The 60,948-nt window shown below is 38.4% G+C and overlaps 2 protein-coding genes across 2 annotated transcripts; both read left to right on the top strand.

Moving 5' to 3' along the window:
• Window positions 1-7,089: 7,089 nt before the first annotated feature.
• On the top strand, window positions 7,090-37,925 carry NLRP14 (NLR family pyrin domain containing 14). The gene is made up of 11 exons (XM_076001283.1): window positions 7,090-7,478; window positions 8,308-8,379; window positions 10,629-12,219; window positions 14,911-15,075; window positions 16,241-16,411; window positions 25,262-25,432; window positions 26,136-26,306; window positions 27,731-27,901; window positions 29,746-29,916; window positions 36,428-36,598; window positions 37,307-37,925. Exons 1-11 carry the CDS (start codon window positions 7,121-7,123, stop codon window positions 37,440-37,442), a joined length of 3,348 nt encoding a protein of 1,115 aa, XP_075857398.1. The 5' UTR covers window positions 7,090-7,120; the 3' UTR covers window positions 37,443-37,925.
• A 12,049-nt stretch (window positions 37,926-49,974) lies between these two features.
• RBMXL2 (RBMX like 2) lies at window positions 49,975-51,991 on the top strand. The gene has a single exon (XM_012744225.3). The coding sequence runs from the start codon at window positions 50,067-50,069 to the stop codon at window positions 51,237-51,239; it is 1,173 nt and encodes a 390-aa protein (XP_012599679.3). The 5' UTR covers window positions 49,975-50,066; the 3' UTR covers window positions 51,240-51,991.
• Window positions 51,992-60,948: the final 8,957 nt, after the last annotated feature.

Below are 60,948 nucleotides of genomic sequence, written 5' to 3'. Positions count from 1 at the left end.
AATGAATTAAATAAATAAGAATTTTTATCTACTATGGAGCCATTATCTTGATGGGATTATGGAGGAGGGTATGGAGAGAACATCAATAGTCAATAAACAAGTAAGTAAAATTATTTATTGGATGAGAAAGTAAAGATGCAAAAAATGGAATAATATAATTCAAATTTTGTAACTCAGTGTGTGTATTTGTATATGTGATTGTGAGTTTATACAGAATGGAGGGAAAAACATGAAAGGATCCATATCAGAAGTTGATGTGTTGGATGTGAATTTTTTTTTTATTGGGAAGGACTGATGTGAGTACAGATAGGAAGAAATTGGAGGTCTATAAGACAGTCTCTCAAACTCTTGGCAAAAAAGGAATTCTACCACTTTTATTTTACTTCTATGCTTGTGGGAGATGAGGAAAGCATTAAGTTCTTTCAATTTGACAAAGAAATACTCCAAGCATTTTTACCTTTTACTAACACAGATGTCATTTAAAATATTATTATCAGGGCCACAAATGAACAAGTAGTACAGTCACTCAGAATTGTAGACATTTTAGATGTTAAAGATCACTTTCACAAGGCATTGCTATAATTTCAACAGTCCAGGTATCTTCTAAGAGCCCTCTGAACAAACAACACTTCCAAGTATAAATTTATATAAACAGAAAATAGAAAAAGATAATAGCAGTATGAATATTTATACAGATATCCTTTATGGGACAACAAAGCAAGAGGAGATTTTGTTACAGTTTTTAACTTGCACCTTATATTAGTTTTATGAAGAAGAATAATGTTTCTCCTTCAAGCATGAGGAGATATCTTCAAAATGATTCTTATATGCCTTTTTGCTAGTAGTTATCCATTAACAAGATTACATTTTCATTTATATTATTTAGAATTTTATTAAATAATAAAAAGAAGGCCTAAAAAGTTATATTTTACCACAAGTAATAGAGAAGAGGCTAAAGAGAATTTTCTATAATAATAAAGTAATAAGGGTCAAATAATGTCATTTCTTACAGAATTTGCTTTCAGTGGAAAAGCTAAAATAAAAGAAAAAAGATTGCATTAAAATTTATGATATAATACTTAAACATTTATGTAAAATTAAATATGGTCAAGTATATGGAAATTAAATAAAAAATTTTAAATGTATAATTTATTTCCATTAAGGTATAGTTTCAGGATCCTCAAGCTTCTAAAACTTGATTTATTTATCCCCTGAGTTTTTTATTTTTCTTGGAATAATTATGTTTTATTTCATGGTTTTATGGATATGTTAGAAATGATTCCAGATCCAAAACTTTTAACATTCATAACTTCTCTTAAGATGTATGTACTTGTGAACATAATATTCAACACATTACTTGAAGGCTATTATAAAACCAATTAATATAGTAGGTTGGAACAAAAGCAAAGACAGCATTTTACCTTTTCCCTTACTCCACACTCTTGGTTATTCTTTTGAGTTAGTTTTTATTATATATAAATCTTTATAATTTAGGCCTCTGATTTCTGACTGATTGAAGTCATTGGATCCATCTTGCTTACTAACATGCCTGAGCCCTTAGTATCAGCTGCCTAGAGTGTAGATTTGCTTAATGCCAATGAATACTTGTTCCTAATTTGCCAATAAAGTTTAAAGCTCTCCCTGAAGATTCCAGCTTGAGAAATGGTACCTTCAATGAGGTGATGGTCAACTCTAGAATCTCCCAAATCTTGTTGCTATGTGAATAAGAAAAGGGTTTTCAAATGGATTATCCTTGAAAACAGGAAGCCATTGTAACAGAATACCTATTTATCCATTTGATCCAGAGATCTCTCATCTGAGAATTAGATAATTCTAATCCCTAAAGCTGCTGGATCTATTAAATTCTAAGTCTGTCTTTAGGGGCTAAGGCCATGAATGTGAACCTAAGAGCAATGCTAGTCATATGGGATTTGGATGAAATTGCACTGCCCATAAATCATCAAAGTGACCATAATGGTTGATTTGACTCAAATGTTCCTCAAATATGTCAAGCAGGCTCTTGCCTGAGGGCTTCTGTGCTTGTATTTCTTCCTCTTGGAATGTTCCATCTTCCAGATGCCTGCATGGCTCATATGCTCACTTTCTGCAAATGTTACCTTAGCAGTGTCTTCCTTTTCCACTCACAGAGAAATAGGACCCTTCCCCTAATTCCCACACCCCAGCACTATGTCCCTTACCACACTGTTTTTCTCCACAGCAATGATCAACACCTGATATACTACAATTCATTATCTGTGCTCCTTCAATAGAATCTAAGCTTCATGGGGTGGGGGTGCTGGAGCACAACTAGATATTTTTACTCTAGAGAGGGTCCAGAAAACTGCCAGGCATCAAGCAGGTGCTCAATAATTGTATTGATTATTGCATGGATGAATATAGGGACACTGCTTATGGGAGCCACACAGTCTGGGAAAGGTCATCTGAAGCTAGAGTCCAATTCCCTGATCCTGTCTTCCCCCCACGTTATTGTTCAACAGGAAAGGAAGGAGGAAGACTGTGTACCAGCAAGTGTGCTGATCCTTTATTGAACAATGTATCTTCTCCCGGAGGAAATGCATGGTAGACGGGGTCTGAGAAGTAGGGGGAAGGAAAGTGGGAGCAGCACCCTCGTGCCCCGCCAGCCAATGAGAAGACACAGTCGCTGGCCCAGCCCGTGGATTCGCTCTGCCAGCAGGGGAGGAGGGAGACAATGAGTTAAAGGCCAAAGCCCAGTCCCGTTTCTCATCAAACAGCAAGTGCTTGTTATTCTTTTCGTTTCACATTTCCCTTTCCCTCTTTGACTCCTGCCTTTCAGCGCTGGGACTACCCACGCTCACTGAGACCCAAGGTATGGTATGACCCTCCACTTCTCTAGATATGTTTTGCCCGCTCCAAAATAGGGAGCTGGATTCTGTGCGAGCCCTTCCAGTGCCCACGATCTGTGTGGAAGCCGAGGAAAGGGACGCGGGCCTGTTCAAGAGCAGAAGCTGCCACCCCGCACGGTGGGGAATGCCGCTGGCTTTCGGGCGTGGCACGGGAGAGGCGACTTTCCAAGCGTGAATCTGTGGCCACTTGGGGGTGTGGGGGCGGGGGTCAGAGGCCAGAACCAGAGTTCAAGTGTGTAAAGAGTAGCCTGCGGGTGGAGACCTAGTGTGGCTTCTAACTCCCGTGCAGTGCTCGCTGCTTAACTCTCGTCAGTTAAGGTGGTAGGAATAGCCTCACTGTGACCGGTTCTGATACATTCAGGCACGCCCCTATCATCTCTGCCAAGGAGCAGGTGTTCGTGGTTCCATCAAAAGTCTTTTCCCGCCACCTGGGCTCTGCGGCTTTTCCTCCACCCTGGGCCTCCTCCAAGGCCCTTTCGCGGTTGAAAACAAACCGCCTAAAACTTTACAGTTCCTGTGCTCCACGCTACCGGTGTATGTTTCTCCTCCTCTTCCTAGCAAAGTTCCAAAAATAATAGCATATGCTTGCTCCCTGCGTCGGACATCCTCTGCCTGTGGTAGGTAATGTGGCTTTATCACTCCTGCTGCCTCTATTCCAGCAAAATTGCTGCTAAAATTGCGCTCTCTGTATGGAGGATTGTGTTTGATTAAGCTTGAGCCCATCCTCCGAAGTGAGGTATCACAAGAATGGAAGAGTAGGCACCACTTGTACTCGCCGTCAAATTGGCGCTGATTGATCAACACTAAGGTGCTCACACAGTAGTAATATTCTTTGAGGGTTGGGGATGGGTAAACTCACAACTAATGGACATGGTGAGTGTTGTAGCGGGGGAAGGGCAGGCTTCACAAATCATGGTTTTGGTGTGGCAAAATCATAACATGTAACCAAAATGTTTGTACCCCCATAATATCCTGAAAAAAAAAGTCACAAACTGCCCTAAACTCAAAACAGAACCATGGTTAACATATAGGTATATTTATTTTTTTTATGTGGAGGTTTTAATTTCTTAGTTGTAATCCTCATACTATTGCTATCTGTTTGCAATCCTGCACATATTGCATATTGCTGTATGATGAGGTCATTTTTATGACTGAAAAATCAAACGTTCTATATTTTGATGTATTTATTTTAATCACAATTGGATTCTTAATTTGTTGGCAATTACTTACTATTCTAAATAAACATCCTATGCACAAAGCTTTGTGTATTGGGGATTCTTTTCATTGAAAAATTTCCCAGAGAAGAAGGTACTGCTTGAGAAGTCATGCATGTTATTACAGGTCTAGGTAGTTGTGGACATGTAGCTTTTCAATTTTGGAGCAATTAACATTTACACTAACAATATCTGCTTCACTCCATTCTTATGGTATTGTTTTTTAAAACTTATTTTTTCCATTTTGATATTTGAGAAAGAGTATCTTCTGATTTGTATTAGTTTTGGTATCTGTTTAAGTTGGAACATTTTCTGAAATACTTGTTAGCCATTTACTTTTATTTTTCCTCTATGAATAGATTACTCACAATAAATTTGCTTTAATGCTATTTTGATCTATTTGGATCATGCCTTTCTGGTGATAAGAACCTTTTTAAAACCATATTTTAGTGTGAACTATAACTCTTATAGAAGAGCACATTAAACATAAATGTGCAGCTTAGTGGATGATTACTAAGTGATCACCCATGTAAATTATTACCAGGTCAAGGAATACAGCATTCATTACCAGCACCTAAGAGACTCGTGGGTAACCCCCCAAAGGTAACACCAAACTGACTTTTATGGTAGTTACTTCCTTACCCATAGTCCATTTGAAAATATACCTGCATCTATAAACAGTATAGTTTAGCTTTCTCTGTTTTGGTCTTTTTAAAATGAAGTCATACAGTACATGATCTTTTATGGGTTTGGCTTCTTTCACTGATTGTGAGATTTATCCTAGTGCCATGTAGCCGCAGATCATATACTTTCATTACTGTATAGGATTTTATTGTGTGAATTTATCACTATTTATTGGTTCTACTACATATAAGGAATTATTTTTACAAACAATGTTGCTGTAATTGTTCTTGCATATCTCCTGGTGTACCTATACACACATTTTTCTAAAGACTATAATTGCTAGGTTATAAGGTATGCGTATCTCCAATTTCGAAAAAATAACCATTTTAGAATAGTTTTTTTTAGAATTACAAAAAGTTGTTATATGCCTTTGGCCTAATTTCTCCTGTTTTTAACATCTTGCATTACTGTCGTATATTTGTCAACTAAGACAATTAACTGAGACAATTAAATTGCACTTAATTTGGATTTCACTAGTTTTTCCTTAGTGTTCTTTTTCTGTTCTTCAGTCCTGTCCAGTATACCATTTTACATTTTGTCTTCCCAGTCTCCTCTGGTCTGCGAAAGTTTCTCAGTGTTTCCTTGTTTTTGATGATAGCACTGGTCAGGTATTTTGCATGTGCCTCAATTTGGGTTTTTTGATGTTTTCCTTATGGTTAGACTAGAATTATGGGTTTGGGGGGCAGAATATCACAGTGATGATATTCCCATCACATCATCTCAATGGTACATACTATCAGCAATGACCTATGACTGATGATATTAACTTTAATTACAGCGCTGAGGCAGTATTTGTCTGGTTTCTCACTCAGAAGTTATTCCACTCCCTCTCTCACCTACCCTCATACTCTTCTCTTTGGAAGCAAATCATTAAGCATAGTCCACACTCGGGCTGGGGTGGGGTTAACAGCTACCACATAAAGTATATGGAATTCTTCTGTGAGGGAGATTTGTTTCTCGTTCCCCATTTATTCAGTTGTTTATCTAATATGGACTTATGGATATTTATTTTATACTTTGGGCTATAATCCAGTGCTACATAATTTTGGCCACTGGGAGCTCTTTCTGGTTGGATCCTGTGTCTTTTTTACATCTCCATCCTCCACTTTTCCTTAATTTCTGGCACTAAAAGATGCTGTAGGCTCACCTTGTATATTCACTGCCCTAGTCCAGAGTTACTATGTAATTTTTGAGATAATTCACCTTCCATTTAAGACGTAAACTTACATTTTTACTTCTCCATCCAGCTTTCTTTTCCAATCTCATTAACAAGAATAGAGGAAGGCATTATCAAAAACTGGAAAGGGCAGGAGGTTCAGAGAAAGATCAAAGTTGAGTTTCAGCTGTACCACTTTATTGGCTGTCTCTTTAGGCAAATCACCAAAGAAGAGATGAGAAACCTGAAGGTGCTGGGGAGAGTGTGGTTTAAGTGATTAACTGGAGTGTCCCTGCTGAATAAGAAATTAAATAAGGTCTTAAGATGCTGATAAACAAGGAGAAAACACAGGACTCATAGGGATTTTGTGGTGTTTGAAGAACTGTCACAATGAGAGTGAGGGCATGAAACTGATCAATTAACTGGATTGTGGGAGTTTGTAATTTAAGACTTTGAATAGTTGCTGATAAAGCCTGGGGTAAGAGCATCAGAGTGAACTGCTGAAGTATAGTAAGGTCATGAGAGTTAATGTCAAGGATGTGAGAGAATGATGTTTTGAATGAGCTTTAACAGTGAACTCACCCAGAATTACCATGGTGTTGGAAAGTAGATACGAAAGGAGCTTGCATTCTAGGAACAGACCCTCAGTGACTTTGTATGCATTTATGACCAGAGAGGACATGACAAGAAGAGGTAGATGGTGGCATATTCCAATTGCATGTGCTTCAAGAGTAAAATAATGTGTTGGTGGGGGTGCAAATGTTTTATAGGCTGAGATGGATATTAAGTGCTGGTTGAGGGGAAGGAGGGGATGAGGAAAGCTACCAATACTTAGTAGGAGCATGTTCTCTGCAAGGTGATATATGAACCCTACTTCATTTGGTCCATACCACGGTCCTCTGAGGTTGGCTCTCATATCCTCATTTTTCAGAAGAGTAAACTGAGGTTCAGAGAAATGAATTGCCTTTCTTTATTTTTTATAGCTCATAAGTGGTGCGACTGGGAATGAATCCTGGGAAGGTGGAAGAAATATACAGTACAGTGGTCTATATTAGAGGGACATTTTATGAAAGAAAATGTGTTACATAGGATATAAGTACTGAGCCTAAGGTAGTGGGCTTCAACAAATATTGGTTGAATTAATCTATTTTATAGGCATTTCATTTTCTAATCTTTTCTATATGTCCCATTTAGTCCATGTGCTTTCTAATTTTTCCCCACTGAGGCGTGAATACCGATCCACGGACATGATGACAGAATCATTGTCGTCTTCCTTCTTTTCTGATTTTGGGCTGCTATTGTATTTGGAGGAGCTAAACAAAGAGGAATTAAATAAATTCAAGTCATTCCTGAAGGAGCCCATGGAACCTGGGCATGGCCTAATACCCTGGACTCAAGTGAAGAAGGCCGGACGGGAGGATCTGGCTAACTTGATGAAGAAATATTATCCAGGAGAGCTGGCCTGGAATGTGACTCTCAAAATCTTTGGCAAGATGAACCTGACAGATCTGTGTAAGAGAGCAAAAGGAGAAATCAACTGTGAGTGATGCTAGGGGAAAATATGCGGGTAGGCAGAAGGAAATGTTTCCTGGACCCCATTGGCATGATTCTATAAGTGGGACTTGGGGATTAAGCCATTCTGTGGGACACAGGCTCCATGGTCATCCTGTGTATGGGGAACTTGTCGGATCATTTGAGGAACACTAAAGAGGCAGGAGGGTTTTGAGTACTGTTACTCAGCCTTGCTCCTTAAGGAGCAGTTAATTGGGGGCAGTTCATCCATCTTGTACCAATCAAAATGATCAAAGAAACTGAATGATAAGAATTGTTCAGTCTAGTACATTTATTTGCCTAACTACAAATAAAGTCATAAGTCAGGTGAAACTTTGACAAATCTCAAATATGACTTGATGTATTTGCCGAAATATGAGGAATGAGCTAAAAATTATTAAAGGACATAAGCCAAGCCAAGTTCTTTAGTCATTCCCAGGTATGAAATATTATAGACACAATTCCTTACTCATTTACAGGCTTTCTAGCTACAAAATACATATTCATTATCTACTTTGAGTCTCATCTATCTTTTTGAGGTCAACAGAAACTGTGGCTTACATTGCACCACTTACCCTAGAGTTATTAGGTGGTGAGAGGGGAAGGCAGGAGGTCTCCTACTTTAGTGTTGTTTGTACTGCACCATTTCTCCCCTCAGTAAAGCTGATAGAATCTGAGGCTCTGTTGGCTCTAGTGTCCTTAAATCCACATGGTTACAGAATTTGATCACTGAGGAGAATGCTGGCCCCTGTTCTGGCCATCACCAAGTTCTCCTGATTTTTAGTAAATCTCATGATCTTGTTGGAACCTGTTGCAGGGAAGGCTCGGAGCAAGGGACCAGAAGATGCCAAGGCCAGAGAGGCACAGGAAGATCAAGAGGCAGTGCTGGGTGAGTAGGTAGGCTTTTCATCAGACTTGGGAGGCATTTTAACTTTTGAAGCAGGATGGCGGGGTGTTTATCTCTTTAACCTTGTTAACTTTTTCTAATACCCCACTTATTCCCTGGATGCTATTCAAAAAGAATCAACAAATTGGCTCTCTGGCCAGAGTCACAATCCTGTTATTTCAGAGCCTCAAGAGAGCAGTATTTGGAAATGCCTGGTCAAAAGTTGACAATCTGATGCACAAAGGTATATTCATGTTTGTGTTTTATGGACTAAACACTCCCTGAGTTGGCAGGGACCTTTAGCTTAACACATTTAGTCCCTTCCTTTAGAGATGATGCTGTAATTAAGTTCCAGGAGTGAAGAACAACTAGTCCATATAAAATCTAGAACCAGGTCTTCTCAGTCTTCATTTCATTTCCCTTTGCCCCCACTTTGTTTTGAATACTAAAAAGTTTAATTTCAGTTTCTATAAATGGGATTACAATAGAAAGAACACTGGACCAAGTGAGAAACCTTTATTAACTCAGTTATATTACTTTCTAACAGGCCATATTATTTCATTCAAAAAAATAATTGAGAACTTGCTTCATTTTAAGCACTAATAAACAAAAGTATTTAAAGACCTGGAATATAACTTCCCACTCTGACCTTAATTCCTGATTCAATAAGGAAGTTTATTTTTGTGGCATGAGGGGAAACTAATGGCTATTAGTTTTCATTTTATTATTACTAAAAACCTAATAGCTATTTTTCTCATATGTGCAAATATTTGTACACAGCTAATTAAATATCTGAAATTTATTCCTTGACAATTTATGATAAAGGTAAACTGTACTTATAGAAACTTTGGAAGCTACAATAAGTACAAAATGGAAAATAAGTACAGCAATTACTGATCCTTCTCTCTCTGTACCAACACCGCTGTTTGAATTATTGTAGTTTCACAATAAGTTTTAGGTTTTGGTAAAGAGTATGCCCCTCCTCCCTGCCTTGCCAATATTAGTTTTTTCCTTCAGAATTTTTTGGCTATCATGTGTTGGTTTATTTATGTTGTGTTTTTTTTAAAACTTCACATAAGCAAAACAAGTTTATTTTTTAAGTATTCAAATATAATAACAGCATATTAAATGAGTTTCTCATTCTCCCCATTCTGCATCCCCAATCTTGCTATTTAGAAACAACCAGCATTAACATTTTGATGCATATCCTATAGATTTTGAGACATGTAAAGTTCATTTTTTTAGGACAGGATTATATTGTACACATTTCCTTGAAACTTGATTTCTTTTTCTGTTATAGACTATTTTTTTGGATATCAGTAAATATAGTGTTACCTTATTATATTCAAAAGTTGCATAGTATTCACTTATATGGTTGTATTCTTTCATTTTTGTTATTCAAATATATTTGTTGGTACTTGTGTGCAAGGAGATGTGTTCAACATTGGGCATGCAGATATAGTCTCTAACCAAGTGCATGATTTCTTTAATAAGTAATAAACTACAGCTTGTGACATGTGCTATGAATGAAACATATACTGTGTTTTAAGAATATATGAAAGGGAGAACTCTTCTAGCCTTGGGGTTCAGAGAAGGCTTCCCTGAGGTGGTTTCATTTAAATGGAGATCTAAAGGAGGAATCAGACTTAACCAGGTAAAGATGAACTATATTTTCTTTCTACTTGGATCCCTAGGATTTTTTTCTTCAAAACATTCTTTAGGCTATACTTCAGTGTTCATTTCCATTAACTTTTTAATTGTATAAGGTAGATTATTTTGAGCTGTAAATTCAGGTCTGTCTCAGGGCCCTCTCTGTTATTGTTAATTGTTGCTTCTGTTCTTTATTATTTTTTTAAATCTGGTTGACAATTCTGTTCATCACATCTGTCAACTTGTTTTTCCTTTGTGGAAGAAAAGTACAAAGAAAATATTTCTAGAGCAAATTTAATTTTCCATCACAAATTTATTTTTCTGAATTGTGAATTCAGGGATTTTTGGGTTTTTTCTTTTTTTTTGTTACAACTTCTAGTACAGGTTTTAAATATACAGCAATAAAAAAAAATATATACAGCAATATTTTTGTTTGATTTACATTTTTAAAAAATCTAAACCAGCTTTTATTTCAGCCTACATTATTTCTTGTTCCTAATTCCACGTTCAATGTTCTTAACATTGCAATTTATAGAATTTGTCTTGATGATGTGTGTCTTTGCTTTTTTTTTCCCCCTCCTGCTCCATTCTTACTGACTTAGATGATAGAACAGAATACAGAATTCAAGTAAAGGAAAAATTTTGCATGCCATGGGATAAGAGTCCTTTGCTTGGAAAACCTGAGCATCAGGAAGTTACTCAGGAAAATCGAATATTTTTAGAACAGTTGTTTGATGTGGATGTCAGAACTGGTGAGCAGCCACAGATGGTGGTGCTTCAGGGAGCTGCTGGAGTTGGGAAAACAACCTTGGTGAGAAAGGCAATGTTGGATTGGGCAGAGGGCAATCTCTACCAGCAGAGGTTTGCCTATGTTTTTTATCTTAATGGGAAAGAAATCAACCAGCTGGAAGAGAAAAGCTTTGCTCAGTTGATAGCAATGGACTGGCCTAGCACAGAAAGCCCCATTGAAAAGATCATGTCCGAGCCAAGTAGCCTCCTCTTTATTATTGATAGTTTTGATGAACTGAACTTTGCTTTTGAGGAACCTGAGTTTGCGCTGTGTGAAGACTGGACCCAGGAACACCCAGTGTCCTTCCTCATGAGTAGTTTGCTGAGGAGAGCGATGCTCCCTGAATCGTCCCTATTGGTGACAATGAGAGTCACAGCCTCTAAGAGACTAAAGCCTTTGTTGAAGAGTCACTACCGTTATGTAGAACTACTAGGAATGTCTGAGGATGCAAGAAAAAAGTATATTTACCAATTTTTTGAAGACGAGAAGTTGGCCATGAAAGCATTCAGTTCATTAAAGAACAATGAGATGCTTTTTGGCATGTGTCAAGTCCCTCTGGTGTGCTGGGTCGTTTGCACTTGTCTGAAGCAGCAAATAGAGAAGGGTGGTGATGTCACATTGACCTGCCAGACGACCACGGCTCTGTTTACCTGCTACATCTCTAGCTTGTTCACCCTGGTAGATGGACACTCTCCTAGCCTGCCCAGCCAAGCCCAACTGAGTAGTCTTTGCTACTTGGCTGCTAAAGGAATATGGACTATGACACATGTGTTTTACACAGACGATCTCAGAAGGCATGGGTTAACTAAATCTGGTGTTTCAGTTTTTATGGATGTGAATATTCTTCAAAAGGACATAGAGAATGAAAACTGCTATCTGTTCGCTCACCTACATGTTCAGGAGTTTTTTGCAGCTATGTTCTATATGTTGGAAGGCAACTGGGTAGCTGGCGGCTATTCCTTCCAGCCTTTTGAAGATATGAAGCTGTTACTTGAAAGCAAAAATTATGAAGACTCCCATTTGACACAGATGAAGTACTTTTTGTTTGGCCTTCTGAATGAAGATCGAGTAAAAGAACTGGAGAAAACTTTAAATTGTAAACTGTCACTGAAGATAAAATTGAAGTTACTTCAGTGTATGGAAGTATTAGGAAACAGGGAATATTCTCAATCACAGCTGGAATTTCTTGAGTTGTTTCACTGTCTGTATGAGACTCAAGAGGAAGCATTTATAAGCCAGGCAATGAGGTATTTCCCAAAGGTTGTCATTAATATTTGTGGAAAAAGCCATTTGTTTGTATCTTCGTTCTGTATTAAGCACTGTCGAGGTTTGCGGAGCGTCAAACTGTCTGTAACTGTGGTATGTGAGAAGATGGTAAACAGAAGCCTCCCAGCTGAAACTTGGTGAGTATGTTAGGTCCGTTTCCTGGAAGTGCCCCGTCGGGAAGTGAAGGAAGTAGATTTGGTCAGAGAAAGGTGGTGTTTAGCTGAGGTCCCAGAGTCGGGATAACCCTTCAGAGTTGTTCCATCTTGAGGCAGGGAGGCGAGGCATTTCAACCCCTTATTGACCAGTAGAGGCTGCTGGTGAAAACTGGACAAAAACTTCCCTGAGGTGGCTTCCTTGGCCTGAAGGCAATTCCAGGCGAGAAACTAGGTTAAGAGCTCTCAGCTGTCAACATTCCCAACAACTTTAACCCTCCCAGCAACTCAGGGGAATGAGTGCTTCAGTTCTTAGAGAAGAAGGTGGTGTAGCACAAACTTGCATCTATTATAGTAAGTATATTTAATTTCTAAAACTAATGTCCTCCGGAATAATAAGGGACTGGAACTGTCTTGCTGAACCTGGGTTACTATCATCTGTCTGTGCTATAATTTCTCTGTACTTTACTGACCTAGCTCACCTTCCCTTTTGCCTAGACATAGGCCAACCTTTGTGTTGTAGTTTATGAAAGGTATCAGCCCTTTAATGCCTAACTGGAGATAGTCAGAGGTTAGTAAGAAATAGGTGCTGAATGGATATTTTTAAAAGAAGAGATGAACCTTCAGCATTTTACGTATATTATTCTGCCCTATCCCCTTTCTCCAGTCGCCTTTTCTGACTCTACTCATCTATTAAAAAATGCAGGGAAAGAAATAAACTATGTAATTCGTTTTAAGATTTAAGTAAAATTTATTGAAGGCTAACTATGTGCTAGCAAACTGAGTATTTAACATATTATCCATTTTATCCCTGGTGGCAAATGTAACTTAGTTTTAAGATTTATGAAACTGAGAGAGAAGTTTACCTAGAAAGTAAGTACACTGTTCTTGATTCAATCACACCTCAAATAATAGCTAACATTTGCTGATTTCTTGCCACATACCTGACAGTCTGAGTCCTTGAAGTCCTTTCATCTTCTAAAGGTCTTAAGTTTAGGTAGATGCTGTCATTTCCAATTTTTCTTATGGAAAAAAAACTGAGATACCAAGAAGGCAAATAACTTGACTAAGGTTGCACATCTGATTTTGTAAGTCCTTGGTTTGCTAGCTTTACCCAGGCTGTCTCATCACCACCACATACAACTGTAGAAGCACCACTCTTATAAGAGCATACATTTTATTTCTCTCTGAACTGTGGGAGTAGACATTATGGGTAGGGATGCTATGACTTTTATCCTCATTGGGAGGTTGTGAGTGATATTTAGTCAGTCTTCTTAATTCTGACTTCAGAGTTATTTTAAAAAGATGTGCTTGAACCCAGGGCATTAGAATGTCTTTCATGCCTATTAATAAAGGTTAGAAAGGTATTCTGGCTAGATTGCCAGTTCTCCTGCTAGCCTCCCTCACCTTTGTTGTAGAGTCAAATAATGGAGTTGGCTTTGCTGCTAAAATTAAAAAGGAGTCTTAGAACCCAGTGTCTTAAAAGAGACAGTGTAGGTGACTTCAGTCTCTTCTATCACATATTATAACTACATTGTAAACTTTACAAGGGCAGGATCTCTGTCTTGTCATTTTATCAATAGTATTTTCACATAAAGCACTTGAATATTTGAGTGAATGATTTATTATCTTGTTTGTACAAATTTAAGACCTCCAATGTTACAGACGACCAATCTTCAGTGTCATTCATTCCAATTTAAGGTGCAGGAACCAGTGTGTATTGGATAGCTATTATGTATAATGCAACACACTAGGCTTTCATATATTTTAATATATAAAATAATGATTGTTAGGAACACTTGCAACATGAGACATTTTCTAAACATTTCCTATAGATTGCTTTACTGAACTTTCACGGTAATTCTGAGGAATAAATACTATTATCTTCATTTTTCAATGATGGTGAAGCTGAGGCTCACATCAGTTAGTAAATTTGCCAGAATCACCTAGTGAGTAATTTTAGTGAGTGGGAGAGCTGAGTTGGGATACGCTTATGTTTCTAACCACTGGGCTGTCCCTTGGTTTTATTCCTTATTACTTTTTTATTAATATTTATAATGAGCGTATTGATGATATACCTAATAATTAAATCATCCAGTATTTTAAAGTTTACAAAGTGCTTTTGTGTCTCCACTAAAATTGACTGTTAAGTCCACAAACCCTATGAAGGGAGATGACATTTCCATTTTATAGATGAAGAAAATTTAGGATATCAAAGAATTAATATGACTTCCTTAAAATAACACAGCTAGTAAGTAGTAGACCTGGGGCTCAAGTCTGTGGTTCTTAATTTATACCATATTATACCTAATGTCTACCTATTAATCTTAAGATTATTTTTTGTGGTCATGTAGTATTTTTCTTCTTGATGCTGGCTCTTCATGTATTTGAAGTCTTCTCTTTTGTCCCTCCTTAATCTCTTCCTCCAAAGTGAAGCCTCTCTGGTTTTTATTTTGTGTGTGTTGAGGGAGTGGATAGGAGGTGAGGGGGCTATCAGGGACATAAAGCTTCTGGTGAGCTCAGAGGAAGACTTCTTGGTAGATTGTGCCATGCTAGGGCTGCAATGGATGTTCTTACAGAGTACACTTACTTTTACCCCATACCATCTTCGTCGGATACCTGCCTACACTGAAATAGATTCACTGGTCTTTTCTTTTTTCAATTATTTAGGCAAAGGGATGGTGATCGAATTACTCATTGCTGGCAAGATCTCTATTCTGTGCTCCATACAAATGAACGCTTGACAGAATTGGACCTGTGTCATAGCAATCTCGATAAATTAGCAATGAAGATCTTTTGTCAAGAACTAAGGCACCCAAAGTGTAAACTGCAAAAACTTCTGTAAGTCTGACATGAAAAAAAATTCAATAGAGTTATTCCAGTTTCTTTCTTTGTCTCACCTACTTGTTAGGAGAAGCCAATAGTAAACAAATACTTAAGATTCATTGTGTAAAATACTCAAAGTGATGGAAACGTCTGGGGACATGGGAGCTTCACTAACTTGTTCTGGAAAAGATTCCACAGAGTGTAGTAGCTGTTGACATGGGTTTTTCAGGCATGACTAGGAATTTTCTAGAGGAACAAGAGCACAGCTAATTTTAGGCAGATCAACAAAGCACATTCAAAGACATGTTCTGGAACAATTCTTTAATTTTTTATATTAAGGAATAATTTACACTTAATAAAATGCACAGATATTAAATGTTCAGTTTGTTGAGTTTTGAAAGGTATAAATATCTATATAACCAACACCCAAAAGAAGATAGAAAATATTTCCATCACCTCACAAAGTTTCCTTGTACCCCTTTGTGTTTAGTACTCTCACCCCATCCAGTCCCAGAGGCAATCATTTTCTAATCTGTCACCATGGGTCAGCTTTCTCTTCTTGGAAATCATTTAGAATGATTCATACAGTATGCATTTTTTTTTGTGTACATCTTCTTTTGCTCATCAAAATGTTTTCTAAAGTTTATGCATGTTGCACATTTCAATAGTTTTTTTATTGCTGATTAGTATTCTGTTGTGTGAATGAATATACTATAATTTGTTCATTTTTTATAATAGATTCCTGATTTAAATAGATTTAGATTTAAATAGAAATAGATTTAAATATTGTGAATTAACGTTGTTATTGTATATGTGGAATAATAGCCCTGGGTAACTTTTGGTAGTTATTTCTGGGATGAAGAGTTAAGAGGCTCCTTTTCTGTATTCCTGATGTTATCACCTTCTTTTCTTTAATCTTAAAAAAAAAAAAGTTTAGAGTGTCAGTTATCAGGATATAAATGGAAATCAAATTTTTAAGCCAATTGTTTTTCTAAGTAATGTCTTGAAACTCAGATTTATGATCTGACCTGGGATATGAGAAACCCAGAGTGGGTTGAAAGATGAGGTAGGATAAAAGAATATTCTTACAATATCCAGAATTAGATTAGAAAAGAATGGGATGTTGTAACCAGGGACAGAGATGATTTTGTAATTCTTCCTGAATATTTTTCTTTCAAAGGTTGAGATCTGTCACTTTCCCTGTAAATGGTTTTCAGGGTATCTCCAGTTCTCTGATTCACAACCAGAATCTGCTGCATCTTGACTTGACAGGGAGTGATGTAGGGGATGATGGAGTCAAATCACTATGTGAAACCTTGAAACACCCAGAGTGTAAACTACAGAAACTGAGGTAAGTCTTGAGGTTTTTTTGATAATTGAGACATTTGTCTATCCAAATAGACTCTTACAGTCTGACCTTGCTGTTCACTTTTGTTATATGGAGTAGCAGGGATCAGTAGAATCAGGCTGATTTCCTCCTGCTAGGACTTCTCACTCCTTCCATGCCTTCACTGAAGAGCTCTCATTGTGTGGTTCTCTGTCTCTGTCTCCTAAATCTGGGGGCAGGGGAATGAGAGAAGAGCCAGAATTTATAAACATTTAACACTTTTCATATTTCAGTGCTGGAATAGATTCATTGTATCTTTGAACTCTCTTAAAAAAGAAGGCACTAATGGTAACCAGGGACAGTGCTGGGGCAGGCTCTGTTTTACTTGATTTTGAGGTCTGAGTTCTCCTCAATTTATAACTGTAGCTCAATGACCAGCCCAGAAAGTTAAGAAAGAACAGTGTGGCAGCTGTCAACTGTCAAGGCACTTGCTCACTATGACACACTATTGATCTTAGTGGTAACTTTTTGGCTGATTTTTCTTTCTCTATGAATGTGAAAAGAGTAGCAATCATATTTGGTCTCCACATAATGTAACAGGTTTTAAGAAAGATCTCATTTTCTAATAAAAGGCAATTAAATCAGTTGTTGACAAAACTAAAACAAAACAAAACCTTACAGTAAGTTTTACCTTGGAAGTTTTTGTAATCCCTGGGCTCAGTTCCTGGGGGAGTGATGCATGAAGGGCCAAGGCAGGTCTGTATTTGTGGGGAGAAAATTATATTCCAGGTATAGGAATAATAAGTGAAATATGAAACAGGACCTTCTTTGAATTTTTAAAAACTCTTACTCGTTTTTATAAGATGGAATTCACTTACAGCATGTCTGGGAAATTGGATAATTCTTGAATGTGGATTGAGTTCAGTTGCCAGTAGGCCATGTCAGAGTGAGAGATTTTACCAGATGGGTAGTAGTTTTAAGACATTATGAGGAGGAATTTTCTGTAACCTGCACCTCTTGTCTGGAACCCAGGTGAGAGGTATGTCACTGGTTCCTAAAAATAATACATATTAGTAGCAAAAAGCTATTAAATGGAGGAAAAGATGTTTTCTTGCAGTGGGAGCTGTGGATCTAAGAAAAAGAAAGCCTTGGAACTTGACAGTTTAGCAGGACTTGGTAAGATCCTTCCTTTTTAGCTGAGGCTTGAATAATGTCTTCCACCAATAAATCTTCATATAGGCTCAGTTACCGGGCTTTCAAGAAGGAAGCTATGTGTATGGGTCGACTCATAGGGATCCTTGCACCAGTGAATAAAATGCTTTGGCAGAAGTCACCAGAGGTTCATAGTAATCTAATGCTGCATTATGTAGGACTGAATGTTCTCCAGTGTGGATGGCCACTGAGGAGTGACTAGTGGTCTGGTAGGCCTCCTATTAACATGTCACATGGGGAAAGTTCCAGCTTTCTATTTGCTTTAGATCTCATGTTTTAAGAGCCATGGACAGTATGGATGTCCTCCTTAGTCTGGTTTGTGCTTAAATCATGCTGAGCTCAACTTTTCAGAATTACATTTTGATGTTTTACTCTTCCTGATTCTAGATAATGTGGGTAGTGAAACGTGGGTAGTTCTATGTTATCAACTAGAGTATATCTTTGCCAGTCTGCCTTGCAAAATATGATCCCAGTTACTGTAAGAACTTAGCAAATTTGGAAATAAAATATCTTTTAAAACTTTAAATTGCCAAGACACTCAATTCATCCCCTGTACATAAGCATACTGAAAAGGTATATACAATCACTAATTTTCAAAGGAATGTTTAACTTAGTATTTACTAAAGGTTCCCCCTCAAGGAGGGGAGAAAGATCTACTCTCCTCATCTTGACAACTTTTTCCATCGTGTGGGCCTGATACTAGCTTAGCTCTTAAAATATTATGAGCAAGTAGGGGGAAAAAACAGAAGACAGATACCTTGGCATATATCAGTAGTTTCTAATTGTGCCCAGAATCTCTTAATTGGCATATGCTCTGTCATTTAGGGTTTACAAACGAGGTGAGGGAGTGGCTGTAGATTCCACCAACAGCCACCTCAAGGGAACCAAAATGGTATAAGTGCAAAACACTCTCTTCATCTTCAAAGATTGTGAATTAGAGAACTAATATTCCAGAAGGGAGAATCTAAAATAGTTGGATAGGAGGAATGTGCCTGAGAATGGCAGATATCCACAGCCTCATCATTCTATGTTATCAACTAGAGTAAAATATTGTATGACAGGTAGATAGCATATGAACTAGTAGAAAGTTTTGCTTCTCTAGGACTAAGGAACTCCCGTGGTTTATTACAGTTATTTACAATCATGAGGTGCATAATGAATCCTCCTACATATGACCAGATTTGGAGAAGTGAGAGTACACACTTCAAAACCAGAAGTTCTGCCACCTGGACAGATTACCCAGCGAACAGAGACTTGAGTTTGAAACTAAATCACCAGTCCTCTCTTCTCCATCACAAAATATTTTTTATTCATTAACTTCAATAAACCTTGATATGCATGCATACATGGCTTCACAGTCACACAAAATAAGACTTAAATCAGTGGTCCCCGACCTTTTTGGCACCACAGACAGGTTTCACAGAAGACGATTTTTCTATGGATGGGAATGGGGATGGTTTCGGGATGATTCAAGTGCATTACATTTATTACAGTCAAATCTCTCTGCTAATGATAGTCTGTATTTGCAGCCACTCCCCAGCACTAGCATCATCAGTTCAGCTCCACCTTAGATTATCAGGCATTAGAGTCTCATAAGGAGCAGGCAGCTTAGATCCATCGCATGCGCAGTTGACATAGGGTTAGCGCTCCTATGAGAATCTAATGCCTCCACTGAACTGACAGGAGGTGGAGCTTCTGTGCTGATGCAAGTGAAGGGGAGCAGCTGTAAATATAGGTGAAGCTTTGCTTGCGGAGGCAGCTCACCCTCTGCCATGCTGCTTGGTCCTTAACAGGCTAGTGACCAGTACCGGTTACTGGCCCAGAGGATGGGGACCATAGGTTTAAATTAAATATAATGAAAAGGTTTAAACTTTAACTTTTTAAGCAGAAAAATAATATGGAATATAAGACAATATTAATTTTGCTTTCTTAATTTGAATACTGTGAAGAAAAAAGTGGGTTAACAAATTGTGTGGTAAGAATATAACTTATTTTCTTTCTTTGAAATTTAACTTCTAGAAATTTTTAGATAAACATAAATTGCTTACTAATTTTTAAAATAGTTCAAGGTTCAAAATCAGATAAGTTTGGAAAACTAAGTTAACATTAAGGATAATATAACCACTGTTGATAACTAGGAATATAGCAAAACAATATGATACTTTAAAACTTGACCCAGACAGTATAAAATATTTACAATATTTGCTGATTCCAAGATATATAAGATTCTAGTTTATAAAGATGCTGGTCATTTATTTAGCTCATTTTAATTATATGCCCATATATTTATGTACTTTTAAATATTAATATAAATAATAATTAGATGCCCAACAAGGGAATTGTAAGAGATATAAGAAATTCTTTAATTTAGATTTCTTGTTAAAGAAATAGAGCCTTAAGTGATCTAAAAAACCATGTTTGCATTTTTATTTCTTACTGTGGTAAAATCAGGGAGGAGGCATGTAGCTATCATTTAAATATCAAATCACAGAACAAATTAATTTATGTAATGATTAACCTTGATTTAGAATAGGCCCATGGAGCCTATCCTATTAACTCAAAGGCTCCTTCTCTTGGAAACACCATTTCTTTGTCACCTGTGGTATATTCATATTGAATCTTAGGCAACAGAGAGCTTCTGCAACCATATTGCTTCAGCAATAACTCTCTCCTTTTGTCTCTCAATTTCTAATTCATGTCAGAAAAATAATTTCACTCAAACAATTATAAAATTCTTTTTTTTGGAAACCTGGAAATTATACATCTGCATAAGAGAAACATGTGTCCACACAGTTGCTAGGAGATCCTGTAGAGTGCTTGTCTCCGGGAACAGTAGTTCCTTCTTCCTGAGGAATGGCCCCTTTCTCAAGTGATGTTGGTGTTCTGATCCTTAGTCTTTTAGCAGCACAGGAGAGCTTACTCCACTAGGGCTCAACTCATAAAAGAAAGCTCCAGCCTCTTGCATCAGATAAAATTCTCCCCTAACTCTCAAACTTGATAGCTTATTCTGGATAGATGGATCATGGATTCCTTCCACTGAATCAACAGCATCTAGGACCACCTTACGGACCTATATCCAATGACAGCTGGTCAGAGCTACAGACAGCAATCAATAAGGACAACAAAAAGGATAAAAATTATAATTTGCTTGCTTTTCAGGGGCTTTGGGAATTTCCAATCAAGGGCCTCGTTTTAGTGGTTCTGTTAAAAGACGGTTGGGCTGATTCCTCAGAAGGACCTAATGTAAGATATAAGCTCATCTCTCTCCTCTGTTTTGGTAGCTCATATTTAGGGGGATCAGTTTGGAGCCACAGTCCTCAGCTTTTAGTTTCCCTTTTGATCGAATCACTGTTGACTGATGTTAGACGTTAACATAAATAAGACCTCCAAACTCCAGAAAAACAGAGTTATATATTTTTTGTTACTTTACGCATGTGAAGGGAGAGTGCCAACGATCTTTTTTCAATATTTGTAAAATTTTGGAATTCAGCAATAGCAATTAGAACATTACAAGAGTGACACATTGTTAAATAAGATAATTGGTATAAATATCTGACTTAGTAGTAAAGGGTTGTTTTCACAAGATATAGCAACAATTTCTAAAGTCTAGCCATAAGATTTCCTTACTATGATAAAACAAATTATTTTTATAAAATATTTTCTGACTATGTAGCTATAAGGGAAAGAGAGGACTTTTTTTTTTTTTTTACACAATTTAGTGTGGCATTTATTACATACACAGTGTTGTACAAGCATCACTCCTATCTTGTTCCAGAACATTTCCATCAACCCAAGAGGAAACCCATGCCCATTAAGCAGCCATGCCTCGCTCTCCTCCATTTCCCAGCCCCTCGCAATCACTAGGCTGCTTGTTGTCTCTATAGATTTGCCTGTTCTGAATATTTTACATTCAGTATGTGACCTTTCGTGACTAACCTCTTTCATTAGATAGGTTCATCTTCTTTGTAGCATGCTATCAGTTCTTCATTCTTTTTATGACTGAATAATATTCCATTATATGGATATAGCACGTTTTATTTATCAGTTAATGGACATTTGGGTTGTTTCCACCATATTTAGGTTATTTTAAGGGTAGCACCTATGCACCCTCTCTGATTCCTCAATCTATTGGGATCTAATTTCTTCCCTAAGAAGAGTAATAACCAGCAAAGATGGTAGCCAACAGTTATAGTGAGCTCGCACTATGCTAGGCATCCTGTAGTGCCCTTTGCAAGCATGGTCCTATTTAATCTGCATAGCGTGGAAGCCTGGGCAGTTTGGTCTTACCGCAGGCGACGCAGGAGAGGGCGCAGGGCCGAACTCCAGCTCAGACATAGTTGGCTCAGGGGAGCCCCTCACTCACGTTGTGTCTGTCCTGAGAGAGGCTCTGGGCATAGTGTGCACAAAAGCGGCTTTGTCAGTAGCCCTTTGAGGTAAATATTATCATCATTCCCGATTCATATTTAAGGGAAGTGACAGTGAGAATTAGAGAGTTTCTGTTTCTGTAACGTATTTAAGATCATACATCTAACAAAGAAGAGGAAGCTGGAGCTTGAAGGCAGTTTTTAAATGAGGCTAAGATTTATCAAGCGTTAAGAGGTCCCATAGCAGAAATTCAGTTAGCACTAAGAAAAAAAGAAGAAATGAAGAAACTCAAACTTGTAATATGGAAAGGATAAGAGCAAAATAGATTATGAACAGATGGACTAATGAGCATTTAATATTTATATCTACAGTTAAAAACATTTTAAAATGTTTTCAGTGCTATTTATATTTTTCCTTTATAAATGAGATATATTTTCTTTCATTTTTGTTTTACATGTGTCCAGATATTTGCAAATAATATTGCCTATTTTTAATTGGTGATTATTTATTACCCTTCAGATTTTCCCCCAAACATATGCTTGAATTATGAAATTAAAAAGGATTTAGACATTTGAAATACCCTTATTTAAGACAATCCATTTGGTATACCTCTATCATATAATTTCCAGTGCGTTAATTTAATCTGGGATTACAGAGAATAGATATTTTTGTACTTTAGACTCTTTCAGAATTTTTGACTTTCTGATCTTGTCAGCATACATGAATATAATGATTATTTAGACTTAATTCTATATACTTAATTTATCAATGTATACTGCCATTTTTCTTCTTAAATTCATCTTCCCCACTGTAAAAAATCTTAATTTTGATTCATTGCATTCTTAGCTGGTATAATTTTAAACTAATGTTTTCATGAAATGTGTATATGGTAGGTATATTTTGTGACCTCCTTTATATCCTTTAATTGCCTTCTTACATGTATGGCAACTTACCTGGGTCTTAGGTCTCCACCTTGTTCTCAGAATTTTGACTTTGCTATATTATTTGCTAGTGTTTAATGTTCTAATGAGAAGTCTAAGGATAACCTGATTCTTCAATATCTTAACTCACTTCCCATCTCCCCAGTTTGTTAGTACTTTTTTTTGTTATTAGTGATGTCAGGATATTTTTCATTTTTGAATGAAAGTACCTTTTCATCTGCTGGCAACCTCACCCCTCCCCTGCCACTTTTCTTCTCAGAGATGGTTTCTTTAAATTTGATTTTTAAAGTGATTTTGGTTATTTTCTTCATCTCTCTGTTTTTCAAAAACATCTAATAGTCATTGGTTGTAGCTCTTTGCCTACTACTTATTTTTTGGCATTTTAATCTTTTATTCCTTCCTTTTTGGAGAGTTTCTCAACTTATTTTCATTGACTTGATTTTGCTCTTTATTAAACTTAAATCCAGTGCAGATTTAAATTTTCCCTGGTTTTTAATTTTATTGCACTCTTTTATCTTAAATCTGTTCTCTTTCTTAGTCTGATCTCTACTTGTGGTATGCTACTCTGGTTTCATAAAGTCTGCATCTTCCTATATACATAAACTATAAAGCAAATTTTTCTAAACATTTTCTTCTATTTCCTAGTTCTCTGTTTTTCATATATGTGTGTATTTTCTGTCCATTAGTGTAATGCTCTTTTTCTATAAAACTTTAACATTTTATCCACAGGTCCCATAATATTGGGGTCTTATTCTGTTTAGAAGATCTCTATTTAAACACAATGACAAGATTTCTCTTCTTTCCCTAACTGCCTGCTTGGTTGCTGATTACAATACCCTTCTGATTTAGTCTGCTCAGGCTGCTAGAACAAAATACCACACTCTAAGTCAGGCGTCCTCAAACTATGTCCTGCAGGCCACATGAGGGTGTTTTTGTCCGTTTGTTTTTTTACTTCAAAATAAGATATGTGCAGTGTGCATAGGAATTTGTTCATAGTTTTTTTAAACTATAGTCCGGCCCTCCAACGGTCTGAGGGACAGTGAACTGGCCCCCTGTTTAAAAAGTTTTAGGACCCCTGCTCTAAGTGGCTTAAACTTATTTCTCACAGTTCTGGAGGCTGGAAGTTCAAGAGCAGGGTGCTAGCAGGGCTGATTTCCTCTTGCCCTCTCTTTGTGTCCTCACATACATGTGCATATTTTGTGCGTGGCCTTTTCTATGTGTATGCCAACTGCTCCAGTCTCTTCCTTTTCTAAGAATACCAGTACTGTTGTATTAGGGCCCCACCCTTATGATTCATTCAACCTTAATTACTTCCTTAAAGGCCATATTTCCAAATACAGTCACATTGGGGATTAGGACTTCAACATAGGAATTTTGGAGTGACACAATTCAGTCCATAACACCTTTTCAGGGAAAATTGAGTTTTTCACCCTTAGGCCATGTTCTAGATATAATTCTGAACTTAGGAGGGAGCTTCTCCTGTTCCTACCTCTATATACCCTGATTTTGATCAAGAGTAACAATTTCTGAGTGATTCACATTGATAAGTCCTTGATTAAAAGGGACATTTGTTCTGTGAAGTTTGGATTCAGTCAAAAGGCTGCACTGAAGGATCTGGAGGGTCACATGTGGCCCTGAGGCCTTAGGTTACTCACCTCCAACCTAGAGCAACTCCAAGTGCCCTGGGTGCTGCTGCTGCTGCTGCTGCCTGACACTTACTTCAAATAGCTGATGTCACTTGCAACCATATATATGCAAGGCACAAGTTGTCACCAAACAGTCTCTCAAAATATTTTGAAGAGCTCTACATGCACTTTTTCTGCTTCCCTTCCTCTTTTACTTTATTTGAGAAACTATTTTATTTATGATTTATTTCTTGTTTTCACTCTTAAGGACTGGGCTCTTCAGAAAACATGATTTGACTCCCATGAATAAATGAGCTCATGGAAGACACAGCTTTTGCTCTTGACTTTCTGCCCATCTCTGTTCTGTTTCAGAAGTTGGAGTGTACAAGGGTACAATCATCCTTCAAGACATCTTTTTCTAACTTGTAGTTAGAGGAAACTGAGATTTAAAAATATTATTATTCAAAGATATTTTTAAATGCTTCTATATGTATTTTCAAAGGGAATTGGAGAGGTGAGGGTGGGAGAAACAAGCTCTCTTCCCTCTCCTCCTTAACTCTCTGGCAGAGCCTCATACTCTAGTTAAATAACTCTTTCTATGTAGAAAAACTGGATTTTTTAGGCAGAGTCCTCCAAAAGACTGGGAACCTCTCACTCTCTGGCTGGAAGAGTGTTGGTTGTAATTCTTCTCCAACTAGTGGTCATTTCTGTTTTTCTGTATTGTTTTCCAGGTTAGAATCCTGCAACCTCACTGTAGTTTGTTGTCTAAATATATCTAAGGCTCTCATCAGAAGCCAGAGCCTGATTTTTCTGAATATGTCAACTAATAATCTACTGGATGATGGAGTGATACTGTTGTGTGAGGCCCTAAGACATCCAAAGTGTTACCTACAGAGACTGTCGTGAGTCTGTTTTGTTTTCTGTAGAGTCATTTTGTTCAGTTCTGTATAGCTTAATTATGATCAGATGGGGAAACTGCTTGGGTCATGATACTGACTCAGTTATCAATCATGCATGTGCTCTACATGCACCCTACTTTTCTTCCTCTTTTTCCCTCCCTTTTTACTTAACTTTTAGACATTTTTGTTGAGACAGAGTCTCCCTCTGTCACTCTGGGTAGCTCACTACAACTTCAAACCCTTGGGCTCCAGTGATTCTGCTGCCTCAGCTTCCCAAGTAGCAGCTGGGACTGCAGGCGTGTGCCACTACACTGGGCTAATTTTTTCTAGCTTTTTTTTTTGTAGAGACGGGGTCTTGCTCAGGCTGGTCTCAAACTCCTGACCTCAAGCCATCTTCCCACTTCTGCCTTCCAGAGTGCTAGGATTACAGATGTGAGCCACTGTACCCAGCCTCCTTTTAGATTGACCTCTTATTTTCATTCTTTGCTAGGCTTCTCTTCTCCCCTCCCCTTCCATTTTGTTTCATCATACCCTGTATACAGCTGCAGTAGAACTCATAATTTAAGTAGGTTTATTGAGATTGATTCTGTAGGTGACCTGTAGGGTCACAGCTAATTTTAGCAACAGCTAATTTACCTGTGAAGGAGAGGAGAAGCATGACCTTTGGAAATTGACAGATCCCTTCCCATCTGTGTTCTTCTTTCAGCTTAGAAAGCTGTGGCCTCACAGCAGCTGGTTGTGAGGATCTTTCTTTGGCTCTCATCAGCAATAAAAGGCTGACACATTTGTGCTTGGCAGACAATGCCTTGGGAGATGGTGGAGTAAAGCTTATGAGTGATGTCTTGCAACATCCAGGGTGTACTCTACGGAGCCTTGTGTAAGTGTCTTCTATTTTCATCCTTCTAATATAATATACATTTTGAAATATAAAATGGGAGAGTATTATGAACATATTCTGTACTTTGCATTTTCCTTACTGATACCCTTAATGACAATGAAGAAGATAATGATAATTGCAGTGATAATTGTTAATAATTGTGTCTTTATTCTGGATCCTGTGCTAAATTTGTTTACTCTGCACAGCAGTACCTGATGGTATCAAATTGCTTACCGATTTCTAGGTGCCTCACTATACAGGTGAGAAATGCGAGGCTTAGAAAGATAATGCAACTTTCTAAGGCAAGCAGATGATGAATTCAGAACTAAAATCTAACAGCTATCCAGCCCCAGAGTCTGGGCTCAGAATAGAAATACAGCATTCTATGGTATGGCTCAGCACAGCAAGATTATTCAGATCATTTTTGTTAGATAATTTCCTAGGCATGGAAGTAATGAGCCAAGGTGTTTATTTTGTCAGATATGGTTAAATTGCCCTCCAGATAGGTGGTTTATATTCTCAGAAGCAGCCTAATTCCCTCACTGGGTATCCACAATCTTTTTGATCAGTGTTAATTAGATAATTGAAAAATAGCTTTTACAGCAATTAGATATTGAGCATCTTTTCAAATGTTTTGGGCTTTTATATTCAGGAATTGCCTCTTTATAGGTTCAATTATCTTGTGATGTTTTCTGTAATATATGTTATGGTTATTAATGCCACATATGTATTATTTTATATATATTATACATTTTTCTAGCATGTTGCTTTATTTCTAACTTTATAGTTTTTTTAATAATATAGAAGTTTAAAATTTTTGTGAAATCAGATTGTGCTTCATGACTTAGAGAGGTTTTGTCATAATTGGAAATACGTTTTTTAAAAAAATACACTATATTATCTTCTCATACTCTTTATAGTTTAACATTTACATGTTAAATTACTCCAAATTTGTTCCCAATCTAGTACTTACATGTTAAATTGTCCCAAATTAATTTTGTTATAAGGCTTAAACTTATTTCCCCTCTATATAAGATTTGTTGTACAAAAATCATTAATGACATAACATGTCTTTTCCTTACTGAAAGTGCCACTTTTATTATGTACAAAAAGTACTTTTTTATGATTTTTTCCTGTTCTTCTCCATCTGCCTGCTCCTCTGTGCTTCTGCAACAGGGTACTATATTTACGTGCAATGTAAAGAGGTTAATGTTTGACTTACATAGTAGGAAATATTCTGAAGAACATGAATCCAGTTTTAGCCCAATTGGATGCAAACCTAAGTTTCCCAGGTGAGAGAGGCTGGGCAGTGAGAGTGATTCATCTGAGATGGAGTTTTGGCAAGTAGATAAGGGACTGTGTAACGGTATCAATCCCTGGGAAGCGTAGAGCAATGATTCTACCTCACATTGTCCTTCCTGTAGGCTGAGGCGTTGCCATTTCACTTCGCTTAGCAGTGAACATCTCTCAACATGTCTTCTGCACAACAAGAGCCTGGTACATCTGGATCTCGGATCAAACTGGCTACAAGATGATGGAGCAAAACTTCTGTGTGATGCCTTTCGGCATCCAAGCTGTACTCTTCAGGACGTGGAGTAGGTTTTCTGTGACTTTTGTGTAGTTTCAACTACAGAGCGTCTGTGAATGCATGAGAGATTAGGAAAGAAAGGCTGAGAACTGAGTAACTATCAGAGAAAAGAATATACAGCTGATTTTCTCTCTCTCTTTCTGCCAGAGAAAAGCTGGAGAAATCTGTTTATCAGATTTTTAAAAACAATTACCATAGTAATTATAGTCAGCTTCCCTCAGGTAAGGAGGACCAGAGGCATCAGGCTGAGCAATAACCATATTATTTTTTCCTTGGTTGTGCCCTAGTGAATCCACAGTGTATCTGCTACTTTATATCTGTGAAACTCAAATTGTGCTCTACAAGGAAACTTTGGTGTTTCCTTTTCATTTGATAGTATTTTAGAAACACATTTAAATACTTATTTAAAATCATCTTCTTGATTATTGTAATGACTATACAATATTTAGTATTTCATTGTGTAAATATTGTGGCTAGAGTAAAGCCAGGCAGAGGTGTCACTTAGCAGTCTCACTTCATTTTCCCACTAGGACCTCCCATGGGACTAGTAGCTTGGATGAGTCATTAAGGGTCCATCCCCCCAGCATAGTTTTTTACAACTGTAAATTCAAGCTCCTTTGTGTACCCAGAAGTGTTTTTGTTGACTGGACTGAGTCATTATAACCAAACTTTCGAATTAGTTTAAAAGTTTGTTGTGACATCTGTAAATACTAAGGTGCTTGAACTTTAGGGTCCAATAAGCACTTGTACTTGCTTTAGTAAAGTGTAGATGATGATTGTTATGTGATTCTCTGAAATTTCATTGATCATTATTCAACTAGAAGGCAAAATTTTACTTTATCATTCAATCCAGTGCCTTCATTTCAACTACAGAGATAATTTCTAGGTGACCTATATACTCAAGGTCTTTGTTCAGCCTACCTTCTTTCCTTCCCATTACTATAGACAGTTAGACAAATTTGTACTTTCTTAGTTACCATCATAGCCTCTCTGCAGGCCATGCCAATTCTCTCAATAAATATTTGCAACAAATATGTGCTAGATGCTGAGGAGACTAAAGGTCACTAAGGTGATGCTGTTTTCCTTAAGTAACACAAAACGCTGATATCAGGAAAATAAACACAAAGCCAATTATAATATATTGCATATATTGTTATAAGGATATGGCAAAAGTCCCAATGAGCAAGGAGTGGGATTTCACAGTGGAGACAGAGTTACTTTAGGCTTGAAAAATGAAAAGGATTTTGTTCTGTGAGGATATCCTAGGTAGAAGGAAAGGGGAGAGAATAAAAGGGGAATAACAACAGATGTGGTATACTTTGAGAAAAATGGATGTGTATAGTGAGAGAATAGGGTGGGGCAAAGTACAGAAAGAGAAAGCTAGGGCCCAATTGTGGTTGTGCTTGAATGCCATTAAAAGGACCTGGAAGAAATATCTTCATATGTCACTTGTTTCTTTCTTCTTTGAGGATAACACTTTGAGATAGATTCCTGGAAAACTACTTATTTCAGAAATATATTAAAAAATGAAGGCATAGAGATCCTTGGGATCCATAGGGTTCCTTGGGAAAGCATATATCCATTTTAGTATTGCTAAAAATAGATGTTCATACCCTTGATTTTGAAAGCTTTGTAGATAACCTGTTTGTGAAAGAAAACAGCTTTACCTGCTGATTCCTTCTGCTCATTAAGAACTCCCATCTGTTCATATTAGACTTTCCTCATGTGCATCCTGGATTGTAGATAGAAAAGAGTCAGAAAAGAGGTTCAAATACTTTGGCCATCTCTATTAGGAAGAAACTAATCCTCACAACTGGGGGATTCACTTCTCCTCTGTTGTATTTCTTGCAGATTGATGGGCTGCGTTCTCACTAGTGCATGTTGTCTGGATCTGGCTTCTGTTATTTTGAGCAACCCAAACTTGTGGAGCCTGGACCTTGGGAACAATGATTTGCAGGATGATGGAGTAAAAATTCTGTGCACCGCTTTGAGACATCCAGACTCTAACATTCAGAGGCTTGGGTGAGTTCAGTTTTCTATTAGGAAAATTATACCTGTTTGGTTGGCATAGCTAGATGAAATTTAGTATATGGAGAGAGGATGAAAAATAAATGGGGCTAGAAGTTAAGTTACTCTGAGAAATAAGAATCTAAATTTCAAATATATGGATCAGTGTATTGTGTGTTCCTTAGTATAGAAGCCACATTTCACATTTTTTTGTATCCCTTTTAGTGCCTTGGATAGATATGTATTAAGTAAATTATACCTCATTTGGGTCCTTCATGTTCTGTCATCCTTCAGATATTCCATTTGTCCTTGAATTAATTTTTTTACTGAAGATTTTACTAATCATCTTCTATCTGTAAAACACTATACTATGTTCTTCAAGAACTTGTAATCTAATAGAATCTCACCCCATGTTATAGGTACTTCTCATGGTCAATCATATATTGTTTATATTTTTTTTAAATTTCAAAATATTAAGTGGGTACAAATGTTTTTGTTATATGGATAAAGCTTTTATAATGCTTGAGTCAGGGCTGTAAGTGCGCCTATCACCCAAACAGTGTTCATTGTACCTGTGAGGTAGGTTTTTATCCCTTCCCCTTTCTGATTTCCAATGACTTTTACTTCTTTCTGTGCCCATGTGTGCCCATCAGTAAATTCCAAATTATTAAAGAGTGCATGTGGTGTTTGTTTTTCCATTCTTGAAATACTTAGGATAATGGTACCAGTTCTATCCAAATTGCTACAAAAGACATTAATTCATTTCTTTTTATGGCTGAATAGTACTCCATGGTATATATGTAACTACCATATTTTGTTAATCCACTTACGAATTGATGGGCACTTGGGTTGATTCCACATCTTTGCAATTGTGAATTGTGCTGCAGTAAACATTCAAATTCAGGTGTATTTTTCATAAAATGACTTCTTTTCCTTTGGGTAGATATCCAGTAGTGGGATTGCAGGGTTGAATGGTGAGGTTTACTTTTAGTTCTTTGAGAAATCTCCATACTGTTTTCCAGAGGGGTTGTAATAATTTGCAGTCCCACCAATAGCGTATAAGGGTTCCTGCATCCCTGCCAGCATCTATTGTTTTTTTGGACTTTTTAATAAGAGCCATTCTGACAGGAGTAAGGTGATACCTCACTGTGGTTTTAATTTTGCATTTTCCTGATGATTAGTGACATTGAGCATTTTTTCATATGTTCATTGGCCATTTGCCTATCTTCTTTTGAAAGCTTCTGTTCATGTTTTTTGTCCACTTTTTAATGGGGTTGTTTTTTTCTTGCTGATTTGTTTTTTTTGTAGATTCTTGATATTAGCCCTTTATTGGATGCATAGTTTGCAAATATTTTCTCCCATTTTGTAGGTTGTCTATTTGCTCTATTGATTATTTCCCTTGCTTGTGCTTAATAATTAAGCTTTGTAATTTAATCAAGTCCCATTTATTTATTTATTTATTTATTTATTTATTTTGAGACAGAGTCTCACTTTGTTGTCCAGGCTAGAGTGAGTGCCGTGGCGTCAGCCTAGCTCACAGTAACCTCAAACTCCTGGGCTCAAGCGATCCTACTGCCTCAGCCTCCCGATTAGCTGGGACTACAGGCATGCGCCACCATGCCCAGCTAATTTTTTTCTATATATTAGTTGGCCAATTAATTTCTTTCTATTTATAGTAGAGACGGGGTCTCGCTCTTGGTCAGGATAGCTTCGAACTCCTGACCTCGAGCAATCCACCCGCCTCAGCCTCCCAGAGTGCTAGGATTACAGGCGTGAGCCACCGTGCCCGGCCATTTATTTATTTTTATTGTTGCTATAATTGCCTTTGGGAATCTTAGTCTTAAATTCTTTGCCTAATCCAATATCTAGAAGGTTTTCTTACATTCTGGAATTTTTGTGGTTTCATGCCTTACATCTAAGTCTTTTATCCATTTGTTGAATTAATTTTTGTGAAGGGTGAGAGAGAGAGGCCCTGTTTCATTCTTCTGCATGTGGCTATCCAGTTTTCCCAGCACCATTTATAGAACAGGGCTGCTTTTTCCCAGCATATGTTGTCTGTTTTGTTGAAGATCAGTTGGTTGTAGAGAGATGATTTTATGTGGATTCTCTGTTCTGTGTCTCTGTCTAATCTTGAAATGATACTGTCTAGTACATTTTCACTCACACAACATGAATCATTGACCTCTGGGTTAACAATTGTGGTCTACATGTGGGAAGTCTAGACACAATGATCTGTCTCATACTATAGCAATTTAAAAGTTTCCCAGAGAAATGTTTCTTGACTCTTCCAAGAAAATGCTGTTTTTCCTATATTTCCATTTACTATTTATATATTTTTATCAGAACAATGATGAAGTTTGTAACTGTTGGATCTGAGATTTAATATTACCCTACTTATAACCTAATAAGTTAGGCTGTTACTGTTTCATGGATTCTGACAAAAAACACAAGACTTCTGTGAGAGACAAAGGACTTTATTACTTACATCATAGCAAGAGCATGAGCATTAATATGTTTGTATCAGTTTCCTTTGTTCCCCAAGTCTCACAGGACTGACATGAAGGGTTGGGATGGATGCCTGCACATGCAGTGGGCTGCATCCAAGAACAACAACATGGAGTTTGAGGGACCCACCATTTTATAGCAAGCACTATGGCAGCCTGCCCTTTGTCCTGGAGGGAGACATTACTTCATCACTCAAGGTTGCTCATTGCAAACACACCCTGGGAAATGACCAAGGTAAAAAGTTGTCAGGGCTTTGTATTCTTGTTAGCAAAACAAGTAGGAGAGAGAAACTCCTATGGAAGAATATCTCCCAAGCCACCTCTTGTTTCCATACAGTGCAGTCTTAGATTCTGGTAAATTGTCATATGAATATGACACTGTATTGGCCACTCTCGTTAATCTGACCAGTAGAGGCTGTGACCAAATTGGTTCAATTAATCTCATATACCATTTAATTAAGGCTGCTACCAATAAGACTCCAAGCACAGGATGAAGTCAACTTGCAGTATTGATGTCAACCAAGCCCCCTGGGTCTTACACTCAGCCAACTGAGTAAGTCTCACAGGAAGACTACCAGTTCTTTTATCCATTAAAAATCCACACAAGGGAGTTTAGAATGCTGATCTTTGGTGTCACTGGCAATAATAAGGGGCAAAAGAGAGTCCAAAACCAATGCTAATACCCCATAAAGAGATATCGAATGATCCACTGTTCCCCACATGCAGGCATATAACTCAAAGGAGCACAGGTCACTCTAATTTGGGATTTGTTGTTATTTGATTTGGGTCACCATTACAATGATATGTTTAAGCTAGCTAGACAGTCTCACTGATAGTTGCAGCTGCCTAGCTCACCATACATGGTATAGCCCAAGACTGTTCTGGCATCATAGAAACCTATGAATTTGTTTCAGTCATATTGGAACAAAGTTGTGCTGGTAGTTGTGTTTGTACACATATGATAGGGGTCCACAGTTGGGGCTGCCGTTGATGGCATCAGACATAGCAGACTAGTTTATGACCTGCTTTGTCCACATGAGATTTTCTGTTTTCATAGTATGTGGACAGGCACTACAAACTGGGTAGCAAGTCAGATTGCCAACTTCAGCTGCTGCTTGACTCTCATAGACCACATAATTATTTTGCCAGGCTGCAACATTAGATGTAGGAGAAAAAAAGAGAGCATTAACTGGTTTTCCTACTCTCTGCACCTCCCAGATTCTAAGCTTGTTTTTCTTCTCCCACACCGATGATATCCTTGTGTTCCCATCAAAGTGGCTATAATTTCACGTATTTTTCAATCATCCCCCACTTGCACTCAGACCTTTGGTCCAGAAGGATCAGGTAGGAGGGAGACAAAAGCATTCTTACAATATTTACAGAAAACCATTATATTTCACACATTATATTTCATATTCTATATTATCTTCTAAATATCAAAGGCAAATTATGAAGCTTTGGGGTCTTTAATCTACCTTTTAAAAATGTAGTTGAAGGTTAAGTCTAATATAGACTTAATGGGTCTCCTGATATACCAAAATGATATATCTCCCTATTTAGGCCTATCAGTAAACCTTAGTAATTTTTCTTTGAGTGTCCCTGTGTTTTGTTGTTGTTTAACTTTATTCCAAAGTCATTGCTGTATGTCATTGCTGTTGTAAGTGGTTATTTTTTCATTGTGTTTATTCCTTATACATAGAAACACAGTTGGTTTTTTGTTGATTTCATACCCAGTAGCTTGCCACATTCTCTTGTTAATTCTAATTGCTAATTTGTAGATTCTTTTGGATTTTCTAGGTATAAAATAATATCATTTGGGAATAATACAGTTTAGTTTTTTCCTTTTCTTATATATTTTTTTTCTTTTTATTGCCTTAGTAAATGTTAATATATGTGATATAATGTTAATATATCTAGGGATAGTGGGCTTTTTTGTGTTCCCAGTGTTGAAAGCAAAATTTCAGTGGTTCACCCATTTGTCAGTTTAAGGAAATTCCCTTTTACACCTAGTTTGTTAGAAATTTTTATTTTCTTTTTAATTCATGAATAGATGTTAAGCTTAAGAAATTTACTAAATGTGATGAATCCTATTGATTTATATATTCTGTCAACCTTTCATTTTTGGGCTAAAACCAACTCAGACATGCTATCTCTTACAAACATTTTTTTTTTATTAACATGTGGCTCTTTAAGCATCTTTGTTCATAATGGAGATTAATTTATAATCTTTCTTGTGCAGCCCTCAAGTTTTTGTATCCCAGATTAGGCTATATTATAAAATGAGTTCAGGAGTGTTCCTTTTTTTTTTTTTCAGTTTTTTGGGGAGATTTTTGTAAGACTGGAATTATTCTTTGAATTTTGTAAAAATTTTGGTGAAACTGTCTAATCTGAAGCTTCCTTTGCATGTAGATTTTTTTGACTTATGATTCAATTTTTAAAATATACATTATTTGGGTTTTCTCTTACAGAGTACCTTTTGGTAAGTAATATTCTATACATTTCATCTAAATTTTAAAACTTATTGGCAAGTGTATAATATTTTATTATCTGCTTGACTTCTAAATCATCTATAATGATGTCTCCTTTCTTGTTCCTGAAATTGGCAATTTGAGCCTTTTCTCATTTTATTTTTCTTTTCTAAGAACACAACATAGATCCTCCCTATTGTATGTATACATTCTACTTCATTTCTGTCTTTATCTTAATTCTTGTACTTTTGCTGGGTTTATTTTATTCTTTTTCCGAATGCTTGTGTGGGATGCTTAGATCATATATTCCCTTTCTTCTTCTCCATCACAGATATTTAAGGTTATGATTTCCCTTCATTGAATTAACTTTATCCTACAAGTTTTGATATTAAATGCAGTGTTTTGTTTTTTATTTTATTTTTTCCTTCAACTCATGCATAATTTTTAAGTGTATGCCTTAATTTTCAAACATGAGAGGGTTTTCCTATTATCTTTTTATATTTAATCTCTATCATTGTACTCACTGTGCACGATTGCAGTTTTCAAAAATTTGTCAGCATTTGCTTCCTGTCCCAGTATATACTCAGTCTTTGTATGTGTTCCCCGGTGTATTCAAAAGGAATATGAAGAATTGTTGGTTGTAGCATTCCATATTAGTTAATTAAGATTAATTCTGTTCAAACATCTATATTTTTAGTGACTTTTTTTTACCAGATAATTCAGTTACTGTGAAAAATGTTAATATCTCTAGTATAATTCTAGATTTGTGTTTTTTCACTTTGTAGTTGTTAGCTTTTTTTCCTATATTTTGAGACTGTTATTAGTGACTACAAATTTAAAATGATTGTTTCCTGATGAATTCTTGATAACTCTTTATGTCTTAAAATGCTTTTTGCCCTAAGGTGTATTTTGTGCAATATTTACATACCTTGTGTCAATATTAGTGGGACTATCTTCACCATGTTAATGTGAGTTCCATGTGTGCAGGAACTTAGTTTTATATACTCTGCACCTATATAGGCATTCAGTTCGGTGGCTAGGTAAACATAGGGTGATTTTTTTTTTATTTCAGCATATTACAGTGGTACAAATGTTTGGGTTACAATGTAATGTTTGGGTTACTTTCTTTGCCCCACCCAAGTCAGAGGTTCAAGCATGTCCACCCCCCAGATGGTGCGCACTGCACCCATTTATTCCCTGCTTTTAAAACATTCAATACCAACTTTCTAAAATCTGCTTATGTTGGTATATATTTAATGTTCAATCATTCAGTTGCTTTATAGTATTTTAGAGTGTTCTTGCATATTTTATTCCATGGACTATAATTATGAATTTGTAATTCATGATTTTAGAAAGGATATATATTCAGCCTGTAAGTATTTTAGTAATAATGAACATTATAAGTACTTATAGTCTTTGAATTTACCCTAACTGTATGCACTTTTTTAAGTTTCCAGAATTATCCTCCACTCTAAGCTCACAGATATTTTGTGTGTGTGTGTTCTCTTGTCATAGGATACGGTCCTTTTTGTTTTCTGTCTCTCTTCTCTACAGGTTGGCATACTGTGGTTTGACCTCACTCTGTTGTCAAGATCTCTTCTCTACTCTTAGCAGCAACCAAAAACTGATGAAAATGAACCTGACACAGAATACCTTAGGGTGTGAAGGAATTAGGAAGTTATGTCAAGTCTTGAGGTCTCCTAAGTGTAAACTGCAAGTTCTAGGGTAAGTCTTCATTGGCTTCTCAGGGGAAGAGTTTCCTGTAATGAGGGATCTAGGGAGTAGCTCATTTACTGCAGGCCTCAGAATCAACCTGACTGTGTATCTTCAAGTATTTATTGGGCACTTATTTGTTTTTCTCTCATAGAATATTGAATCTGGAGAGAGATAATATAGCATAGTAGTTAGGAGTTGAGCACTTTGGAACTAGGCTACCTAAGTTTGAATTTTGGTTTTACCACTTAATAAATGTTTAATTTAGGCTAGACTCCCCCCCCCCCATCCCTTTTTGTTTTGGTTTCCTTATCCACAAAAATGGATGAAATAATAAAATCTCCCTTATAGGTTATTGTGAGGATCTGAGTCAATATAGACAAGTACTTCAAACAGTGCCTAGCATAATAAACAATGAATCTTTCAGCTGTTTTTATCATTATCATTAGTAGTTGTATTATGCTTGGATTGCAAAGGGCTCTTGAGGGATACTTTTATGTTTTTACCAATTTTTCTCTTCTATATTGCATTTTCCTTCAACTGCTGTATCTCCCTCACTGTATCTCTCTCGGTTCCCTTCCCCACTCCCCATCCATGTTATAATATTCTCTTTCTACTACAAGACAAAAGTTTTTTTTTTCTCCTGAAATCCTTCACAGGGAAAGCAGAGGGCTGTAGGCAGATTGAATCAAGGAAAGAGATGTTTCTTTGTTTTCTCAGGTTGTGCAAAGAGGCGTTTGATGTGGAAGCCCAGGGGCTGCTGGAAGATTTGGGAGTTAGCAATCCACACTTAAACATAAAGCCAGATTGTAATGATGATAATGAAGAAGATGGGTCCTGGTGGCGGTGTTTCTGATTTGAAGACCCTGACATCCCTTAAAAAATAAATAAAACCTCAGAAGGATGAGGACTTCGGTTCTTAACTTTAGATATTTTGCGTAGAGATATGCACTTGACAACTCTGTTAGATACAGGTTAGTCCCTTTTCTGTAAAATGTCTGTTCAGCTTCACATAGGGGATTGAGATGCTGAAACAAAATGAAAAACATAAAGCTCTCTGAAAAGTATAACATGATGTTTTTAATTGGATACAGAGCTTAAGAACTGTGGTAAGAAAAGTCCAGACATGAGACTGGAAGATGGTTCCAGGGAAGATCAGTTAAAGTATCTTGTTTTCTTCCCCATTCCCACTGCCATGGCTTAGTGCACAGCCTTACTATCTCTGGCACCTTTTGTTGTAATGAGTCTCCTGTGTGTTCCTAGGACCACCAGTGTCAAAATCACTTGGCTATCTATCTTAAAATGCAGATTCCTGAGCCCCACACCAGACTTAGCAAATCGGAATGTCTGGGTGAGGCTCCTTAGCAACTGGCATTTTTAATAATTTCCTAGACAAATTCTTTTGAGAATCACTAGTTTCAATAGAAATAGTAGTCAATGTCTATATTGAATGCTTTCTGTAGCCTATAATGAAAGAAAAGGAGGCTTAATTCCCTTTAAGGGAATATAAGGTTATTTGGGTTAGAGCTAAAAACAGGTTCTTCCATTTGGCAAAAACATGGCACAATACAATTGTCTGTGAAAGACTGTTCTGGTTATTTATTGCTGTGTAACCACCCCAAAATTTAGTCGTTTAAAACCAATAACTATTTAATTAAACTTTGAGACTTGGTGAATTAGAAATCAGAAAGAGCTCATCTTAGCATTTCTTATACTCCACCATGGTATCACTTGGGGTCCCTTGTTGCTCTGGAGGCCCCAAGATAACTTTTACTCACCTGTCTGGTACCTTAGCAAGGATGGCTGAAAGGCTGGGTTCAGCAGGGCCCCTCCTCCCTTTACGAGCCTCTCCATGTGATCTCTCCAGGATGGGGATTCATGGATTGAAAGGGCCATCTAGAAGTTTCCAGTTCTCTTAAAATCTAGGCCCAGAAATGGCATAACAGAGTCACTTCTGTCGTTCTTCATTGGTGATAACAGTCCAGGCCAGCCCCGATTCAAGGACAATGAATTCTTGATGAAAGTAGCATCAAAGAATTTGTGCCGCTTTTAGTCTACTACAAACTCATCTTTTTAGTTTTTCTATGTAAGTGATAAGAAAGTTCTTAACTAATTGTAAGGAAAAGAAACACGTTTTATTCTCTTACACAGTCAATACCCACACGCTTCTGGTTACCAAATGGGTAGGTTTTTACCACATCAACAAATTTTCCAGCACCAGTTGGGTGTCCCATAATTCAATTCAATTCTGACACTATTTACCTGGAGATAACATCAGATCCCACAGCCTAAGAGCTCAGTCCCACAAGACTGCCCCCCACTTCAGGTACCAATTGCAAATCTCAGGTTGTGACCTGTACTTCTGACCAAATGGCTATAAATTGGGGTTCCCATAACTCCTTCCTTGGGTTTGATAATTTGCTTGGATGGCTCACAGAACTCGGGAATACATTAACCCATTATAAAGGACATTATAAAGGGTACAAATGAACAGCCAGATGAAATAGATACATAGGGTGAAATTAGGAAGGGTTCTTTTCCTGTGGATTTGGGGTATACCACCCTCTCAGCACGTGGGTATGTTCAGCAACCAGGAAGCTCTCCAAAACCCCATCTTTTTGAGTTTCTGTGAAGGCTTAATTAGGTAGGCATGCTTGATTAAGTCATTGGCAATTGGTGATCAACTCAACCTTTAGGCTGGAGGGCTGGAGATAAGAGTAGACCATGAAAGTCTGAAAGGGATAAATGACAATCTTGTGGAGATTTACAGGTAATGTTACTGATACATCTACACAAGATGATACTATTGGCATTTGGCATAGGTGATACATGGTGGTGAGGGGAGCATTACTGAAGTTGATTCCCAGTGAGAATAATTGCTAGTTAAAGAAAGCTAACCTGGAGGTGTCACAACAAACACAGAAAAGAAAGTATACAGCAGAGCAATGGCACCTCATTCACTTGGCAGCCTGTTTTTTTACTGTAGTTCTTTAGATATTTTGAGTCTATGGTATTGGGTAGTGGAGAGAAACATGTCATGGCAGCTCTCAAATCACATTACTTTCATCTTAGCAATCAAGGAGAAAATATACTTTTATTCCTCTTTGGTTTAAAATGTATTCCAAACACACTAATTGGTCCAGCATAGATCCAATGATGCAGTTAAAATATAATTTTCAAGGATTTTAACACTTGGCTCTTATACAAATACAAAATGAACACTTGTCAAAAATTTAATAAAGGAATCAGTAAGATGCTAGTTCAAAAAGCATTGGAGGAACAAGGGTTTATGCATCCATCAGAAAAGGCATTTAAAAAATGTTAGAATAACATTGCTAGGTAGATACAAAACTAGTTAATATCTTTCAAAGCAATAACAGATAACCACTGGGAGTATCTTTTAAAACAATTTGTATTACTAGTTGAAAAGAATTATTTGCATTGCTATCAGGTTCCTACAAATTAATCTTTACCCTTTCCAAGTTGTAAGTCCTTGATCAATAGCAAACAGTCAAGTAAAGAGATACATTCCTAATAAATCAGATAATCTTCAATCTGCTAGACAATGCCTAGCACTGAAAAAAACCATCCAGTAATCTCTTTTGCCCTATTTTTAGGTTTTAGATAATTTCTCTTAACAATATTCACCTCTTATAACAGTGGATCTCAACTGGGGTTTGGGATTGAGTCACTGAAACCCCATTCTGATGACTCAATAGGGGTCACTTTTGGTTGTCACAACCAATTGCTACTAACATCATCAAGCCATAGATGCTGCTGAACATCCTACAATGCACTTAGGAGTTCTCTACAGCAAACAAATACCCAGCCCAACCCTGAAAGTGCCACGATTGAGAAACTTGTCTTAGACTAAGCACTGTGACCATAGAGTTGAGATTTTTATGTTCAGTCCAACTTGGAGAGGTCACAATTACAGATTGCCCTCTCCATAGCCTATTATGGAAGAGTTGAGATTTGAACCGTGCCTACTTAGCTAAGTAGGATTACAGCAGGTAGAAAATAAGAGACCATGGAAATAAGTAGAGAAATAAACCCATGAATTTGGAATCAAAAGATGTGGGATTTAGATCTGTTACTACTAGTTATAAGTGCTGTGATCCTGGGAAATATATTTAGTATTTTTTTTTTTTTACCTCAGTTATCTATCAAATGGAGGCTAAAAAAATATGTCTCACTAAATCCCTTGATTATTAGCCTGGGAGAAAATGAACTTTAGGGGTGAAGGAGGAGGAAGGAGAAGGCAGAGCAACCATCTATAGCCTTCTATCATCAATGTGCTTCTTTAGAATGAAAGAGCAAATTATAAGGGAAAACTAAGTTGAAAAGATTTTTCTTTCCAGTCTTCTACCACAGTAAAGGCCTTGCCTATCTAGTCTTCTAGCTTCTCCCTTGTTGCATTCTACTCTATCCTCTACACCACTTTCAAAGTAGTTTTTAAAAAAATTTTTTTTTTATTTTAGCGTATTATGGGGGTACAAGTGTTAAGGTTACTTACCATGGAATACTACTCAGCTTTAAGAAACAATGGTGATATAGCACCTCTTGTATATTCCTGGATACAGCTGGAACCCATTTTACTAAGTGAAGTATCTCAAGAATGGAAAAACCACCACCACATGTACTCACCAGCAAATTGGTATAAACGGATCAACACCTAAGTGGACATATAGGAGTAACATTTATCGGGTGTTGGGAGAGTGGGAGGGGGGAGGAGGGGATGGGTATATACAACTACGAGTAAGATGTGCAACGTTCGGAGGATGGACATGCTTGAAGCTCTTACTCGAGGGGGTAGGGGGCATGGGCAATATAAGTCAAAGTAGTTTTCTTTAAAAACAAACCAAAAATCTCTATATATTCAAGTCTCTCTTCCCCTCCTCCTACCTCTACTGCTTACATTTCAGCTTCATCTCTTGACCTCTGAAACGTGGTATAAACCACTGACAAGTGACAGTACTTTCAAACAGGATACTTCTGTGTTCAGCTCATTGTTTTGTCCCTGGCTTCCTTTGCGCATACTATTCTGTAATGTTTCTCTTTTCCTGTCTTATTCTTTATTCCTTTTTTTTCCTGTAGATCCTCATGGATACCCTCCCAGCGTAAATATTGCCTTTAAAAACAAAGAAAAGGATAAAAACTGGCAGATTGTTTTATAACAACAGAGGGAAGGAAAAAAGAGTAGGCTATTATTATATAATAATTATTAATATATATTAATAGTACTTCTGTCTCTATCAAATGTGATCAGTTTAATTAAACATCCACCCCTTACTATTTGTCTTCACTTCAGAATATCCAAACCTAGTGCAGTGCCTTCCACAGAGCAGATGTTCAATAAATATTTGTTGAATGAATGAAAGCATAAATAGATGACTTTAGAGCTGGACCAAATTCTTTTTACTCAAAAGGCCTGATGATTTGGTTTAGCTTTCCAAAATGTCCCTCTCCCCTCTCACTTCTCCATTCCTTCAATGCTTCAAGTTTGTCACGGCTGACATCCTCTCTACCCACTCAGGTCCTTTTCCCACTCCTCACAGAGCTGGCTCGGGATGATCCCTTAGACCAGCAGTCCCCAACCTTTTTGGCACCAGGGATCGGTGTCATGGAAGACAGTTTTAACACCTATGGGGCTGGGGGCGGGGCGGAGCTCAGGGTGAGGCAAGCCATAGAGGATGGGGAGAGGCCGTAAATAGACGTGAAGCTCCGCTAGCCCTCTGCTCTCCTCCAGTTGAGCTCCCCCCAACCCTGGTTCCTAAGTTTCATGGAAGACAGTTTTTCCACGGACGGGGCGGTGGAGGGTACGGGTTCCGTGGCGCGGGATGGGGACCGCAGCCTTGGACTGTAGTTTAAATATCACCTTCTGGGAGAGTTTGAGCGCTCAATCTTAAACACCACCATCAATGCTCCCCTCCCCCTGCCCTATAAAGCATTGTGTTTCTATCCTCCTACTGTTACAGAGATTTAATTATTTCTAATTGTTTATTTTCCTCATCACGATGTAAATCCTGTGAGGGCGCAGACCACGGCTATTTCTGTCACTGTTACATTTCCAGCCCACAGCACAGTGTCGTCTTGCACATTGTGGGCTATTTATTATTCGGGAATGAATGAGTGAGTGGGTGAGTGGCAGCAACAATATCCTGCTCTTCCAGGGAACGTCTGTCTTCCCAGCTTCCTCACAATTCAGTGAAGGAGGCGATCACGTTGTCATGGGCAGTGGGAAACGCTGAGCCCCAGGAGACTCAGTGGTGGCATCTGGCGGGAGGGGGCCCCCCCGCGGTGGTTACAGACAGGGCATTCCGCCTTTCTAGGTGTTTTTTTTTTTTGAGATCTCTTATTCTAATGGGGCGGGAATCGGTCCTCAGTTTGTCTGGCAAGGCCGGGAAGGGAGGTCCCGGAGTCTGGGGAGTCGTGCGGGGGCTCCGCGGTTGGGGGCCGGCAGTCCTGGTGCGGAAGGGAGGGACGAAGAGCGCGGCTGGCTCCGCTCCGGGCCTGCAGCTGCCCTGCCCGGCCTGCGGGAAGCGGGGACAAGTGGGGAGCACAGCAGGTGCGGGTGAAGCCTGCCCATCCGCTCCCGGATCTCTAGTGTCCCTGAGCCAGGCGCTCTCGGAACTCAGCGTGGGGCGCCTGGTAGGGGCCCGGGCACGGCTGGAAAGGAGGTGACCCCAACCCTGGTCTCCAGCGCCAAAGAAAGCAGGACCCTGGACAGCACTTGGAGGCTGCTACCACTTGCATTGCATTCCTCCTTTTATTAATAGTGTAGTTCTTTGCCTACAGAGGCAATTTCGTCCCTCCAAGGTGAGGTTCCAATCTCTGAAGACACTCTCCTAAACACAGGCAGAAATGGATTCCCTGAAAGTGAATGCGTATCATTAATTGAAATAACATAAATATATGTGAATTAAGGCACACATTAAAAGTCAACCAGTCTTTTGGACCTTGTTTGAATAAATGAGGGAGTGCCTAGTAGTCAAATTTGTAGAGACAAAGTAGAATAGTAGTTGCCAGGGGCTGGGGTTAGGGGTAAACAGGGAGTTGTTTAATGGGTTTGGAGGTTCAGATTTATAAAATCAAAATAGTTCCAGAGATTGGTTGTACAACAGTGTGAATGTACTTAACACTACTGAAGTGTACACCTAAAAATAGCTAAGATCGTAAATTTTATGTGTATTTTTACTACAATTTAAAAATTTAAATTAAATTAAATTTTTTAAAAAATCGGGGTGTGCAAGCTGCAGACTGACTAGGAAGCTTACTCCTCACTGTCAAGAAACTTGTGGCAACCATGAGATTGCTCCATGTGTCTGAATGCTTGGACCAATAGTCAATCCCTGAGTCAGGGTCCCAGGCCACAAGCACTTGGTGCTGCCTCCAGGGAAATTCCCCTGACCTTGCTAGTAGGAAGGAGTCTCATTTAATTGTCCTAGGGATTTCTAGCCTGAGGAGATAGGGACCTGAAAGACAATTATTTGTGTTCTCCAATTCTCCCTTGTCAGGACAGCCCTACACTGAGATTTTTTTTTTTTGAGGGAAGAAGGTAATTCCTCCTTTTCTTTCTTGAAATGTGACCTCTATCCTTAATAGTAGATACAATTCTTTTCTTCATCTTGAAGCTTCTCTGTCCCCCAGATCCACATCTAGGATTCCCTGTCTCGGTTACTCTCTCGAAGAACACTGGGGCCAATGTAGCCAGTGAGGGATCCCACAGGGAATGGCCCCCTCTGCCTGGTTCCTGCTCCTTTGTTGTACTCTTCCTTGTTCACCAGTATTCACACCTTCATTCCTCATTCAGGTCTGCTACAGCTTGCTGCTGGTAGTTATAAAAGGAATGAAAAAAGTGAGTCATTCTTTGTCATAGTCACATAGTGAACAGTGTATAAACACATAAAATACTCATCTATTTAATGTTATTTTGCAGATTCACATATTATAAATGTAACTCTTACTTAAGGATTTTTCAAAATAAGTGGTCTTGACCATAAGTGTTAGAATACATGAAAACCATTTTTGTCAGAATATCTTCCATTGCACTTGACCTAGCAGCAGCTCGGGTAGCCTGGGGATTCCATTTGCAGCTGGCATTTGAAGTGAGGACAGTCTTATTGGGACTGAGTCCTTAACCTGTGGGGTCTGCACTAACTCCCAGTACTTAGTGTCAGAATTGAATTGCAGGACACATGGTTAGTATCAGAGAATTGAGAATTGTTGTTGGAAGATGATATACTATCTCTACTTGATTACTGCAATAGCCTTCTGGCCTTCTACAAATTTTGGAATTCCTATTCTCCACTCAGATTCAGCAATTCATCAGAACCATTCACAGAACCCATATAGGTGTTATATTTATGATTATAGTTTATTACAAAGGATAAAAGTTAATAGCAGATGAAGAGGTACATAGGGCAAGGAGGGAGGAAAGGGTTCACAGTTCTCATGCCCTCTCAGGGCATGCCACCCTCCCAGCATATCCATGTACTCATCAACCTGGGAATTCCCTGAATCCCATTGTTCAGGGTTTTTATGCAGAGTTTTGTTATATAGGCATGATTGATTAAATCAGTGGCCATTGGTGATTAAATTCAACCTCTAGTGTCTCTTTTCTCTCTGGAAGTCAGAGTAGGAAGTGGAGTTAAAGTTCTAACTCTCCAGTGACAGAGTTGGTCCTCTGGTGACCAGCCCCCGCCCTAAAACTATCTAGGGCCCCCACCATGAGTCATCTCATTAGCATAAACTCAGATATGGTCAAAAGGGATTCTTTATGGATAACAAAAGACAGTCCTATCTATCAGGAATCTCTAAAGGTTTTAGAAACTCTGTACCAGGAACCAGGACAAAGACCAAATATATGTTTTTTATTATAGCATAGGCTACCCCTTGGTCCTTGACCATGGATCCCTTATAGTAAAAGGATGATAACTGTCTGAGCAACATTTGGAGGAGTCATTCAGTCAAAAGATACTGGCACATTACTAGCATCCCACTCAGCCATTAATAGTTAATCCAGCTCATCATCATATTGTATGAAAATGTCTCTCAGGATGAGGTCACTCCAGTTAGCAGGGTTTCATTGGATCCGGTCAGATTTCTAAAGGACTGGTCTCAGCAATAGATGGCTTCACTCTTTCAGGCATCTGGTATAACTGAGTAAAAGACAATATCATCTTTTGCTCTGGCCTTCTTTGAAGGTATTAATGTACTACTGGGTTTCCTCCAATAAAGAACCCATTTAGTCATTCCTTTACTCTCCTCTACTATTCCTCCTTCTCTCCATTTATACATGACTTTTCCACCTTTGGAAGGGATATTAGGTTAAACCACTATACTGGTCTAAATTGCAGACAGCAATGCTAGTCTAGCAAGTACTTCCTTGTCAGCCCATTCCCATTCGCATAGAATAGGGATGCATAGTTACAGTGGTAGTGGGCTGTTTTTACTATTAGGAAATATAGCTTCATTCACTGTTAATCCCAGTTTTGCCAGATGGGGTGAAAGTACATCCTTCCCCATAAGGCCCTTAGAAATTCTGACTTAAGTTTTAAAATATAGGTAAAGTTTCTTGCTTAGGAATCATCCCTGCTTCCAGCATTTGTAGTTGTAGCCCTGGTCCTGTGACCTTTAAGTAGGAAAAACAAAGTTGAAGTGATGAAGGGGAGAAAGAAAAAAAGTGTAGTTGTCAGTCATCTTCCCTGTGGGAAAAATTGCATAGTCATACCAGCATCTTCTCCCTGTCCCTCTCCTGCTTATCTACCAGAAAAACAGGAATCTATCTAGTGGGGAGATTCTCTCATCTCCCCTTGTGTTGAGCATGAGCACATACTCATGAAGGCAGGTAATCCAGCCCTTCATACCTTTATGTCCTCCCATTTTAGACAACCAAGGTTTCAGTTGCCTTTTCTAATTCTCTATCAAACTATTACTCTAAGGAGAACATCTTTCTGCTCATTGTTGAAATTATAGACTGCAAAAAGTATTACTTGGTCTGAGGAAATGTGACTTGGTAGTCCAAATTGATGAAATCTCTTCTGGTTCTTTTTTGGCACTTAAGCATTTGCATTTATTACTGGGTAAACAAAGCCCAGATGAGTCAGTGTCTATTCCTATCAAGACCCATTGGTAACCATCATCAGTCATTGTTCAGGGACATCTATGTTCAGGGTCTTCTCCCAGGGAATGTGACATATAGCCATTTGCAGCCGCTGCTGCTTTTGTTGCCAGACACAATTTTTAGTGGTATTTTGTGTCTCAGAGGTGTAGGAGGAATATGTCTACATTCAACCCATCTCTGCATTGCTGCAGGCCCCCAATGTCCACTAATTTCATAGATCCACCTGTCCACCCTAGGCAAGCATACTGGGATATCCACTAGTCAATTCCAGTCCTTTATGAACCTACTAGTGGATTCTTCTGATGGGCATCATATGCTCTACTTTAATGCACTCTTCAAATTCCATAGTGATTTCCATGTGGGCATCCCTTTAATAGGCCAGTTTTCCATTGCCTCTCTGCCTGACCATATGACAGGCCACTAGCCACCATCCACTAGTCAGTAAAAACTCAAATATGAGGGATTTTTTTTATCACTGTCCAATACTTCCATCACTGATAGGTAAATAGCATGTAATTCAGCCCATCAGACTGATATGTTTTTACCTTCTTCTAACTCAGAGGTGACCTTTCAATGAGGATGCTGCCCATTCACCACGGAACTACTATCCATAAACCAAGCATCTCTTTGCTGGTCATTTGGGAACTGTTCACAGGGCACTAGCCGTTGAATAGAATCTGATAGGTCCTCACAACATTCCAAAATCAGTCTTAGGGGAAAATAGTTGATGTACTTGTGAAGCTGCTGAGTATCTCTCTGCATTCCCCCAGAAGTGGTATTCCTATTTTGACATAAATAAAATTTTGACAATTTTGACAAAATTTTGACAAAATTTTGACATAAATATCTGCTAATAGTTATTGATACAGAGCTCCTTAAACCCTTGTGACATCCTGAGTTACAGGGGTACTGAAAGCATCTTGTATTCTAATATATGGTCTTTGACCCAAGTTTCTGACACAGTGTTCCTAAATCCTTTGGAATTTCCTGGGTGATAGGAGTGTCCTTTGTTTTAATGAGATGACTCTTGTTGGGTTCCTGGATAGCTTTGGGATGAAGGATGGTTACCAGAAAGACCAGGGCATGATTAGAAGCTTGGAATTTTCAGCCCTACTCCCCATCTTCTAGGGTGGGGAAAGCGGGCTAGAGACTGACTTAATAAATTATGTCTATGTCATGAAGCCTTCATAAAAATCCCTAAGAGGTGAGGTTCGGAGAGCTTCCAGGTTGGTGAGCACATCCACTTGCCAGGAGGATGGCACACCCCAACTCCACAGAAACAGGAACTCCTATACTTTGGACCCTACCAGACCTCGACCTATGTATCTCTTCATCTGGTATTCATCTGTATTTTTTATCATATATTTTATCATATCCTGTAATAAACTGGAAACATAAATGTTTTCCAGATTTCTATGAGCCATCATAGTAAATTTTAAAACCTGAGGAGGGGGTTGTAGGAATCCCCAATTTGTAGCCAGGTCAGACAAGAAGTGTGGGTTACAGGTGTTTGGGGTGGCAGTAAGCTATGATGACACCACAAGAAAAAGAAAAAGAAGTGTGGGTTAATCAGGGGACCTAATTCTTGCCATTGGAGTAAGAAGTGGGGGGCAATCATATGTAAATAAGCCCTTAACTATGAGGTTGAGGTCTGTACTAATTTCAGGTAGTTAGTGTCATAATTGAATTGTAGGACACCTAGTTGGTGTCTAGAGAGTTGGAGAATTGGTTGATGTGGGGAAAACCCTGTATTTTGAATATTTTTTAACTGTGGTAAAATACACATAACATGAAGTTCATCTTAACTTTTTTTTTTTTTTTTTTTTTTTTTTTTTTTTTTTTTTTAGGCAGGGTCTCACTCTGCTATCTGGGGTAGAGTACAGTGGTATCATTATAGCTCACTGTAACCTCAAACTTCTGGGCTCAAGTGAGCCTTCTGGCTCATCTTCCCAAGTAGCTAGGACTACAGGCCTGTGCCACCACATCCAGCTAATTTATTTTTATTTGTAGAGACAGGGTCTCACCATGATGCCCAGGCTGGTCTTGAACTCCTGCCCTCAAGTGAATGGGGGTGGGGGGGTCACAGGCTTTTGCCATAAGCCCCGTCTACGCTACACATAGGTCTACCGTACAGATAATTTGTCCGCCCTAGCACACCAAATTCTACACTGTGTGGGCTTGGGCAATCTCATTCATTCCCATTTAACATATCCAATTAATATGGTTTGAAGGTCGAATTTTTATGCCTCGTGTTTTACAATGCTCGGTAGGGGAAACATTCCCCAGTCAGACAATATATCCGTTCTCATAACACATTCAGGGACCAGAGACACAATCACTTCACGTAAAGCCTGCGTAAACATTTCTGCGTTCACAAACTTTTGTCTTAATCCTGCCAACTCTTGCATTTTTGTTTTCTTTCAGTTTAATTGCAGCCCACATTAGGGCTTCACCAGTGCCTTCTGGTTTATACCTGGCAGAGGAAACATTCCCTAGTCAAACAGAGTAGCTATTCCTATAAAACATTCACGTAAAGGAGACACAAAATCTTCGCATGAAGCCTATTCAATTTTCACCCAAACTTTTACCTTAATCCTATTAACCCTAACATTTCTATGTTTTCTCAAAGTGTAGTTGTTGTTAGGGCTTCACCAGTGGGTTTTGGCACCACAGTGCACAGAAAGTTTCAGAAAGTCCCAGAAACTTCTCTCCCCGCCCCCATCATGTGACTCGCTCCTGCGGGTAAGACTTTCGCGTCTCCACAGAGGGGTCCAACCAAGGACCGCAGACCCTTCTGTCAGTCTTTATATTGATTAATCCACCCATTTTCTCAGTGATTCCAGATCAGGTTTTATTAAATTTTACACGCAAACTGCACTTTAAAACTTTTAAATTATTCCTTATTTTTCAGTTACATTTTTTTTTCTGTTTTAAAATGGTTTGGGTAACTTGGGTTGGAATGCATAATTATTCTCATTTTTTTCACCTAACGGCTTTTCATTCAGCGACAGAGCTCTCAGGAGTGAATTAAAACCGTTAAGCCAGGGTCGGGTCCCCTGGAGGTTAAAAGACTGGAGAGGAGTCACAGAACTGCCTTCTTCCCCGACCCAGCCTGCCCTCCGCAGACAACCAACCAATCACAACCTGCAGGAGCCCGCCGGGCCGGCCGGGGAACCAGACCCGGGAGGCACAAACCGGAGCGTTCCGCCTGAGCAGCTGGGGGCGCGGTCGCGGTTCCGGACGCCGCGCCGCGCAGCCCGACCGGTAGGAGTCGCCCTCGACGAGCGGGCTCAGAGGACGCGACGGTCGCTGCCTTTTCGCCTCCCGCCGCCACAGACCACTCCACCCGCTGACATGGTTGAGGCGGATCGCCCGGGAAAGCTTTTCATTGGGGGGCTCAACCTCGAAACCGACGAGAAGGGCCTCGAGGCCGAGTTTGGCAAGTATGGCCGCATCGTCGAGGTGCTCCTGATGAAAGACCGCGAAACCGGCAAGTCGAGGGGCTTCGCGTTCGTCACCTTCGAAAGCCCCGCAGACGCCAAGGCCGCCGCCAGAGACATGAATGGCAAGTCCCTGGATGGTAAGGCCATCAAGGTGGCCCAGGCCACCAAACCGGCGTTTGAAAGCAGCCGGCGGGGCCCGCCGCTGCAGCCCCGCAGCCGCGGCCGCCTGAGAGGCCTGCGCGGATCCCGCGGGGGTCCGCGGCGACCCCCTTCCCGGGGCGGGCCGGCCGACGACGGCGGCTACGCGGGCGATTTCGACCTGCGGCCCCCCAGGGCCCCGATGCCCATGAAGCGCGGGCCGCCGCCGCTGCCGCGCAGGGCCGGGCCGCCCCCAAAGCGGGCCGTGCCGTCGGGCCCGCCGCGCAGCGCCGGCGGTGGAATGCGCGGGCGGGCCCCGGCCGCGCGGGGCCGAGAGGGCTATGCCGGGCCGCCGCGCCGGGAGCCGCCGCCCCCGCGCCGCGACCACTACCTGGGCCCGCGGGAGGAGGGCTACTCGCCCAGGGACAGCTACTCGAGCCGCGACTACCCGAGCTCCCGCGACCCTCGGGATTTTGCGCCGTCGCCCAGAGAGTACACCTACCGCGATTACGGCCACTCCAGTGCCCGCGACGACTCTCCATCGAGAGGCTACGGCGACCGAGACGGTTACGGGGGCCGCGACCGCGACTACGCGGATCATCCGAGTGGAGGCTCCTACCGAGACCCCTTCGAGAGCTACGGGGACCCGCGCAGCGCCGCGCCCGTGCGGGGGCCACCGCCATCTTACGGCCGCTACGAGGAGTACCGGGGCTGCTCGCCCGACGCCTACAGCTGTGGCCGCGACGGTTACGGCAGCGGCCGGAGCGACCGCTACTCCAGGGGCCGAGAGCGGGTGGGTAGACCGGATCGCGGGCTTCCCCCGTCCATGGAAAGGGGGTGCCCTCCCCCGCGCGATTCCTACAGCCGGTCCGGCCGCAGGGTGCCCAGGGGCGGAGGCCGCCTAGGAGGCCGCTCGGAGAGAGGGGGAGGCCGGAGCAGATACTAAGCAGGAAGAAACTTGGGACCAAAAATCCCTTTTCAAGAAAAGTAACAAAAAGAAGAACCTGTTGTATGGTAACTACCCAAAGACTAGTACAAAGAAGAGTTGTTTTTACCTTTTAAGAATTTCCTGTTAACTTCCTCTCTATTTTTATGCTTTTGGGAGGAAAAAAGTTAAAATTCGTTTAATTTCGTTTTGGAATTGTTAACGTTTCTTTCAACAAGCTCATGTTAAAAGCATACGACTTGAATCTGCGTACTAGTCTTCTTATATTTTCAAGTAGAAATTCTCCTAAATGCTTCTTCCCTTCTAAATTTTTCTGATAAATGAGGCAAACGGTTCTGAGATGTTTCATAAACATCTGCTCACCTAAAATGGAAAAATGGATCATTCTGCCCATTCAAACCAACTAGATTTTGGGGGGAGAGTGGGAGGGAATTAGTATATGCTACTTTTAAGATTTCAGGGTGTCTTTCAAACTGAATTTCATTGTTCCCAGTATTAAAAACCAAAAAGCCAGCAACAGCAACAAAAACCTTTTAGATCAGATGCTTATGTAAAAAATGTTGTATTCACTAGGTAAATCTAAAAAAGCAAATGGATAATGCTGGCCATATTTTGCCTTTTTGCCCTTTCTTTGGGAATATGCAGGATCTCCTATCCACTTGTTCCCCAAAAATATCATTCATATTTTGAACAATGGAATACTAAAAGATTTTACCACGACGCTGCAAAAAAACAAAAAAACCCAAGTCTATTAATTAATAGCATTCATTTTCACCACCTACAAATTATTAAGAAATAAGTAGAAAATACACCAGTGGTGCATTTGGAGATGATATGGCTTCCATTTCTAACTCCAAGCTACTTGCCCTTGGCTCTAGAGCCAACCACCGACTCCTGGATTGAGTTAGGCTTCTTCCCCTAGGAGTGGAGGAATCAAATATGAGTAGTTTCAGACAGAGCTCAGGAGCAAAGGTCAGAGTACCTGAAAGAGCTTGGCATTTCAATCTCTGAAGATCTCAAACTGGTATGAAGGGGCTGGGTCTTACTGTCTGCAAAAGGCAAGGGGTTGGATGGGTTGAGTGTTCCCTACTCTAAAGGTAGGGAGAAGGGCTGCAGAAAACTGTCAGTCTTTCTCTAAGAAGCTTCAGGAGGGACTTAACAGTTTCCTCTTTTTATCCTAAGCTTAGGGGAAGAAACACCTTTTCCATTCAGCAACTGTGGAATTCCCCAATTTATCTCAGAGAAAGGTAATTGTCCAGTCAAGGGACTCTAGCAACCAGAGAAAGAAGGATCAGGTTAAACTATTAGGACCCATGTTCAATGTAATAATTGCTGGAGAAAACAAACGAACACCTGAACAACAACAAAAAATACTTAAAGAGATCTGAATGTAACACACGCACATACACAACTCTTAAAAACATGATTTTTCAACAAAATAATAAACTAGATGAATTAAAGGAGAGGACACACACTAGTGTGTCAGAAGATCAAATCCAAAAAATAGCTCAAAAGAAATGATGCAGGAATTAATCTAGCAAAACTGTAAAATTTTTATGGAAAAATTGTTAGTCTTTATTAAAGGACATAAAAGAAGAACTAAATGGAGATTCTTATGCTCGTGGTTGGGAAGTCTTTTTATCCTAACTATTCTCAGTCTTACCAGATAAATTTGGAAATTAATTAATTTGAAAACCAGGTTTAATTGGAAAATCAGCTTTAAATGAAGCAAAACATGATTTTTTTCACACAGCTCCCCTCCCCTCTTTCCTTATAACACCATTTATTTGTGTTGATCAACGATGGAATACTAAGTGAAAGATTTGGTAAACCACAAAACTGAAAAAATAATAGCTTCATTTCACCACCAACAAATTATTAAGGAACAGGTGTTAAAAAGAGATACTAACGAGAGATATAGCTAATCCTAAAGTTTATGTGGTTGAATAAAGAACAAGAAGAGCAAAATCAATTCTGAAAAATAATAGTTAGGAAGGACACACCTTACAGATACCAAGACTTAACTACAAAGCTTTAGCACTTTAAGCTATATGTCATCAACAGACAAGGATAGACAGACCAGTAGACCAAAATTGTGAGCCTAGGAACAGGCCCACTTCTGTATGAAAACATGTTATATGACAGAGGTAGCTTTAAAAGTCATTGGTGACAGAATGAACTTAAGAAAAAAAAAAAAAGACGATCTCTGTGAAAGATAAAATGAGAATCCCTAATTTACAAGCATACACAAAAATACATTCTATAAGGTTTGAAGATGCGTAAGTGTGAAAAGGAAATTTTTTAAACACTTAGAAGAAAATAAAGAAGAAATGCATTCACCACACTGGGGTAAAGAATTCTTTTTAAAGACATAACATAAAAATCACAAACTTGTAAGGAAAATGTTGGTAATATTTTCCACATTATTATTAAGGTATTTTTTTATTAAAAGACATGATTATCAAAGTGAAATGTCAAATCATAAATTGAAAGAATGTATTTGCATTGAAATAGCTTCCAAAAGAATGCTTAAAAATCGATAAGAAAAAACACCAAGACAAAAGTGGGCAAAAGATCTCATCTTTCTGGTAGATGTATAAAATTGATACAATCACTTTGGAAATAATTTTGGCAATACCAAATGGGCCATATCTTATGGACCTAGAAATTCCATTACTTTACTCAAGAAAGGACTAAGAGAAACTTGCACATGTTCACAAGGAGATATGCACAGGATTGGTCTGTAAAGTACTCTTTGAATGTTAAAAAAGTAGAAGCAGTCTACCTGGAGTGGATCACCAGAGATGTATTCTTATAATGAAGTTTAATGTAGAAGCTAATGTGAATCAACCAGATCTACATGTATCAACATAGGTAAATATCAAAATATTTATTTGGTGAAAAAAGCAAATTGCATATAAGGTATAGTAAAAAAAAAAAAGACTAAAAATATGATTGGATTGGTACACAAAAAATTGGGATATTTAGTGTGAGGAAGAAAGGAAAAGTATGGGATGAGAAGTGGGCTGTAGCCAAAACTGTAATGTTTTATTTCTTTAAAAGTGATAGGTCTTAAGCAAAACTGACAAGTTTAACATCTTAAATTTCTGTTGTCTATATATTGGCATCTCTTATTCTAAATTTCAAAATATTTCATAGTATAAATTTTAGTATGAAAAAATAGAGCTTAGCGCATTACTCAGCATCTGATAACTACTTAAGAATGTTGATTATTATTCTGAAACTCAGATGCAACACTTGTGAGAATGATTCTCTGTCTTGGCTTTGTTCTCACATCAGTATGGTTGATGCCTTATTCTATTTGACCCAGTTTGTAGAACCTTCCTATCCTAGACTGTGCCCACAGCTAGCTCACCGTAACCTCAAGGGTAAAACTTATATTTCTGAGGACCAAATCTTAGAGGAAGGTGTAGTTTTTCTCTTTGATGTTAGTTTTGAAGCATAAGAGTGATGAAAAACTTTTTTCAATTAACAAAGATGCTATTTCTGCAGAGTAATCTTCTGAATATTGAAATTGTTAATAAGTTAAAAAAACAAATGAAGTATTAACATTTGGAAATAAAGACTTATCTGGGGCTTAGATGAGGTTAAGAGATAATAGCATAAAAAGGCTGTAGATTTCTCATGTACATATACAATACAACAGCTCCAATAGTTCTTTACTAGAAATTAATGTATTACAGCTATCTTTGTAGGATCTAGTCAATTGAGAATTAGTCTTTATAATCACTTTTACAATGATGAGAGACAGCATATGAAATGTTTCCCAGGATTCATCCACTGAGTAAAATTTAAAGAATTTACATCTCAACCAAAACCTTTATATTTTATATTTTGAGCTTTTATCTGTTTATTTCTGAGACCCCCATCTTTTCCACATTCTTTCTTTCCAAAATGGTTCCAGGGGCCTTCAGACTGTTCATGTGGCAGCTGATAGCATTACTGAATGTTCATCAGGTGAGGCCTGAACATTTTTCATTTCTGATCACAGGACTGAATCCTGCTGTGGCTCCTAGAGATATCTTAAAGAGTGCTAGAAGTAGAATTCTTTTTTCCTGTAGGGCCCCTTTCTTCCCCCTTGCCTCAGGCCAGGTGAAATGGAAAAGGCTTTTCTACCTTCTGTATTTCTTCTAACTGGAGCCTCTAATTTCTCAGCCTTTATATGGTTTCCAGGATCCCTCCCTTTTAGCCTTTACCTTAAAGGTGATATGATTTCCCTTCCTTCCTCCACAGAAATTTCTTTTTGGGGGAGAGTTACTGTGTTCCCATATTTCCTCTTTTGGGAATATTTGAGAACTTACCAAGCAGAATCAGGATATATTTTTGCTGTGCACACATGGAATCCAATGCTAGTGGGAATTCCTTTCAGAATCTTGCGTGTTCTACTTGGGGTGAAGTTGATTCTGAAGCTAATTTCTCTTACAGTTTAGCACATCTAAGAATAACATAAAAATTCTGAGTCTAGATATTTTGTGGGTGACATTGAACAAGTTTATCAAATGCAAAAATTTAACTCTAGAGGAACTATATAGCAACGATGACCTATTGAATGGATCCTACTGTCATATTTATTAAAATGCTCAAGGAGAATGAAAAATATAAGGACCTATTATGAAACTTTTAGAGAAAACATTAGGAAAAATAGTAAAGTTTTCCCTGTAATGTTTAGAGGCTACTTGTTATAATAGAGAGATGATTAATCTTTTGGTTATAAGTCCTCATTCTGTTACTTATGTGGCTTGGACAATTTTCTTAGAGTTTTTAACCTTCAGTTTTTTTATGTGTAAATGACATGATGATACTGTTTCATAACATCTGTGAAAATTTTAAATAAGGAATGCAATGGGGTTCATTAAATGACAGTACCATAGCATTCTACACGAGGCAGTGGCACAGATTTTCCTTTGGAATTTTTCATTTCCATACCCAGTAAAATTACTTCTGTATTCAAAGTCTTCAGAAAAGTTCAACTTGAGAGTTTTATTGTGTTTACTCAAGCTGTACTCACCCAGCTTGAAATCTTAGAGACATATTTGACTTTTTACAGACCCCATTTATTTTCCATTGGCTCTGCCTTCTCTACCTCTTGACACCTAGGGGGACCAAAACTTCTAGCAGCAGACTCAGTGCCCCATTCCTAATCAGTCTAGGGGAGATGTCCTCAAACTACGGGCCCAGTCCATGGGCCACATGCTGCCCACCCAGGACATTTATCCAGCCCTCCAGGTGTTTTTGCTGCTGTTTTTCCTGTCCTGCTTAGCAGCCAACTTGTCCCGGGCCCACAGTGCACAATCTCCAACGGTCTGAGGGACAGTGAACTGGCCCCCTGTTTAAAAAGTTTGAGGACCCCTGGAGAGTGAGGAAGATATATGTTATTATGAAGACCTTTGAAGATTCCTTCAAATCAAGTAGGGTTTAGAATTATTACTGTCTTGTTTAATTGGCTTAGACTCTACCTCATAAATAAATTAGTAGAATTAATAGAATTAATTTGATTTATTAATATAATTTATTTATTAATAGAATAAGTAATATGGGATCTGGTAGACCTGAGTTCAAATTCTGTATCCACCATTCACTAACTCTGTGATCTTGGTCAGATTACTTAATCATTCTCTACTTTGTTTCCCTTACTTATAAATTAGGAACAAGAATGCTCACCTCATGAGATTGTTGAACAAATATTTATGTTGAATGTTGAACAAATATTGATGTAGTGTTCAACAAATGTCAAGAACTGTGCTAATATTATATTGACAAAGCAAATATATAAGCAAGACACATACTTGGCTGCTAAAATCAGTTTATTAGGGAAGATTCACGGAGACAGGAATCCACCTCGTTGCCCAGGTGGATTCAGGGAAGATGCACAGAGATTTAGCAGGATTGTATATCAATTTTGGGAGAGGAACTCCTATATTTGGGCTGTGGAGCTTTTGGGTTGCATAATATAAGGAGTGCCAGCCACTACCCTGAAATAATTAGGAATTTGGATATAATAGCAATATGTCATGGCAGAACTTTAGTTCCACCCTCCTGAAACTCAGTGCTCCTGGCTAGGGATTTGTAGGATTTGAGGCCTTGATTAAAAAACCTGTCTGCCTTACTTCAGACCAGTTAAAAATGGAACACTGAGGCTCCTGGGGAGGTTTTTGGCCAGTCTAGCCGTAAGTGAAAGGCAATAGAATATAAATGGGGGATGTGAAAAAGGTGTTACTCTGAATAATACCTTTTCTAAGATGTTGTGGGGCAGGGGTCAAAGTCTTGCACTTGAAGTTGTATAACAGCAAACTAGGGGCAGGAATTGCTACATCAGCATTTGTGATTGGAAGTGCACTAACATAATACTTGTGGAGGCAACTGTGATCCAAGGTGTGCAGCTAACCATACTTGATTGTATTAAAATGGGTCATAACCAGTTTTCAGTGAACTTTACAGAAGACCACCCCTTTTCTGTGAGGCCAGTATACTGGGGATTAGTTTTGGATAAGTTAATCCTTATCTCTTGGCTAAGCATGGAGACACATGGGTGAACAATAGTAGACATTATTAATCCTCAAATAGATTAGTGTTCAAAAAGGTAAATGGATTTTGGTTAAATTATACAAAAAGTAACATTTTAACTATGATAAGCACTATGAAAGAGAGATACATAGCGCTATGAGATACATTAATAAAAGCTTGTTGTAGTATAGGACATCAGAGAATGCATCCTTAAGGAAGTGATAATTGAACTAAGATGTGAAGAATGAATAAGTGATTGCTATGAAAATTAAATGTGATAATGTGTAAACTCTCAGTGAATGGAGATAGGTTGTGTTATTGTTCTTCTGTTTTGACATCAAGATAGTTTTTGCTGGGAGTTTAAACTATATAGATGAAGGTGAAGGAATGCAGGTGAATCACTAACCGCTTTTAACTTAAGAGGACATACCTTGAAGTTGATTACCAAGAGAATAGAGATGAGGAACACCAAAATGTGAATCACCAAATAAAAAAAGCAGGGAATATGAAATCAGTTCAAGGTCAAATTAGAAAAAATGAACAGATAAAATGTAGAAGTTGGAAAACAGTTATGAATTGGCTGGATTAATGCCCTGGAATGACCTGTGTGTACGTTGATACCTCTTTAAAGCCGCAGAGCCAACTTCATAGAGAACGTCATTTGTTGAAGGTGGTCAGGGCTGTTTGAATCTGTGGCAAATCAGACACTGTCTTTATCCTTAGGGTACTCACAGTTTAGTGTGGGTGACAAATTGTTCTGCATCAAACTACCTAGGATGCAAAACAGACAGAGAAATGCTGTGAGATGTGCATGGGCAATGTGTTAAATGAAAGAATTAATTAGGAGAAGGCTTTTCAGAGGTTGTGAATTTAAAGATTTTCCCTGAAACAGGGAAGCTCATTTTTAGTGTGTGTATGTTATCCACTTTAAATACATCTAGATTCATTTGCTTCTATTTGTAGTTAATTTTAGTATTGTTCTCATCTTTGTTTATTTTATTTCCCACATTTGATAACTCTCATGTACTTTATTCCATTGTCAGTTGGAAGCCATTAAAACTTCTTAAGATAGGAGTGATGTGAAACTGCACTTATTTTCCTGGCACCTGAAAGATGGATGGGAGAGAGAGGTTGGAAGAAGAGGGTCATCCTTTTCATGATAAGGCTTACACTTTTTGTATTTAAGGTTGCCCTAGTGGATTAAGAAGCTGGTTAATTAGGTGGAGGAAAGTGTGCTTCCTGACGCTGAACAGAAGTTACTCTATCGTTATAGTCCAGTAGATGTCACCCAAAGCTCAAGGATTGTGGTTTCATGTTTCCTCCCTTGTACCTGCCACCTAGCTCTTGAGCTCCACGGCCTGAGGTTTTTCTGTCTGGGTGGTACTTATACCTTCAACTAGAAATCCTCATTTAATCAGATTCTGAGCAGTGGGTACAGTTGAAAAGACCAAAAGTATATCCAAGTCTGTACAAGTATTCAAGTTTGTAGGGAAAGATGAATCATTCAATAAATGATGCTGATTTAATTTGTTACTTTGGAAAAAAGCATCATATGTTTTCTTATCATTATATACTGAAATAAGTTCCAGGTGGATTAACTTATTTTAGGTAGGATTTAAAACAAATTGTTAAAAAATTGTGGTAAAAAACACACATGGCAGAATTTAGGTGTCTTAACCACTTTTAAGTGTACAAGTTCAGTGGCATTAATTACATTCACATTGTTGTGCTACCATCACCATTATCCATTCATAGAACTGTTTTCATCTTGAGAAATTATGGATTAACTTTTTAAATGTAAAAAATAGAAACAACAAAAAGCTTAGACGAAGATACAGATATGTTTTATATAATCTTGAGTTTGGCAAGATTTTTATAAGCCAAACAGCAAAAGGGATATCAAAAGTTATATATTGATACACTTTACTGCATAAAGATTAAAACTTTTTGTTTCCATACAAGTAAGCCTTAAAGGTTATTAATTTATAACATATATATACATATATATATAATTTATCATATATTCATCTCCATGTGGGAATAGGAATGAGGTCCCTTGCCTTGCTGGCTTTCAGCCAAAGGGCCGCTATCAGTTCCTTAGGACTTCCTGCAAGTCCTTGCCATGTGGCCCTTTCACAATGTGAGTTTATTTCTTGAAAGCCTGCTAGAAGAGAGTCTCTGAGCAGGCAATGAGATAATTTACCTCATTTAGTCTTAACAAGGACTCTATGAAGTAGATGTCAATTTTATACCCATATTACAGATGAAGAAACTGAGGCCTAGAGAAGGTAAGCAATTTGTCCAAGGTTACAGAGATGGAAATTTGGTAGAGTAATAATTTTAATCTAATTAATTGGCCTCTGCAGCCCAAGTTCATTTACTAAGTTATACTGCCTGAAAGTTACCTGTGCCAGGCAAGCAGGGGCATAAGAGCCCAAGTCCCTATTTTATTATGTCAATCCAAGTGGCTTAGTTCTCACACTAAAGTTCCAGGAAAAATTACTAAATAGGGGGTGTTTACCTCCTATTTAATAAACATTTATATTTTATAATCACAGAAAAATATTTAATGAGAAGCAGAAATACATTAAAAATTAGTATGTAGAGTATTTAACAAAGATAAAGCCACACAATACCTGGTTTTACCCAACATGTTAATATCTTTTTATAGCTCACACTTCACACTTACTCCATGGAGATACATGGATAGGGCATGAGGACATCTTGGGTGGCATTCTTTTGCTGGGTACTACCTATTCTTTTTTTTTTTATAGTTCTCTGCTCAATTAATTGCTATTCATTCAACAAATATCAATATACATTATTATTAATATTGTTTACATCTTATTTTTTTTGTTCAGATGATTTTCTTTCTTTCTTTCTTTCTTTCTTTCTTTCTTTCTTTCTTTCTTTCTTTCTTTCTTTCTTTCTTTCTTTCTTTCTTTCTTTTATTTTAGCGTATTATGGGGGTACAAGGTTAAGGTTACTTATATTGCCCATGCCCTCCTTCCCCCTCGAGTAAGAACTTCAAGCATGTCCATCCCCCGAACGTTGCACATCTTACTCATTGTGGTTGTATACACCCATCCCCTCCTCCCCCCTCCCACCCTCCTGACACCCGATAAATGTTACTCCTATATGTCCACTTAGGTGTTGATCCGTTAATACCAATTTGCTGATGAGT

This window comes from Microcebus murinus, chromosome 4 (assembly GCF_040939455.1).
Source record: "Microcebus murinus isolate Inina chromosome 4, M.murinus_Inina_mat1.0, whole genome shotgun sequence".
Classification (NCBI taxonomy): Eukaryota; Metazoa; Chordata; class Mammalia; order Primates; family Cheirogaleidae; genus Microcebus; species Microcebus murinus.
This window is presented reverse-complemented; position numbering and strand designations above follow the sequence as displayed.

What these genes read in the sequence shown, in the direction of transcription:
- RBMXL2 (XM_012744225.3), top strand. Translation starts at nt 50,067, where the DNA reads ATGGTTGAGGCGGATCGCCCGGGAAAGCTTTTCATTGGGGGGCTCAAC.
- NLRP14 (XM_076001283.1), top strand. Translation starts at nt 7,121, where the DNA reads ATGTCCCATTTAGTCCATGTGCTTTCTAATTTTTCCCCACTGAGGCGT. An exon ending in AGCAAAAGGAGAAATCAACT is followed by an intron (nt 7,479 to 8,307) that starts GTGAGTGATGCT and finishes AACCTGTTGCAG; the next exon opens with GGAAGGCTCGGAGCAAGGGA. An exon ending in TGTACTCTTCAGGACGTGGA is followed by an intron (nt 27,902 to 29,745) that starts GTAGGTTTTCTG and finishes TATTTCTTGCAG; the next exon opens with ATTGATGGGCTGCGTTCTCA.